Source organism: Dromaius novaehollandiae, chromosome 1 (assembly GCF_036370855.1).
Source record: "Dromaius novaehollandiae isolate bDroNov1 chromosome 1, bDroNov1.hap1, whole genome shotgun sequence".
NCBI classification, from domain to species: Eukaryota; Metazoa; Chordata; class Aves; order Casuariiformes; family Dromaiidae; genus Dromaius; species Dromaius novaehollandiae.
In genome coordinates, this window is record NC_088098.1 from 38760913 (window position 1) to 38827590 (window position 66678).

Here is a 66678-nt window from a genome sequence, read left to right on the forward strand (position 1 = left end):
CACATTAAAAAAAAATATGATGTAGAAATATAGAAAATTAGATTATGTATCTAAATAGATGGCAAACTTCTAAAACCCCTTCACAGCACAGCTAGGATTAGGGAGTAGGGTGATGGGGGAGGGAAGGAGCAGAGCCCAGGTTGCCTGTGTTTCATTACACTCGGGAATTATTTTTTCTTACTTGAAAGAAGTTCGTAGGGAAAAGGAAGTTCAGGGTATACCGACAGTCTTTCAAATCAGACACTCTCCTTCATGAATCATTTCCTCAGAAGTTAAGGAGATGAGGTTCGCAATCATATCGTTACACATGCTCGTATAAAAGGTACAAAAGGCCTTTTCTTTTTAAGTTAATAGCAGGAGAATGAAATAATCTCGCCTTTTTTACAACAGAATAGTTTCATTGTTCTGCCCACGTACTTTATTTGTTGAACTGACATCTGTACTAGTGAAATGGAAGAGGAAAGGGAAGCGGATGAGAGAAATAAATGAATTAAATATTCGGGATACGCTTGCGGAGAACACTATCTGACTATGTTTGGGTAAACTTGACGTGATCTAAGCAATAGCACAAATAATCAAAAACTGAAGGAAAGGTCCGCAATAATCTGGTTGCAAATGCTGACCTCTCTCATACGTCACCCTTCCTACAGTGTTATTTTACTTTGCTTGTCAGGCTGTTCCCTGAAAGCCCAGTTTTGCTCCATACACAGACAAAATTTCCATCGTGGGCCCAGAGTCTTGTTTTTCACTAGGACACATTTGTTCCTGACAGCAGCTCATTGCGCCGGGTAAACTCTTTGGATTTAAATTCGCTACTGCAGTTCATAATTTGTAGATGAGCGAAGCTGAGGGAGGGCTGGTTCCCACCCTCCCCATCTGCTGCTGGACGTGCGAAAAATGTGTCTTTCTCAGCAGGGCCGAGCAGGCCAATCCCTAGCTCCTACGTGGGCCCCGATGGGTTTGAAAACTGTGACTCCCCCCCAATCTCACCCCAGAAATGACATTTCGGGATACCCGTGTCGGAGCAGCAGCGCTGACTTTCTGCCCTCGTCAGCATCCTTCCCCTGCTGTCGCCGGTGGGATGGCTCGTCCAAAACGGGGCTGCCCGGGGGCGGGCGAATCTCTGCTGTGGTCGGTCTGTCATGAGTCCCGGCCATGCAAATCCGTGGTGAAGAGGAGGGTGAGGCTGAAGAGCAATGGAAGAAGAAAACCCTGCATTTTGCCAAGTTCTGCTAATTCAGGGAACAGACCTGCTCTCCTCACCCATGCAAAAGGTCTTGCTGAAGCCAAGGAGACTGAGGAATTCAGGGGAGTTTGGCTCTATGCAAGGAATTCCTGCAAGTTTTGCCAGTATTCCTCAGCAATGTCCCTGCTTGTTAAATATTCTCTGGGCGTAACGCGATGGATAGGTTAATCAGCACGTGCATTTCTGTGCGGACCAGCTGTCCGTTCGGTCCATTGTCAGAAATGCAAAATCCTCTGGGAATCCCTGTAAGAAAACACACTTTGTCTTCGAGGAACAAAATTGTTTTCTTTTATTATCCACTTTAACTGTAACTCATTTAGCTTATAAATCTTGACCACAGAGTCTGGCCATTGATGTATTTTTTTCTTATGCTAAGCCTTTTTTTCTCCTTCCTCCTCTGATACCTTATACTTTCTGTTTAAATGTGAGATACAGCTGTCTCTGCCAGCAGGAGTTTGCATTATAAAAATCACGAAGATTTACGCAACAGGTGCTCTGCCAACCCACTACACTAACAGCTCCGTGCAATGAAACAATATACAGGGCTGGGATAAAAAGATGAATCAAATTAAAAGAAGAAGAAAACATTTGCTGGCCGGAGATTAGACTTGGCACGGCTTCAGCTTAAGAGAAGAGTCTTTCTTTTTCTCTTGCAGAAAGCCTAAATAGTTTCCGAAGAAGTGGATGGGTGAAGTTAGTCAAGTAGACTATACATAAAGCAGTCCTAACCTTATGACAAGGCTTAGTAAACAGAGGCTAAATGCAGAGAGTCTTGTTTTAAAAAAATATATGCATGTCAGTTGTCCAGCCACCACTTTATTTAATAATCCAGGCACAGTTACAAAGCAAAAGAAACAAAGCCACAGACTAACAAGTTTCAACCTTTGGAACCTTCAGACCTGTAAAATCTTTCCAGTGCATGATATGGAGACCCCCGGATATAAATTTTTAAACCTTAAAAATGTGTGTGTGTGTATATATATATGTATATATATATATATAGAGAGAGAGTCTATATATAATGTAGAATGTTATTATATTTAGATGCATGATACATAATATTGTCGCAAAAATGCCCCTGTTCCCAGGCAGTTGCAGACAGAGGAACAATCTTTAAGTGTTTTGTACAGTTCAGCAAAGAAACTGTATAGGGTGTGTATATAAGAGACACATTGAGACTTGGTGCTAAAGCTTTCGACTGGATCAGATTAACTGTCCCTCAGGAGACAGGGTTATGAGCTCAGGAAATGCTTGAGCACTTATCTGCATGCTTTCTTCTGACAATGTGTTGGAAGGCAGGAAAGGGGGACAACAAGAAGAGCAGTCATTGAGCAGGGGAAATTCGCTGTATAGAAAACGTCACGAGAAGGCTGGGGCCAGGATCCTGGTCTCCCCACATACAGCCAGATTTGAAGGCTCAAAATCTGTTGCAAACAGGATTTCCATCCTGTGCACATCACCCTGTCTCCATGCTCCCTGCAGAGCCAATGCCAAGGGTTAACTTAAAGAAGAGGTGAATGAGAGCTAGCTGCCACAGAAGTATTCCCTTACTTAATCCAAGTGCACAAATAGGGCAATGCTCTCCTGAGTGTTGTGCAGTTTTAAAGACAAGTGAAACCTTTCACTCTGCCTTCTCCAGAGAGGTTTATGACAAAAGATTTCAAGTAAAGAAATAAAAGACAAAAAGAAAAGCTGAAAAAATCGTCATTGGCTTATACATAAGATGGCTGTTCATAAGTGAAAAATGACCCAGTGTTGACTATGGCTACACATACGCGCATACCTAATGCTATTAGCACGTTTAAAGTACAAAGCACTCAAGATTATATCAAAACAAGAGGACTCACTATCAAACTATGTAAACAAAAGTAAGCCAAATTGCTATGACAAGGGGAAAAAATGAAAAACATGAAAGAATTTTTGAGGTACAGGTTCACGTTATTGATTTATGGGCACCCAGCAGAAAATCAAAGCACTGTTAAGAAAACAGGCACATCAAGAGCTGAAAGAGCAATGTGCAAATTCAGAAGGATCTTATGTCCCTTCCTCAGTGATTACTGATCAGTCCAGTAAGGTGAATAGATATGGTACCTTCCAACACAGAGCTGGAAGAGTTACTCTGCGTTTGAACACCAGTACTGATAAACCCCAGAGGGAAGAAAGAAAGGTCTCATGCCAAATATGGTGACCATGAAGGCTTAAAACTCTGTTGAAACACATGTTTCACATCCAGGCCTTTCCTGTGAATTATGGTTAGCAGCTTTGAAGATAGTGAAGATATGTGAAAAAGTCTTGAAGTCCTAAATTGAATGGGGGGACTATATTGATTAATATTATGCCATAGAGCTCTAAATCCCTGAGGATGAAGAATACCTTCACGCATATGTGACATTACTGTTGTGATTTGGAGTTATTCCTTGTTAATCATGATGAAGTCATCAGTATTGAAACCATTCAACCCAGGGCATTGTATTAGTAAGATAACCATTGTCTATCCCTGGTAATTGGAGGTGGCTATGGATTAATTTCGGAGGAAACAATCTGGCCTTCAAACGTGTGAAATGCTGAGACTTCATGCTGCTGGTTATTTTAAAAATAAGGAAGTGTGAATCACTGCGAGTGGGGCGGTATGGAAACCGCTCTGCTGCTGGAGCTGCTTTGGCCAAGGACTGGTTATTCACAAAGGATGCAGCACGCTTCGGGTCCTCAAGGCCAGCCACGAGGTGCCTTGTCCTGGCTGCAGAGCGCAGATCGGGTACTGCCTCTCCCGTGGATAAAATGCTGCCAGCCTCCACAGCACTCGCTGCAAAAAAAACCCCCACGCGGCCAGCTTGAAAGCAGCCCTGGCAGGAGGGGTGAGGCATCCTGGATGAAGGAACTGCTCAGCCCTCGCGCCCCGCAAAGCCAGCACCATGCCCAGGTCCTCCTCGCGCCCGCCTCTTCTGCCTCCCGAAAGCGAGCGCACCGTACTTCATTTCCTCGTAGCTCATCTCCCTGCCAGTTAGGTTTCCAGCATTGCACTTGCAACTACTGCCGTGGGCCGGGGGCCTCATGGCGACGGTGTGAAAGGCCAAGCAGAAAGCCCAGGGCAGCCCTGGAAGGATTTTTTAGATGGATGCCCTGTCAGGGCAACAGCTGGGAATACCATGTGGACACAGCTCGCCCAGGAGCTGTAGCTAGTCAACACGCTTGCCTTCTACTTTTAGCACCACAAACCTCTGCCCTCGGCTTTGACCGGCGCGGAGAGAGACGACAGCATCGGCAGGGGGCCACACGGAGAGGCGCGTGGAGCGGGGACGCGAGCGTTTCCCTTGCAGACCTCCTATGGCCTGTAAGGTATAGGCAGCCGGACCACGTGGCAGCTCCGGAGCCGGCGGGGCTCGGCGCAGCCCTGCAGAGCAGTTCGGCTCTGGCTCCCTCCTGCCGTCTCCACCTGTCCGGCCGCCTCCAGCGACCCACATGCCAGGACAAAAGGGGCTACAGGAACCCCGGGATGGATCTGCCAGACAAAGAGTCCCATTCACAGGCTCGGCTACCGACAGGCCAAATAGCAGCAATAAAAAGCACAGAGGAAAACGGAGCAGCAAAAATAAATAGCTCTATGTCAGAGGAAGTTTTGAATACTTTAGAGCCTGCAGCTGGGCAACTCTTCTGGAAAACATTTTAATACAGGGAATTAAATGTTTTCCCTGAAAGCTTGAACTAAAACTGGATCTCTTGAGTGAGAGGATGCGTCCTTTAGGCGGTAATTTGCTGATGTTATGATCACGAATAATTACAACAGTGTTACATGCAACCTCTCTCAGTCTCAGTCTTTTCAGGTTTTATGCTCTGTAGGGTGGGAATGGGCTTACTCCATGTTTGTGGAGCTCATAACACAACAGTAACCTGTGCTCAGCTGGCTCCTAGACACTAATATTACACAAAAAAACTATGGTAGTGCTCCATCTGTGCTCCGTCTGCACTCTCATAGCAATTTCCCTCCGAGGAACTCTCCGTAGATGATGGAGTATTGCTATGGACCGTTCATGGAGGTAGGCGCCAGGGCAGTAAACGACTTAAAGATGTGTTGTCGGTCAGCGGAAGAGGCAGGGACAGCCCCCCGAGCGCTGGGATCCTATTTCTCACTAGGTTTTCAGGAGCTAACGACACTAATGGATCTTTCCCTCTTTGGCTCCGGCAGGGTACATTTGTGTGTCACCTCTGATGTGATCAGAAGACATGGCAGTTTCCCCTTTTTACTGGAGCTGTGTTGCTAGTGGGTTTAAGCTTCTCAGAGCACTGAAGTAAACACAGCTTTAAGTGGTTTTACTGAATAAAACTCCTGAGTGTGGAGAAAACATCACTGGGGTAATCAGTCCAACCTCAGCTACTTTCTCATATTGGGTTATTCCCCTCAGTAAAATCTTTCCCCTTCCATAACAAACAGGCATTTTCAAACAGAATATAAGCCTTCTTCCTAATAGAGGAAGGGCTGCTAGGCTCCTCTGCTTGTTTTTGCTGTGCAATCCTTGATTTACCATCCAGGCATTCATATATGCAATCTTTGCGATACCTCCAGGAGAGCAGGGTATCTGGCACGCATGCTGTACAGGATATACAGCACCTACAGTACTAAATAAATAGAGGTTTTTTGTGACTAGCAATGTTAAATGATGCTAACTTGGCCACAGTGTCCAAGGGTCGCTTACAACCTGAAGGTCTTTGGCTGGGAGATTGTTGCCACTCTGGGCTGCTCCTCCATGACTCACTCTGCAAACCAACCTCATTGCCGCAGCCAGGAGGAAATGATTCATAAATACTGACCTTTACCCTTGCCACCCCTGCAAAATGAGGTCTATGTATAAGCACTCCCAGAACTGGAGCCATGGGAATTACAACTAGATAAACCATCCACTGACAACAACATCACGCAACCGTTTCCCTGCTCATGCTAATGGTGGAGATGTTTGCTATGAGCCAGGCACGTTCAGAGTAGCACAGATTTGGGACAAAACAGAATAATTAAGCGAGGAGAAGGTGAGTCAGAACGGAGGAGACAGAAAGGCAAGGGTCAGAGCTGGATGAAATTCACTGGTCTCTTTTTTGCATAATGCGATGAAGTCAATGTCTCTCCTCAGGATAACAGAGACTTACATTTAGGGATGAGAAAAACAACATTCTTCATGCCATGCTCAGCCTGCACGACTTGCACTCGCAGATAAGCAGTCTTCAAAGACTAATGCTCTGTTATTATTTGTAACATCATCACAGCACAGGATGCCCAGTCCTGCACAACCATCCCACCATCGACATGCTGTACAGACGCAACCAGAAGATGGACTCTACCCCAAAGTGCTTCCAGCCTGCACGTCTGTCTCCAGCAGCTGATGCGGCAGACAGGAGGAAAAGCCACGGGGAAGGTCTCCCTTGTGAACCACCCTCACTACCAAACAACAGCTTTAATCACCACTTCCAGGCAGCGCTCTCATCAAAGATGAGAAAATCCCAATTTAAAGGTGCAAGAATTAATTTCAGTCTGAATACAAAGGAAACAAAAATACTAAAAAGAACGAAGATTTCCATTCCGCTCTCCTGCACTGGCAGGCTTGACCCCCACTGCAGCCGAGATGAATTTCCAGGACTTGCAGCATGCTTAATGAAGCTATAATCAGAAGCAATTAATTAAACTGGCAGGGATGCCACAGAGCTAGCAAACAAGACTTACCCCTTACTTTTAAGTTCATATCTCTCTGACAAGCTGCCACAGAGTAAGATGGTAAAGGCAAAGCATTCCTTTAGGAAGATTTGCTGCTAATGATTAGCTGTCCAGTTACATGTTGCTTTCTGCTTACTAGATCTGAGGGACCCTCCACCTTTGGTCGCAACGATTGCGGATGAGGGTGTTGCAGCCAATGTGCGTTCATGGTGAAAGTATCAGCACAGAGCGGCTTACGACCCTCTAGGGTTCAAACAGAGAAAGCTACCTTTTGGGCCCTTCTCAAGATCAGTGGGCTTTAAATTTCTGAGCAGGATTAATAAATGGGTTCAAGCTCCCCTCCCTGGAGAGGCCAGGGAGACATCCACACTGCTGAGGAGAGGGGCCTGCTAGGTCCCAGGACAGTTTTCAGCCTCCCTTCACCAGCTGTGCAAGGCAGTCCAAGATGACTTTCCCGTTGGGTGCAACGGCAGCAGCCCCCCAGCGAAGCAGCCGTCCGCCTGGAGCGAACGGCCGGCTCCTGCTCCCAGCACCCCAAGGTGGATGTGGAATAATGACGGACTTTACTGGCCTAACAGTAGAACTTCTATTGGCCTGCAGCTACCGCGCTCGCAGCTACGCGTGTGGGCACGCTGCAAGAGACAGGCACGTCCGATCTCACGGGCAGCCGTGGGCATACGTGGTGCAGACCCAACCAGCGATCCCAGGACCTGGCTCAAACAGAGGGTGAGCAAGAGAGGAGAAGACAGCTTAGTAATTACATATACTACACAAAGAAAAGACCGACAAGGCATGTGCTGTCAAGCAAACAGCTGCCGCGACAAGCCAGTCGCAGCTCTGGGTGAGGGGTGGCCAAGAGCAGCCACTTTATGCCGCTTAACGCCGTGCCGCCCAGGCTCAAGCAGCCATGGCATCAGCACGTTGTGGATTTATGTTCCTTGCCGCTGCCCCCGAGAAACGCGCTCCCATCCGCCGGCCCGCTGAGGGCACCTGGGTCCAGGGCTGCCGCCGCAGCCTGCCCCTTCCCTTCAGTACGTGTCCTCTCCTTGAGCGCATATCTAGCCCTGCCGCTTTTGTTTGCCTCCTATTTGTATTATCAGGAATGTAAGTGACTCATAAAGCTGTGTTAACAGCGATTTCTACACTGCCGTTCAGAAGAAGCTAGTGCTTGTTCCTGCTGCCGAGCACGAGTAAGGGGAGAGATGGCAGAACGCAATCATCAACGACCAACACATATTTTGTTACCGTTGGCTGGTTTCGAATGCACACAGACGAGCTCAAAAATGGACTTACACGTCGAAACTGCTGCTACAGCCTTGCTCAGACTGGAGTCCAGGCCAGATGTTCGTTCAAGGGGCCGGCCTGCGCAAGTGGGGACCGTTTGTCAAACAAGCTCTTTTTGCAACATCAAATCAAGTGTCAGACTTTCCAAAGAGATCTCTGCGCTTCCTCCTGAGGGCCTGGGTGACTAGATTGTGTGAAGAAAGCACTGCTGCTCTTTTTTGGTGTCTAATTCTCCTCCTCTCCTTGGCCAAGTAGCTTAGACAAAAAACCCACGCAACAGAAAAAAATCTTTCCTTTATGTATTTTTTTATGCTGACTAGTGAATAGGTAGAAAGCCTCACAAAATTCCAAAAGAAATCAGCAGTAAGGGCAAAGTCCTTCACTGAAGTCGATGAAATTTTGTCACGGACTTTGGTGGTGCTGCAATTTCACCCACAGAGCTTTATTCTTTATTTTTCCTGAACACCTCATGGGTTTGTGTTGTCTTGTCCTTCTAATTATCTGGAAAGGTTTAATCAGCTAATGATATTTTCTGATGAAGATATGAAAACATCCCTCTCAGGGTCATTTGGGGCTTCTTTGAGATTTTGTTCTTTAGAGGCAATCAGTCCTGCATTTCCAGGACTCAGTGCTGTTAGATGGTGGCGACTGCAACGAATGCGTGGAAAGGCCTCCACAAGGGCGAATGGCGCCCAGCCAAGCAAAGCCGGCCCCATCGTGCCAACGGCTCCACCAGGGTGTTTCCAAGTCATTTGGAAAGACTCCCTCAGATATCAGCGCGGTGTCTAATATAAGCCCGGGGAGTGGTAGGGAGAGGCCGTGGTGGCCTGTAGCCTCCAGACCTTTACGCGGAGCAGCAGCACTTGAGGTGACCCTGCTCCTTCAGCCATTTCACCAATGCATCGCTCCCACCGACAGACTGAGGCTTTCCATATGCTGCTGGGTAATTCTCGAGCTGAAGGGCGAATGTTAATGTACAGCATGTCCTTCCCTCTCGGGCAGCCTGCGCGGTTAGGAGATCATATTGCCAAGGAGGCCACACAGCTAATTAGAGAAATGGGTGTGAATTATGCAGCCTCCTCAACTGTTAGCTCTACACTGACGGACGTAATGACTGCGAGCGGCGATAGCCACACTCCACAGAAAAAGTCTTAGCAGGGCACCAGGGGATCACGGAGGAAGAACTTCGGCTATTTCTTAATTACCCCATCATAGGACTCAACTTCTTTCTTGGGCCCCTGGGCTCCCTGTACCTGATGGGAACCCCCAATTCCCTGCCACTCCCATGGCCTGCCCCAGGCATTCATATATTTCTATTTCTATGCACACAAACATACAGGCTTAAACCTCAGCGCAGACGGCAAGCTGAATTGACCCCAGAGCTTTGCAGTCCTCGCATATAAAAAATTCTGATGACAAACATTCCCAACGTCCCGAGCTGCAACAAGATTTAGGGGTACAACAGCCTGCGGAGGGCAGGCAGTTTTTGAATACTACTGGCTGCCCAGTAGATTCATTTTTTTCCCTCAGTCCTGGCACTTCACTTGCACGCAAGTCTCAGGACATGAACAATTTGAATGCTGCGAGTAGCTCGCATGCAAACCTGGGGGCCGGAGACTTCTTGGGGCTGCCGCCAGAGCAGAGAGCAAGGTTTCTTGCGGGAGGGAGGGGAAGGATACAAAAACTGAGCTTGAGGAGGTGCAGGGGGAACAGTGATGAGATTAATAATAGCCAAGACGTTTTAAGGGCTGCGAGTGGGCACAATTAGAAGAGCCGACTGCAGTTTTGAGCTGTTTAGCCCACTAACCTTGCAGCCGTCTATAGCAACGCTGTCAAATAGACCAGCAGCAATGAACTGCAGATGCAGCTTCCTGGTGTTACACAGTCAACACCTGGGTGCTGAAAACAGCTGTGCCCTGATGCCTTAATGCACATGCACAAGGTCTGACTCAGTAGGGCCCAAAAGTCTGGGCTAATCCTGTCAGCTTCAGGGAAAGTGGCTACACGTGTAGGATTAGGCACTTGCATAAGTATTGTGCTGAATGAAGTCCCGGCCCTGACGTGCATTTCTCCATGACCTGGGGATTCTTTAGGTTAGAAAAGCATTTTTCTTCTCAGAATGGTAAATATCAAACCTTACTCCCTTGAGCCTGCCTCTCCCAGGCTGCAGATTAGGGAGCTACTGTAGAGTTTTACAGCTGCTGTGTAAAGTCAGGGTTAAAGAAAGGCCATAAGGTGTAAGATTAGAAGAACCATTAGGAGTACCACATAAATAAAGATTGCTTCTAGACCCTTCCTTGCTTTCAGTGCACCTTAACTCACTGCTGCCTGCAGCAGAAAGCCAGAACTGACAGCTGCAAAGGCAAACCAGATTTCACCTTCATCAGTCACTTTGCAGGAAGCAATGTTTGCAGCTGCGAGAGGGGAAGCACAATCCCACCTCTTTAATATTTGCAAAAGCTCCTCAGTGACCACACCATAAAGATGCCATAATAAAGACACCCCTGAAAGACATCAGCATACAATAGTCATTGCAGGGCTTCTGGGGCTTTTGTCTCAGTGCCGCTTGGCACAAGGTTTTGATTTTCTGTCGAAAGGCTGCCTAGTTAGGCTCAGAAACGCCTTCCTGGAGAGAGGAGTCTTTTGGCATCTCCACTTAAGGCAGCGCTTCCCAACAGGGGAGAAGGTGACGTTTCCACCCTGCACCCCTGGGCCACTTTGGGGGAGGCTTGTGACAGCTGCATAGAGGCCAAGCCCAGCTGTGCTGACGTTTCCCTTTGCAAGGGCAAACCTAATAGATGATGGCTGTGCACAGACCTAACGGACAGGGTACCGTGGCTGATCAAAAGATACGTTTTCTTTACAACACAGCACCTTCATCCATCAGACACACGAAATGGTGCTGTGGAACAGCTGCTAGGACCACGTTTTACAGACCTCTCCCACCAAATGTCTGTGTTTAACTCGGAGACAAGGGAGGGAAAAGAGGGCTGGATTAAAACTCAGCATATCCAGAGCTCAGCAAGAATAAATTACTTCTCCCAAATTCAGCTTGATTTAAGGTTTTGACTTTAATAAAGCGAATGCAGTGAAAAATCCTCAGCTGAATGCTTTGAAAATTAACTGTTACATCCCCTGAAGATTCATCTAAATTAAAACATTAGAAAGTCACAGCCAGCAAAGTGATCTTTGTAGCCACGTCACCTTTGCAGATATATAATCTTTCCTTTTATGCAAACTCTGCATTGTGTTAGAATCACACTGTTGCTCTGAACAGTTAAATGCTATGTTAAGGATACCTGCATAAGCACTTACTGTTGCTTCAGTAGTGAGGGAGATTCTTGCAGATGATTCTTACAGGAAAATGTCCAGAATCCTTAAAATGACCTTTCAGAAGGTGGCTCTATGGCTGAAACAAGCAGAATTAAGGACAATGTGTGTGTGTGTGTGGGGGGGGGGGGGGGAAGTACTTTCCAACTGTGGTGTTACTTGCTGGTCAAAAGCAAGCTTTCACTATTATTCATGGATGGTCCACATGCCCAGGCAAAGGCTGCCACAAAATGCTGCCTTTGCTCAGATTTCCCAAACTCTGGAAATAAAGGTGGCAAGCACTAATACTACATTTTCCCATCCTGGCTGGCAAAGACTCTTCACCGAGAAGGGGATCACTCTTCCTGAGATGGGACCTAAACATTTCTCTTACATTATCCCCTTAGAGAGCCTTCCCCCCCAGCACCACTTCAGGACAGGTCAGCTGAGCTGTCTTGAGATTATGAACATAGCAAAACAGCAGGGTTGAAGATCTTTTGGAAAATCCTATTGAGCTATATGGAGAAGCTCATGTTGAGTGTCCTCTGGCTTATCACTTGTACAATTTGCAACAAGGAAAGGAGTCATTGGTAAAGCCGCTGCCAAAGCAACACCTTGGCACATCCCCAAAATACCAGTGAGAGCCTCAGAGATGATTTAAGACAAAGACTGTTGCTTTTCCATGTGCAAGACACCTTTGGAGCAGGAGTCACCCAGGGAGGTTTCTCCAGACGTACTGAAAAAGCAAAAGCAAAAAAGCAGACCAAGGCCTCTGCTGCCTTCCCTGAGTCATCTGCCCCCTGGTCCCCTGCCAGCAGCTCCGCCGTTGGGACTCCTGATGACTAAGGGCAATGGGTGGATGGCAGGGGTTTGATCACTGTACTGCTGCAGTTTCACAGCTGGAGACATCTGTGGCCCATGACTCTTTAAGCCCTTGGAAAAACACAAAGGAACAATTTCTAAATCGTCTGGGAGTGATTCTAGCACTTCCCTGGCACAGCAGCTAAGTACTCCCTAGCAGCGGTGCAGCTGCTGCTCTCCACTGTCTCCAGCCCAGTCTAAAAACAGGAGTAGGCCCAAGCATCAGGTGCCGCAGTGCCTCTCTCCACTCGCCCTTCTTGCCTGAAGGATCTCAGCCTCTTCCCAGGCACATCCATCCCCTGATCCATTCTCCCCTGCTTTGCACAAGTTACTGTCTGCTCTCTAAGACTGAGAATTGAAAATAAGTGACTTGCAATTACCATCACTTTGTAACACCTTATGACACTCTCAGCCATTAGGTATCTCTATCTTTACGACCAACCATTCAGCTCGTGCATGCAAAATCATAACGTTCACTTTGCAGCGTCAAGAAGAGACACTTCATATTTCTGATGCCACCTGCGCCATGAAAGCCCAGCCAACCATCCCTCTCCATCTTCCCCGCTCCGAAGGGACAGTCGGCCCTTTTTAGCGAGTGCCCACAGAAATACCAGGCTTTTCCCAGGCTCTCTTGGTGCCCTGGGCAGGAATGTTGACAATCTGCTGCCGGAGAGTGGAGCTGTCAGCGTTACTTCCCTCTTGCTGATCCGTCAGTCAGCACTTGCACGAAGGATAAGCACGCAGCCCGCTGCCTTGTGACAGGAGCTGTGACTTTGTGTGGCAGCCAAGCGCTAGGGACGAGTACCGGGGAAATGTGGCTTAGTGGAACAGGAAATATTAACGATCCATGATAAAATGAAAAAAGAGGCCAGTACACAAGCCTGTAATTCAGCTCAAGGCAATAGTCCACAACCAGTTAAGAGTAATAACAGCCCTAAAAAAAGCAAACAAAGAAATAACTTTTCCACTTAAAAGCTGACTTTTAAAAGAACGCAGTAATTTTTCTCATGTTCGTCTTTCTTTGTATACAAAAAAAGCAGCTCTTAGCAAGGTCATCTGCATATTGCAGTAGCTGCTGGCACAGACAAGATTATGGAATATTTTTCAACTCTGCAAACAGTTTAAGGGGCTGTCTGCAAAAGGCACACAAAGATAGCCTTGCAGAGCTCCATTACTCTTTGGCAGTAGATCAGGATAAGCCAGTTGTCTATGAGCTACTACAACCTTGTGCATTGATAATTTATTTCTGCTGGAAAAATTTTTGATTGGGATGAATGTTTCTGGCCAAAAAAAAGAAGTGTTTTAAAATTTTGATTTCTCTGAACAAAATGGTCAAGTGATAAAAGAATAAATCAGAAGAAAGTTATTCCCCTCTCTTGTTTCAGTTTCCATCTGTTTTAGTGGAGGCAGTTCCATGGCTGGAAAAGCTACATTAACATTGGATTCATATCTATACAGTCCTTTCAAATTATTATGGGGCTGATAACCTCTCCCTGTCCTTGTAATCCGAGGTAAATAGAGGAACTTAATAGCTCAGGAAATTGGCAATAACCCACAGCTCCCTTCACTTTTAGTACATTGTTTGCACAGTGACTAGTGCTCATAATAAGCAGAAGCTCATTTAATAATCTAAAGTCATCTGAAGACTGTGCTAAATCCTTTGTGAAATGCAGTTGTGTTTTGTCTTGCTCTCATTTGTAATAGGCGAGTAAACTGCACCTCAAGAGCTTTTAAAAACTGGGGCTTGCCTGGTGGGGGAGGCACTAAGTTAGGTCTCCCTTCAGGGACCTGCAATATCAGTGGGCGTCTTTGAAACTGCCTTCAAAAGCAGCCCCAAGAAAGGTCCTCACCAAGTACAGAAAATGAAATGGTCTCTCCTCCCACAGAGATGGAGACATCAGGTGCTTTCTGCTGCAAGGGCAGTGGAGCCCATTCTCCCAGTCTGGTGGAGGAGGAAGAGGAAGGGCAGGAGGAGGAGGAGGGTCTGCCACGCACCAGAGGACCTCGGTGGTTGGGAATCCCTTCCTGGCCCAGCACCCGGCTCCTGCACAACCTTCAGCAGGTGACACAAACTTTCTGCTCCCGTGTTTCCTCACCTCTGCAACGCAGACATGCTACACAAGTGCACCGAGAGCCTTGCAGAGTGGTGCTACCACAAGCACAGGCAATCATCGTGCACGGGCCCTGGCCCAAAGCACATTGAAGTATAAAGGGGAGGAATTCCCTCAGAGGACCTCGGCTGTGGCAACAAAGCCAAGAACAAGCTGTATTTGTTCTTTGACAGAGTTCTAGCTTTGCTGTTACTATATGCTGTATTTTTTTGCTTTATTAATTGCAGTAGGTGTAAAAAACCTGGAAGGCTGAGAAAGAACAAAAGTTAATGAAATAACCTCCTCCTAAACAGCATATGACCCAATAGTTGAGTGTCCTGTGAGTTATAATCAAAACCATATGTACAGTCATAAATGTCAGAAATATTTACAAAACACTGACAAGATCTTAAAAACAAAAGCAGCTATTTCCTCATCTTGCTGGAAACCTTACAAAATGTGTGGTAAATTGCCTCCTTTGAAATAGTCTCCTAACTGCAGAGCACAGTATGTTTCATTGTAATAGTCATTCTATATGTATTTACTGGTATGTAATCAGCAATTGTAGATTAAACTAACTATTGCAAGATAAAGATTATGAAGTATGGTTAATAAAAATGTTGTTTACGTGAAATCTAGTGTTGTCATAGCATCATTTTACAGAAAAGGTAAATCAATGTACCATCTAAACAAGCATTTCTCTGACAGCATTGGCCATCTTTGATAGAAACATATCAGAGCCACTTTGAAGGACTGTAGAATTGGTTAAAGTGGCTGTGATTAGTCTATACTGGGATAAATGTTTCTGCTTTGATTTTCTAAAAAGAAATCAAACAAATCAAAAAAGTCCCAAATACTTCAGCACAGAAGCATCACCTCCGGCTTTCCCTGCAAAGTCTCCTAGGGAAAACATGGAAGCATAGCAATCAGACCAGCCCTTAAGTCACAGGGCACGAACTTTGTGGGTGACAGCTCCCAAAGAAACTTCATTTCACAGTGCCTCACCCGTGAAGCGATGTCACCGTCCTGGTAAATTCAGGATGCAGAGTTAGGCCCAGAGCTGATGGACCTCGCTGCAGGCTTGGTTACCTAAGGCACCAGCTGCGGCTCCTGGGTGCCAGGAGACCTCAAGGGTGTTCAGGTCTTCAGAAGAGCCAAGTCCCTGCCCTTTGCTCTGCAGATCTCCACCAAAAAGCACACAGAAACGCTGCAAACAGCGGGGAACAGCTGCTATAGTGCTCTCACCACCGTCAGCTCACGAGTCAAAAATCTCTTGATGGAAAGATAGAAAAAAAAAAGAACTCACCTTACCAAGAATCCCACTCTTCTCCCTATAACTTTGTAATTAAACTGCTTGAAAGACGCTTAAGTTGTCAGCTGACTTAGAAACAGGCAGTTGAAGAAAGCCATTTAGGCACATTTCTAAAAAGGGCTGAGATGTTCCTACTTGGAAACAGGCAATCAAACAAGCACCCTCTTCGGTTTATTTCTGATTTGGGTTTGCTTACAAAGAAAATTGTTCAACTCCGGTCTTAATTCAACAAAACTGAGAAATAGTTCTGGTCTGGGTCTAGCTTAAGGGGGAAAGAGCAGTTCAGATAGGTTTTCTGTTCATATTTGATTTTCCTTTGAAAACACACGCATCTTACTACTCTCCTCTTTGTTTCATTGGAAAAAAGCAAAGCCAAAACCAGAATATTAATAATACACTAATCACTACATCTATTGGCACAAACTATGGGCAGAGGTCTTGCTTCAGTACTTTAAAAAAACAAAAAGAGTAACAGCAACCATTTTTATAAAAGGCCAAAAAATCTGTTTTAGTGCAAAATTCCTGCTAATTTTGTTTGACTTTAAAAATCATTAATTTGGATTTTGGTTCAGGCCCACAGATATTATCTTTGTACCTTACATTGATTTCTGAGTTTGAATGTTTTTCCAATTCCATTTCAGATGACAGTAAACTCTTGAGAAAAACATATTAAAACAACATTCCCCACGAGAAAAATAATGGTCCATTTCTAGGAACATTTCATATGTACAACGAACATGTGAGCACCCTTATTTTACATATGCTTAGTCAAAACAAAGCAGAGAAATATATTATCTACATATCTTTATAGAGTTATCACCACTGAGGCGGGGACAGAAAGTGACAGGTAAAATTCTTGTTCTATGTATATTTATGCCCCTTTTCTGTGTATGTGCTCAGAGATACTAATTTATCACTGTCATTAAGAGCCCACAAGGGACATTCTCTAAAAGCTGTAAGCGATGGCAGGAACTTGAATATGAACAATATATCCACAGATGCCTAGAAGTGCCTAACTTTTCAAAACTGCTGGGCACATGAGGGAAGTAGGCTCTCTAATACATAGTTTATAGATCAAGTATTAAGTTCAAATGCCTTATTAGACACTTACTATTGAAAATTAGTCTTATACTTCTGTTGCAGGAACAACCTTCTCACAGAAGAGGTTATTGATGTCCTTCCAGTGAAGGAAAACAGCATTAGTAACTACACGTGTGTGTATATATAGAATAGAGCTAAGGATTAGACTGTGCAATTAGAGTTAATATACTTCTAGAAGGTGCTTAAAAAACAGCCCCTACTGCAATACCAGACAACTTCCTGGGAAGCTGAGCCACGAAAACAACTATACTTCTGCAGAGGCTGCAAAGCAACAGATATCATCATGCATTTTTCTTTTTACACCTCATTTCTTTTCAAATGAGGCAGTAATAAAAATGGTCTCTGGTAGGAGGACACACCTCACATTCGAAGTGCCCCTTCAGACTAGTTACAGCACTTTAAGTGCGGTAAACTCAACCACAGCACTGTAGGTGCTTATAGAAGAGCAAGAAGTCACATTTAATTCTGTATTTTAGGTTCTTAATGTCACACAGAGCCAGGCACTCATTGGTCAAGATTATGAGCCTGAAGTCTGTGTCCAGGAGATCTGCTCTACGCGGATTATGTTGGATTCCCAGCGGAGCATCACTGGATTCATAGGACTCTGTGGGTGCCACACGTCCCACAGCGCAAGGGGCAAGACGGAGGACTCCAAGCATCATAACTAGATTATGCATAAAGATTAACTGGGCAACTAAATGGGTCTTTCCTCTGGAAGAGATCTGCACAGGTTAAAAGAAGTTTCTTTTAGGTCCTTAGATTGAACTTAAGACATTGGAAAAGCTTAGGTCAAGCCTTAACCGTTTTTAAGCTAGAAAAGAGCCGCAATGAACCATTCCTTCAGCATACTGAGATTTCTTTCAATAGATACCTCTTTATTTGAAATGGAATGCATTTTGAAAAATATGAAAAATAAATCACATCTCTCAGAAATCATTTATGAGTCATATTTACACACAATTTTTTTTCTGACAACACTGATATTTCTGCTCACAATAGGATATGCTAGAAAACATTTGGTACATCACTGCAGCTATATTTCAGAAGCTGGCATTTGCATATCATGAACCTTAAAAAAGAGGAAATACTTCAGGATGTCACAAAGATAACATCCACTTCATCTTCCTCCCCCCCCCCCCCGCCCCCAAATCTAAATTATCATGGTACAAAATGGTCAACACAGCTTGAACTTTCTCACCAAATCCTGCCCCTCAATCACTTTTTCCACTTTTAAGACATGTAATTCTGACCTCCATATTAAGTGACTGTCCACACTTTTGCTAATCATACCTAGCTTTTGCCTGTGTTTGTTTTACTGGCACTCTTGTTTATTCTGTTACATTAACCTCAGCCATATCCCCCCCCCCCTTTTCTTCCCCCCCTCCGTAAAGGGGAGGACAACATGTTTTCTGGTCTTGCAGAGCTCCAGTAAGATGGAGGAAGACCTGCTGGAGCTATTCCCATAGCCGTTGCTCGCAAAGCAGTGACAGCATTTAACCAAGTAGCTCCAGCAAAGGCTACACAGTAAGAGAGGAACAAGATAATGAAACAGAAATAACTCAGCATATAACAATCAAACAGCAATTTCTTGGTCTAAAGTTGCTACCAGTCAGAAAAACCAGTGAATTTAAAGCATGAGAAAGTTACCAGACTGACCATTTCAGACAGTTCAGCCTTATTTATACTGACACAGCACGAGGGCGCAGCCCGGCTGTCCCCGGGGCCTCAGCCCATTTGTTCCCGTTCAGCTCCAGGAGAGGGTCCCCAGGGGCAAGAGGGGATTTGGGCCTTATGCCCCCCCCACTCTGGGCCCAGCAGCTTGCAAACAGCCCAAGGTGGGTTTTGCAACGTGACCCTCTCTCCCACCTGAGAGTATGGCTGACCAAAACCAGCATTTTTAAAAAGGTAACACAGCGGGCAACGACGACGGGCAAAAGTTTGCGAACGAGACCACCCCGAGTGGTTTTGAGAGAGCATCCTTCAGACCATCTTAAAACAAGAAATGTAACATGAAAGTGGGACATTGACCTTGAACTGGTGAACTAGAAAACACATCAACATTCATTCCAAAATTCCTTTTTCAAATCTTAGTATCAGCTGTATCACTGTAAAACTGTCATCTTTTGTTTTCAAAGTACAAATACTTCTGGAAAAAATGATAACATTTCAGCTTTAGACCAGATCCATAGACTTTGGTGGCACTCAGTAGGTTTGGGATTAAGTCCACACAGGACAGGAATAATTGCCTCTCCCAGAGGCACAGGTATGTCTCAGATCACACAGAAATTATTTCCTATCAGTTACATTTATTCTTCAGTAGGCTAAAACATATTTTAGTAGGTAAGCTATCAGTCCGTATATCTGAAAAGGTGGATTAGTTGCTCAGTAAACTGTAATTAATGACTCTAAACAGAGGAGCCAAACTACAAATTACGATCTATTTTGTAAGTCTTTGACTATCTCATTAGAGAATCCCCTTGCAGCTCTAACATCCAAGCATTAGCAGAACAATAATGGCAGATGTACAGAGACGTGGAAATTGGCTATTACGACTGCCAAGACAGCGAATCTAGTCCTAGAAGATGCTGGGCACCTTCTATTTCAATTAGCCTCCAAGTAATGGCTTTGTTAGGACAGCTATAATCTACCACCCCGAGCTCGTTGTGCACAACCTTCTCCAGGGCCAGATCAGCAAGGAGCACTTGGGAGCAGCCGCAGAGGGCTGCGGAGGTCTGGGCTTTCATTCTGCAACATGACAGGTTTTGTCCTCCCTGGGCATGTAACCCAGACATCTGTGGGGCAAATAACAAGAGATGAGGATTACTCCTGTAAGAGAGACCTCCGTTTACTCCTCGCAGGACTGAGCTTCGGTTCAGGGTACAGAGGAAATCAGAATGGGACCGTGAAGCGCAGTAGCCGATTTGGAGATCTTCATTCAAGTGTCACTTTAGTGCTTTCCTTTAAACACTTAAAGGGTTTGAACCAAGCACACAGGCTTTTTTATAGTCAAACTACATCTTGGTTACACAAACAAAAAAAAAAGTCCTAGATGCACAGCTTTAGAAGATTTTGTTTACATTCATGTAACTTGCAAAGGAGCCAAAAGCAGTTTTCCCTCACCACATTAGTTAAAATAAATAGCTCCACAGCTGAAACTTTTTACCTTGAACCAGCGATAACGGGCCATGCTGTTCTGCCCTGCTCACCAGCTCTGCACTTAATATAAAACAGGGAACACGAGCTATAGCAGCACAGAGGGAAATAACTGATCGCATTAAGGGCCCTGTCCTAGAAAGCACAGCAGCGTGTGCCTAGCTCGCCCCTCCACCCGGCGTGAGCAGCTCCAAACCTCTCTCACTAAATTCACAGCAAAACCCCCCCCGACTTTTAAGAGGCACAGGAAGACACACCAGCTGTGCAATTAGCCCTTTGTTTTCCAACTTCATGTCTTCATCAACATTTTTAGAGGCAAGATCACACGCATCTCTCAACATCTGACAGTGCTAAACACCAAAATTAATCTAGTTTATCTCAGCTACAGAGCAACTTTCAGCTTATGAATACTGTGACCAAAATAATCCATTTGCACACTAAGATGTATATAACTTTAAACTAGGGGCTACTTCAATGCAAGACATTTAAAAACTGCCATGAAAATTTGGCCACGGTCAAGAACCCAGACCTTTCACAAACTGACTGTGCGGATGAAGCCCTGGACTCAGATGCTTGGAGATGTCCATAAACACTTCTCAGCTCCTGCCCTCTAGCCTAGAAGGAGCAAACACATAATACAGATAATTTAAATCCAGCTGTGAGTCATGTGTGACAAGAGAAATTGGTCAGGTTCCCCTCAACTCATGCATTAGACTTTTCTTTTTTAATCTTGGAATAACAATCATTATTTTTGAGTAAACAAACGTGTGTAAAGTTTTATCATCTTCCACCATGCGTGTATTTTAGAAGAAAGCCATTTTAGACCCGGACTCTAGTCGTTATTTTCACTAGAGAGAAGCGCTTTCGTACACAGTGAGGGCTTTGGTCGAATCCCAAACCACACCTTTTCCACGTAATACAGTATATTGGAGTAAAAGTGAAAAACCCTTGTCTAACTGCACGTGGCCAAATTACCCCAACTTCTTCGTTTCTTTAGGGAGCTAACGTATAGTGGTTTTTTTCCCCCTTTGCTTTTCGGGGACGGCCTACATTCAGAAATGTCTTGCAAACAAGCCTTTAAAAAATCGAAGGAAAAAACAAACAAAAAACCCCCCACAACGGCTAATAAATAAAATACATTAAAATAAAGTTACAGCACATCATGTCTCCTAGGAGAAGTCCCGCGGCACCGACGGCTCCTTCCCACGGTTCACGAACAACGCGGCCGCGGCGCTGCTCGGCGCGGGGCGGCGGCGGCAGCGCGGAGCGGGAGCGGGGCCGGGGCCGGGGCCGGTGCCTAGGCGGAGCTGGAGGCGCTGCGGCGGCGCGGGGCCGGCGGCGGCGCCAGGAGCTGCTGCTGCTTGTGGCGGGTGGAGCGGACGGCGAGCACGGCCTGGCGGTTCTTGTACTGCACCATCTGCAGCGTGATCGCCGCGTTCCAGCCCTGCTCCTGCGCGCACCGAAAGTCGATCTCCTTGCCCTCGGCCATCACCACCGTGAAGTACACGTACTTGCCCTTGCGCTCCACGCAGTCCACCGTCTTCATGTTGGAGAAGTGCAGCTCCTTCATCTTGGCCGCCGGCTCGGTCGTCGTCGGCGGCTGCTGCTGCTGCTGCTGCGGCTGCTGCTGCGGCGGCGGCGGCTGCTGCTTGGGCGGGATGAGGAGCAGCCCCTCCTCGGTGAGGATGCAGCGCTTCTTCTTCCAGAGCTGCAGCAGCCCGTCGCTCCGCTTCTCCAGCACGCCCTCCTTCACCGCCTTGCAGCCGCTCTCCAGCATCCTGCCGGCACCGGCCGACGGCCTCGGCCCGCCGGGGCTGGCGTCGGGCGGCAGCCGGCACCAGCCGAGCACCCGCCGCCCCGCGCCGGCGCCGAGGCGGAGGGCGGGCAGCGCCCCGGCCCGCAGCGAGCGCAGCGGCGGCGTGGCGGGGCTGCGCGGCTCCGCCGGCTCTGCCGCCGCTTTTCCCTCCCCTCCGCTTTTGAGCGCGCCTCTCCCGCCCCCGCCTGACACCGGCGGAAAAGGCGGCCCCGCCGCCCGCGGGGAAGCCCGGCGCCGCCGCGCCCGCGGCCCCCGCCCGCGCTCCCCCTCCGCAGGGGCGAGCGCAAGGCAGCGGCGCTGCGCGGGGCGGTCGGCGCAGGCGGCCGCGGCCCCGGCCCGCAGGAGCCAAGGGCCCTTCCTGCCGTGCGCTCCTGCCGCGGCCACGTCCAGCAACGCCGGTGCCAGCTTGGAGCGACACCCCGATGCTGAGGCAGTCGTCGCTCCCTCGCACAGAGGAAGCGAAGCCGGACAGCCAGCCTCGGCCACGGCCTCCCCTGCTCCACGGCACCGCTCTGCACTTCGCTGGGGAAAATATATATATATATACACACACACATTTATGTATGTAGATTATTTTTTACTCTTCCCAGCAGAACGAGTGAGGTCAAAAGGAAGCAAGCATGTAGCTCACTTCCCAAAGGAAACCCTGAGAGCTTATTACTTGGAAATTTTAGAACTAGACTAGAAAAATCCCTAGCAAAAATCCAAACAGAAACAGCCAGAGTCATTTCTAATTATTCCGCCTTGTTGCTACACATGAGCTTATGGTTTGGATTCCCCCGCCCCAGGTTAGATAGCGTTTGGTTTAGGTCCTTTGAATTCGAGAAAAGTAGCCCAAGGTTATTATTAAACTATTTGTTTTAAAATCTTCCAGTGTATTAGATCTAAATCAAAAGCCCACAGAATTAAATTTGGCTGACAACGCCAATGTAAACCAAGTGCTGGAAATTTCACATTATGTTTGAGTACTACTTTTTTAAACATGTATTTTAGGTGGCTATAAGAAACAAACACCCCCTCACAATAATCTTGGCAGCCAGGAAGCAGGCTATGCTATGGTATAGCTCAGCAGGAACAAACCAGGAAAAAACCTCCAACATTGATGACTGCTTTAATGGAGCCCATCTCTGATAACACTAAAACATGTTTCCTCTTACATATCTTAAAAATTATAATCTTTTCCTCTTAAAATTAAAAAAAAAGATAAACTGTTGAGAGGTAAACAATTAAGGTAATAAAGGCAATCCATTTTCTCATTAACTTTTACCTTTAACCTGACTGGAAGACACTCAAATCGGTAATAAAGGCAGCTTACTAGCCACAAACTGAACTAAGGGTATTACTATCTTGAAAGTCCATTTGTCTAAAGAATAGTCCCTTCTCCTTAGAACTTAATAGGTAAGATACTGGTCATTCTCACAATAATTTTATGCCTATCTTAACAGAGTATTAGTGTTAGAAAGATCTGAATACCATTCACGATCGTTTCAAACACAGTTCACTCCAATTAAAATCTAGGTCCTTGGTGCAAATACCTGCATCTTCAGCTACTGAAGCATATTCAAGCAGCCTCACACATGGCTTGAATGGAATAAGAGGATCTCCTAACTTCTCACATGATGCATTTTGAATTTATTTCTTGACTCCTGATTAAGTAAATGTGTCACATGAACACAGACTTCATTTTGGAATTGTCAAACCACAGCAATCATATAACTAGTTAAAACATTTATAAATCTATATTTATATATTAATCTATACCAAATTATTATAACTTATTTAAAATACAAATTTATGTAAGCTGCAGAACATTGAACTAAACCCACAGACCAACTGTCTAACAATTCACTTGCACAATTTTGGTTGCTGCTCCATTGCTGTAAATGAATAGCCATTTCCTTCAAAATAAATACACTAACTGGTAGTACATAAACTGGTGTTAGACTTAAGAGTCATCTTACAAATTATTCTGTAGCAAGCATTCAAAAACTGCTTTGTGTAACACTGCACTAACATTTAGGGACATCAACACATAATCTAATTTTTTTTTAATGTGTGCTTCTTTGCTTATTCTCAGTGCTGACAGTAATTTGCAATTAATCAATAGAAAAAAAATAAGAACAGTGTGGAAGGCTAAGGACTTTCATCAAATACATAGAGGAATCGGAGTAAGTTCATTCTGCTTAGACCTTGCCAGGTATAAAGTTCTTAGCTGTCTTATAGTAAGTGTTGAATATCAGCTTTTTAACCCAACTCTAAACACCGATGGACATACTCTGCTAAAGTAGATTCAACTGTTTATTCCTAGTGAAATTCACCTAAGCACATGATCAGAAATAAACACGCAAAACAACCATTTAAATGTGTTCTGTAAGCAAGCATTGACAACCATTTAAAATTGCTACATTTGAACAAACACACCAGATCAGCCATAACCTATGAGACCAGGGCAACATGAAATACAGACAGAGGTGCACAGTAAAAGAACATCCCACTCTATTATCCCCCTCCAAAGGGTGACAAACTTCATTTTCCTATACAGAAGTTAGAAATAAACTTCCTAAAGTGTTATTGTTCCTTAAATTAGTATTTTGAAAAAAACCACATTTAATACATTAAGCATGCCATATGTCCCAGTGGGATTTTACTTAGATTTTTTTCAAGTATGTTTTAAACCACTGCATTAATATTAAAAGTTCTGTATCTGCTACCTTTACTTAAGTTTCACTAAATACTATGCAGGTCTTGCATCTGTTCTCTGCTAAAATTCTTTTGCAATAGCTGATACACAGATGCCACCTACTGTCAAACATGAACAGTACAGTTTGAAAGAACACTGAATCTGATCCTTGACAATACATCTAATAAGACACATTTTTTCTTTATTGAATTTTTCCTTTTGTGTTCAGAGCTGATACTGGTAACAGGAATGTTTGGTTGTTGGGTATACTGGTTTGCTATATCCTAAGCTCCCTAACATAAAGGCTCAAGTAGTTGAAATTTTGTATGTGTAACCTTGATTAAAGAGTAATTGCAGTGAGAGTAATTAAAGTGTACTTTTTAAACCTTGGGGCAAATTAAACAGTTTCGGGAAGCCACCATTAAAGAAAAAAGAGAACATAATTTAACTCATGTTCTCCTGCTGTTTTTGGTAATAAACCTGCACACAGCTTGAGACAGATCATCAGCTATTAGTCTCAAAGGGATGATAGTTCTACTGAGTGATAACCCTCAAATATCAGTCATCTCTTCCACTGCTGAGAAATAAGTGGCTAAAACAGAAAATGATTAAGAAGGAAACCTAAAAAGTAGTATGAGTTGGTCATTGCTTGAGAGAAGGCAGAGCTATGCCAAGAGAGACAAGAAAAACAGTCAAGGGTTGCGAAACATGACAAGTGTTGCATATGCAATTAAAGCAATTAAACAAGTGGTTACTTCTTAAGAAAGTGTTTGCTTGACCTTTATCACCTCCCAGTAATTTCACTGGAACTTGCTGCTGATCAAAGACTGAAGCACTGAACATATAATTTGGGGGAGAGACTCTTCCTCTAAATGAATTCTCTCACTGATATCTGTAGACACCCCACAGTAAATCATTCATGAACAGCACGAAAGACTTCCCATAACTATCAACCATATTGCCCCAAGCGCCAGGACTCCCTGTGACTCACACCAGTACCAAATGAAGAAACTGTGTGCCATGCACACAATATTGGCATTGTAACTGCTCCAGGCTTCCTCCTCCCACCCCAAGTCCCTTATACTTTGTAGATTGCTGTCTTTCAAAAACATTAATAAGTACTTGGGAGCCCACTGTAGAGCAAAGTCAGCCTGTAAGAGGGTTTGAAGGATCTGAAGTTTCTCAGATTTGATCAGCTAGTACTCAGTAAAGCAGGTGTGAGTTTCAAACACACCTACTCCTCATCACCACCTCCAGGATGAATATTAAAGCTGGGAGGATACCTGCAACACTTACTTGAGTGCATAAAAGCACAGCTCACAGTAGTTATATTCAGGAGCTAAGTCCCCTCTGCAGCTACAGAGGCAACTACTCATGCCAACTCAGCAAATTTCAGACACTTAAAGCCAATGCAATTAACTTCTGCCACACATGATCCTCATGCACCTACTTTTAGTATACACCAAGCAGATCCAAATTTTGAATAGCTTATATTTTGCTTGGTGTGTTGTCTAGTCTGCTTTACTTGTGACTGGCACCTCTTGGCTTTTGCGGGAAAACCAGAACATGTGGAAGACTACCTCTGCGCTCAGAGGTCCACAAGAGAATTTGAAAGCGATGAGAAACACCTTGTCCAACATGCCACGTGGACAAACTATCAACTCATTTGACAGAGCATGCAAAAATGAGACTTACCACTTCCAGTAGATGGATTTACCTTCACTTTATGTAGCATTGGAATTAACAAGTTATTACCTTGACATCTGCTTGAAAGCTTGCAGGGAACCAGCGCATCTCAAACAGAACTGGGCAGCCATTAGGAAGTGAAACTGAAGGTGGGATAAGCAAGGAGCTCTTGGACAGGGCTACTCTCTGATTAGGAAAGGTTAGGTTAACACAGAATGAAAGGGGAAATGCTGGGGAACCGAGTCCACCTGCACAAGCTTCCTGCACAGCTCCAGCACAGCAGGCCAACCAGAGCCATTACAAATAGGAATGCCCTCATAATCACTCTGTCCCTTTCCTGAGTGGTTCAGCATTTTAGTTCCTTAAGCCAGTGGGAATGCCACAGCATATCGCCTCCTCCCCAACACAACACAAGGCAAAGAACACTGCTGCACAGACCTTTGGGAACTGTAGATCTCTGGTAGATGCATACAAAATACATAACCGCAATTTTCTGTCAATTTCTGAATCCAATCTACAACAGTGAGCCTTAAAACAGGGGGAGGTGTAAGTAGCAGCTCAAAGGTAAAGATGAGCATGTTCAATTCCTGAACAGTTTCTACATTCTGCTGTAGTTTCTCATTTAACAAAAACATGTAAAAGTTATAACTACCTAGCTTTGGAAACACCAGTTCTAAGAAACCAGCTAAGAATCTATGGTTATGAAGCTAGTTAGTTACAGAAGACATCAGTAACAAGTGTTAATATGTGAAGTGCTTAACTAACCCATCCAGGATAACACTAATTATACCTGACATCCCCCTTCTCCAGAAACTAAGACTTAAGAATACTAAGCTTATCTGGTCTATTTTACTTCAGGATATTGTTTTAAAATAATGTTTTACATTACTAAAGCTATACCAGACAAGGAAACCATTTAGTGCTAATGTAATCTATTGTAATCTATCTGCATTTGCCTAAAGTTTAGAAGTACCAAGCAGCACCCCTCTCCATCAAGCATAAGATGTCCACCCTTCCCCCTCATTCCCAGTCACAGGTAATTCGCCTATCTCCTCCATCAGCAACCACCATTTTTTTCCCCTAAGGCCATTCCCTTCAATTCTGCAACCAAAGCTGGACAGAAAAACAGATTTGCTCATTCTTTAATTTCAATGTGGTACTGCAGTAACTGACAAAAAGACCTATTTTCTTTTCAGTGACATTCTCCTAGCCTGAAGTTATTAACAAGGTGACTTCTCCCCAAATACTAAATGAACAATTTATCTATAGTTGGTATAAATTCAAGAAAAGTGAAAAGAATGAGTCACAATACTCCAATGAATGTTGAAAGTTTAATGTTCCTGCTACATACTGCCTTTCAGAATTGCTAAACAAGGGTGTTTCAGATCACAGAACTATGCTAACTACCGAAACAGTTTTTATTTAACCAGTGCCATAAGAATTGGCACTTCAATTTGTATGTTTATACTCTTCCTTTTGCTGCAGTCTAGAGTGCACAAGAACAGCTGATTTAGTACTGGCAACTTGATCTAGATAGATGCATACCAAAATCTGTACGCAGATATGGGTTCATGGCTCTGGATCCTGCAGGCCGCAGGTGAGCTTTGAGATCTATCAACTCCCCTCTTCAAATACTGTATTACATTGAATGGCAGGAAGTTATTAGATGAGAAAGCAATTTAAGCACAAGCCAGATTTCCTATGACAGGAACAATGACTTCAGAAATTCCTTGGACAGCTTTTGACACTGCTTTCTCTTTTGTTATTAAGAACAGGCTAGATCTAAGTAAGGACTTCAGATAATTCTCATGTCCAAAGGTATGACCCCAAAAACCCCATGTTAGCAACTACTCCAGCCCATAACATATTATGAGCTTGATCTCTGTATGCCCTGAAGTTTAAACAATCAGTGCTTGGTTCAAACCAAACGTTCAGAGAAAAGATCAAGTGATACACAAACACCTGACAGGGACAGCATCTCAAAGGCTAAGCACATTCTGTCAGGATTAATGTCATCACAAGACCGCAAGCACATCCACTTTAACACACAGCTATGAAGCAACAGTGAAGTTGATCTTTTTTTGACTTATTTTTCTATGCTGTAATTTATAGGTTACCTAAAAAACAGAGTACAGCTTCAACAGTACTGTTTTATATACAGCTATGGATAACAAGAGCTCCTTCTCCTAAATCCATAACTATCTAGAGAGAAGACAATGAAGTTTGACAAGGACTCTGAAATTAAGCAGTGTGGCATTCAAGCCTCTGAGGAATACAAAAAAAAGTCAGTTTAGTCAGAGCACAGTAGACCTTCCTCTCAGAAGGACCAAGGATTCAGGAAGGGGGTACAGGATAAGCTTCATTCTGTATTATCTGCCCTCCAAGCAAAAGATACTGGAGAAAGACTTCCCCTGGCCCCATCCTCACATTGCCCTTGCCTCCCCCTTGCCCTGCTCTTTTTAATACTTTAAACCTTTATTGCTATACTTCATAGTACATCAGTGGCAAGGAAAAGAGTAGCTACTGCAGAAACAGATCTATGGCTGGATGCTTCTTTGCTGCTCCATGAGGGTCTTCCCACCCCTCAAAAAGTTAACTGGGTACTTGTTTAAAATCAGCACTTCTACAGCTATGCAAAGGACAAGGCTGTGCATAGCACAGTAGTAGCTGACTAACCATGGAAGACTTGAACAGAAGACATCAGTTCGGTCTCCTCAAGCTGAATGCATCTCACAAAAGAGCACCCTCACTTGTAGGCTAGAGGCGAGGTTAGTATCAGAAAGACCTTCTAGCCCTTATGTTTAAGCTGACAAGGAACACCTAAAACAAAAAACATGAATCACACCATGAGAACATAGCCTAGCAAACAGAACATCTGGGGAGGAGAAAGGAATTCCTTGGGTTTTGGTTCCTCCCCTTTAGATCCTTGATACAGTGAGAAAACAAACCAGAAGGCAGCTAAGTGCCCTAGCCCTCTCTTAGGCTACAGAGCAGGTCTTGTTCTGGACGTCCCAGCTCTGACCACATACACTGGAAATCCAAGGCGCCTCTCCCAGCTCCAGATTCCATACAAATAACCAGATGCCTTTGAGTCAGGCATGGCAATACCAAAGTCCTTTATCAGATCTAGGCCCACTTCTAAAAAATTTGTCTTTTCAAAGTGGCAGTGTTGACTAATCACTAAAACATGTAGCTCTGGCTCACAACTATCACATTGCAAAAGGATAGCACAGATCAAACTTTCCAGACAATTAAATTGTGTTTAAAAATGCTACATAATTTACTTTTCAGTAACTCTTGATGATTTTTGTCTCTAGTAAAAAGTGAACTGCAGCATGAAAGAGATGCCTTAATAGTTTACACATGCAGATACACACATCATAATAAAACAAGACTAGCTTCTGAAAATACTAGGTTTTATTCACACCCCAGTGGTAAACAATAACCTTAATATGTTGACTAGGTTTCCTTTGTAGATCACTATGTCACATAAAATACAAAACCCATAGCATAAACAAGCTGACAGTTATGAATGTTTAATGTGGTTTCGCTGGAAATTAAACAAATTATACTAGTCTTCTCAAGTAGTCAAATTCAAAATGCATCATCATCTCCTAGTTAGTACAAGTCACTGCCATTTCTATAACAAAGTAATGAAGGCACAACTAGTGCAAGCAGACTTAAACCCGTTCAGACTACTGGGCTGAAAATACTTTGGTTGGTTCTTCAGGAGAGGATTTTCTCTAAACAAATATTGGTCTCAGTTAACAGTTCTGATAATCTTCACAGCTGCAGTCTAATAGCTACATGACAAAGACTTCACAAGAACCAAACTATGTAGCAATGAATTAACATTCATGCTTTAGGGGATTTACTGCATTCTACATATTGACTGAAAATTATACTGTTAAAATGTTAGGTAGATTGAACCTACATTTTAAACTGGTTCTTATGTGTTTGATTTTGTTTTTAACAAATTGGTTACTTAATTCTACCAAGATACAAAACATAAGGCTGTAAGTAACTAATAGTTGTGTTTAGGCTATTACAGTGCAGGTAATCCTCAAGGCCACATACACACTGCTTCACTGCTGCTTGCATTCTGCTGGGTTTTGATCCTTCTGTTAAGAAAAAAGAAATATCAGTGTATAGATACCAGTGCTTTAAAACAGCTATTAAAATTGCTAAACATATTTTCTCAAATTCCAGTATTCAAGTTTTTTGAATCTCCTCTCTTAAACTAATCATGCTGTCTCCGAACAAGCATCCAGGCCTTCTGCACAACTTAAACCAAAAGAAGCTTCCCTGGGTTGGTAACAAAGTCACAGCCTTACTCCAGAACCCACTCTATAGCTGTACAATAAAACACCAAATCCTGGTACTTTGTTATCACTCGGGACACATCTTTGAGAAATTCCAGCTGCTAGAGAATTCCCAAGTAGAACATTTCTTCTCTGCTATATTGAGATAGACAACCAGCAATATCTCACAGTAATGTGGAAATTTAAGAAAAATGCTTTCCAGGGTTAAAGTTCAGTTGCAAGTTTTCATTCCCAAACTTGATATCCAGCTAGTTTTACTCCACTGCCTTGTCAGGATAGCTATTCTAGGACCTCAGTGCTTTAATAAACTTACTCCTACCTTTCAGGGTGCAAGCAGCTTACAACCTTTTATTCTGTGTCAACACCCTATAGTACTATTAAAGTCTCTCCCTAGTCCTTCCACAGTTCTGATACTGAGAGCACTACCTTGCTGTTTTACAGTTCTGTTAAGCCTGAGGAGAAGGGCGGAACACAACAACAAAAAAGACTTATCTCCTTTTGTAAGATTAACTCCTGAAATGACAGAAATAAGAAGCCTACCTAGCAGCTGTTTCATTTTGATTCTAAAAGACTTTCTTGAACAATAGGAACCAATTTGGACACTACACCAAATGAAGTGTCACCAATAGGTTGTACACTTCAATTAACACTTCCACATCCTACATCTTTCCTGGTACAATTGTAGGATTATGTAACTCTTTCACTAGTACTTTGATTGTATAGCCCATACCATTTCTCCTGACAAATATACTGCATCCTCATTTGATCTAAAAAGCACATTTCCTAGCAGAATTTTAGTTCACACTTAGTCCAAGACATCCTATCTTCATTTTCATGGCTACAGCTTTCCACTCAGCAGCATCCGATGCTTCCGAGTGGTCAGGCATGCCTTTCCCTAGGGAAAAAGCTATTAATTTAGTGGCTTGATCACTTTTCCAACAAACTGAGCCTGGTTAGTCATTTGCCCAACCCCTGAAATACAAAGCTAGGCTGCCAGTTGCTCTTGGCTGCTCATGTATTAGTCGGCTGTAGCTACATTCCTGAACCTTGACTTCTGCTACCTCAGGAAATAACAGCCTTGCCATTATCTCCTGTGAAAAAAGCATTGATTCAGCACAGATTTCCCCAGTGTAGTAGAGGAGTCAGTATTTCGCTTGTGACAAGCTCCTAAACTAAATATGGATTACTCGAACAGTTCTCTATGTTCTTCAAGCACCACAGAACACTCATATCAAACTAAAAGCAGCAGCTTGCTGCAAGACAAATTTATAGAAAACCAAGGTTGACTAATTCCAGTGCTTAAAGCCACAAATTACAGTAAGAAACATTTTTCTTACTGTAAGAGCTTCAACAAGCTCTTCAAACACGCCTGCTTAGACTGTCAGAAGCAGGACTGAAACAACCTTAGCCAAAGCATCCTCACCCCATAGAGGCAACATTTTAAATATTTAAACTAAAAATCAAAATCTAGCATAAATGAATATTTTGAGTGTATATACACAGGCACACTTAAATTCTTTGTATTTGCTTACTTTCGGGTCATAATCTGGATCATTTTCTTCATCTGCTTCTTCTTCCCCCTCCTGAAAGAAAACACTTATTTACACTTTAGCTTATCCACACTCTGCTTCCAGAACCATTTTCAAGCACATTTTTAATATTAATTTTTACTCTTAAATACATTAATTTTCACTTCAAGTTATGCATATTGTACGAGTTTGCCCTCCTACAAAACACATGTTTTGTCATCAACTGCAACTTAATTTATAAGATACCTTGTGTTTTTTTATTTTGTTTTTTGAAATATTCACTGGTCTTACAGTTAGTAAGTACAACTTAACCTAAGTGCCCAGAGGATTCAAAAATCAAAGGAATTGTTGGTCTGGACAACATACTACAGAAGGGAAACTACTTAAGCCCATTTTTCAGCTCACCTCATCATCTGCCTCCTCTCCTTCTTCATCATACTAGGAAAGAAAAAAATGATTTCAATAGTGTTACAAATGCACTCATTTTAGACATCAATTTATTTGGGATGACTGAAGTTGACACCAGGGACCATCCATGTTGTACTGTACTTTGAAAGTATATAAATCTGACATATTTAAAAATGCTTATACATTACCATGAAAAACATTCAATCTCTTATGTGTAACATTTTAGCAGAGAAAGCTGCCCACCTTTGAGTTCCTTACATGCAACACAAAGAGTTTATAGGTGGTGACAACACTTCTGTCCAGCAGGGTGCCTCAAAGTGTAAGGCAGTCTTTCAATCACTTGCTATCCTTCCTGCTTTCCCAACCAAAGTTGGACTATACATCCTAAAAAAATCAGCTCAAGGCTGGACTTATCTTAGCCAAATCAACATAACTGTTACCTGTTCTTGTTCATGTCTTCTACACAAACTTCTACTCAGACATACTCTAAAAACATTTAGCTAAAGTGTTCATGTTTTATCACAGCTTTTGCCACAAAGCTCTGAAGTCACTACTTCCATCAGGTATCAACTGTGTGCTTCTTATTTAACCCTCTAGGAAGCTCAGCTAAAGCTAATATTAATATGTTCCATTCTAAGAATACTAACATTATAAGAATCAGAAGTTACACAGAATACTTTAAGCGGCATATTCAAAAGTTTTTTTGCACTTTGAAAGAATTTTACTTACATCATCATCGTCATCTTCAATAGCTTCTCCTGTGAAGTACAATACTGATCGGGGGACTATACGCTCACGTAAGAAGTGACCTATTTCAAAGTCTGCAGCAAGGATTGCCTCAGCATCATCATCCTGCATAAAACAACATTACTTCCTAAACCATAAGCAGATAATTATTTTTGACACAAACAAGTCACTCGGACTTTGACGTGGTCAGATACATACAAATCCAGTGCACTGACTTTTCATTCAGGGCTTGCTTTATAGAATTAAGACTGTGGGATCAAGTTTTACACTTCCAAACACTTTACTCATTAAGCAGTGTTCAGGGTTTGTTTCTTTGGTAAGCTGAATTATACAAAGCTCTGGAGTCTAAGTTTTATTCTTCCACTACCCCCCAACTTACTTTTAAGTGGAAAAATACTTCAATATAAATACCTCCCCTAACTCCCACAGATCTTCAGTTCACATATAGGATTTATTATATTGTTAAGAACCAAACACTTCACAGATGAACCTTTTTAATGAAAAATTCTACTAACTACTTTTGACTCCTACAGTGTATCTCCTCCATGACTCCCTTAATCGACTGTAAAGCACTTTCACATCTGCTCTCTGTTCTAATCCCACATTTTCACTTCTTTTCTTTATATAGTAAGTGTTCTGCTGGCTCCCATCTGAGAAGTGATCTTCAAGTCTAAAGACTTGAAATTTTTAACATTATGAACATACAACTTCTGGTGTCTTTCATGAATATCAGAGTTCATGCCAACTGGAGTTCTAACAGTGTGGTTCTGGAGGCTCTAGTCAGTCTCCTCACACAATAGGAATAACTTATTTGGCACTGTTAAATGCTCTCTGCAGTTTTTCTCCTTGCCAAAAATAAATAAATCGCAGCTTATTGCCATGGGTTTTTCTACCAGTGAGACTGAGCACACTGAAGACAAGAGTGAGCTCTTGGAGACTTCTATGCCTGTTCTACCACTTTCTCCAAGAGTTTTAATAGCAGGGAAAATATTTAACAGCACAAAATACAACTCACATACATGTAGCAATTAAAGACCATCTAACTAACATTCAAAGGGACAGATTAACACCACCACCATCACTTAAAGGGAAGCCTAACAACAAATGTCACTATATTTGTTAAAAAGTTAACAAATCACAAGCTAACTTTCAGGAAGGATAAGCTGTTAAGTTTATTAGACTAACTCCACTATACAACAAGTATTCCTTCCAACAAGGAAATAAAAGTCAAATACATACTATTTACCACATAAATACTGACAGTTAAATACAGAAACAGTTAAAGCTGAAGCTGTCTAACAATTCCTAAATAATGTCAATATAAACACTTTGAATAATAAGGCATGCATTCTGCTACAGGTGGTACCCCCCTTTAAAAGAGTCAGCTTACCAAGTCTCCACTTTCAGGAACTGTAAAAAAGAAAAAACAAGTCAGTAAAAATACATACCACACAAAGTCAGTTTACATAAACTAATGTATACTCAGCTTACCTTCAGGGGGACTAAAGAAGTTGAAGAAAGAGTCATTGGAAACAGTTTTTGTCACTGTTCTAACTGTGCCACGACCCTTGTGTTTCTGCTTCTTCTTAATTGTTTTTAAAGTAACATTCTTTCCTTTTTTCCAGTCTATTTGGCAACTGGAGAAGGAGAAAAAAACCAGACAGATACAGGTTAATACAATTCCAGCTGCTACAACTTACTGAGACTATCACAACTGTAAGGGATACAATGAATATAAAATATTACAGTCTTTTTTACCATCTAATTACTGCTATATTGTCATTAGTTTATACTTTGAAAATGCAAGTAGTGGGTTAATATCAGGAATGAAATTTTTTCATGCAGAAATTTCTCCTTTCCCACTCTCCCTCTGAAATACCAATTTTCATTTGCTATCAAGTTCTACTTGGTTTCATATCCAAGAATGGTGTCACACCATTTTTAGTGCTACCTATGCATTAGATTTCAGTTTAAAGTGCTACCTATGCATTAGATTTCAGTTTAAAACTGTAGTAAGTTCAAAGATAACTACACCCTCATTTTATTACGGTTTTGCTTTATAAAATATTGTCACATTTGGTCATGCTAGTAATACGCTATGGTTGACAACACCCATGATTGTATAGCAATAAGCCCTTCAAATAATGTATCAAACAGGTGCGTAGATTTTTTTGTCACTATACTGTGGAGGAAAATCATGCCTCAGGCTTGTCTGACATTCAAAGAATTCAAGGGCATATAAACAAAGAGGTCACATTAGTAAGATTGCCTGTATTTGCAGAAGTATCTCAATCATGTTCCTAAAGACTCAGAGGAACTAGGTATATTGTTTTGGGTAAGAAAAGGCTGTCTTAGTTAAGATACAAATGAAGGTCAGTACCAGTAAGTGCATAGTAAGACACGGGACAGAACAACTCTGACTACACAGTGATAGGCTCTAAATTAGTTATTACCACTCAAAACAGATATTGGCATCATTCTGGTTGGTTTCACATAACCATCTGCTCAACAGCAGCCAGAAAGTTTAAAAAGACCACATTAACATAAAGGAACATAACAGATCATGACATGTAAAGCCCTGGTGTACCCACATGCTGATTATGTTGAACTGTTTTCTCTCCTCTCTCCACAAGAGGAAGGACATGAATAGAAAACAATTATATAAGCTGTGGAATAACAGCTGATTCAGAATGGAAGACATCACTGAAAAGGGAATGTGACAGATCTTTAAAATCATGAGAAACCTGGAGTAGGTAGACAGCTATTCACTATTTCTAAGATTAACTGAAAGGCAGTGAGTTAACATTGAACTGTTATGAAACAAACTGGACAACTGTGATACAAAAGTAAAACTGGAATTGACTGCCCAAAGTGTTGCATATGTCAGAAATACAAAAGGATTCAAAAAGTGATTAAAAATTCAGGAAAGCCATCATGGCCTACAGAAAGATAGGCTATCTAGCTTCCAGTTCAGTTTCATAGAGATTGCAGAAGTGTTTCTTGCTCAATCTAAAAGTAATTCTGCACATAATACTACATGGAGACAAGGGGGAACGTCTCAAATGTTTCAAATTAATATGAAGTTACAAGATTAAAGCTTTTAAGAAAGTTGTTACTGAAAGTGTCAACCAACCTGCTTACAAGTTACTAAATAACAGTATCTTCTCCAGCACCTTCACAAGATGATAGAAAAGCCTGTACTCTGATAATGCTAGTGTTCAGGAAGTACTGAAAGAAAACATTATTTTTTTAAGCCAACACTTACCCTGTACAACCCATGATTTCTGGTCCATCAAAGGAGAAGGGATCAGAATCATCTGGCTCTGACCTCATTCTATACGTCTTTGTCAACACTTCATTCGTGAAGTAGTCATTTGGTTCAAAGTGAAATTCTAATGTGAAACTCTTAAAGACAATTGCAAAAAGAATCTTTAGCAATTTAGCAACACACATTTAACTTGACCCACATATTTAGAAGACCCAAACACAAAACACAGATGCAAAAGAACATATTCATGTCTACCAGTACTGAAAAGGTGCACATACATGACTTATTCTAGGATTTGCTGCCCAATAAATCTTAAAATGCTTTCATCTACTATGTTGGTTTTAGGCTCATTACTTCAATACACTGTTCGCAATAATGACACAAGATCTCCTGATGAACAGTTTTCCTGGTGCTACAGTACAGAAATAACTTATAAATCTAAAATACTAAAACTTAGCTATTTAGTTTCTGGCAAGGAACATATCCCAATTATAATAATTGTACCAAAGTGCCTGAAAGTATCAAAACCTAAAGGTGAAACAGCAGACATGAACACCTAATTCCTCACTCAGAATTTGAAGATTAAATTAAACAAGTATTAGTTCTGCCCTATTTTTCAGAAGACAAGAAGTTGCATATTTTTCAAGACTGCCAGAAGACATCTGCTTATCCCAGACCTCACTACAGATATCCAAATAAAAGTCTTAGGAACATATAGCACCAAGTTTGTTTAATAGATTAAACTAACCATAGGCTGTCCAGCTTCTGAGAACTTCACTTTTATGTCTTTTAAGTGTTTCAGGATAGGCTCATCATGTTCCTGTAAATAAAAGAGTTTATTCAATTTTCATGAAACTTATTTAATTGTACACAAGTTTAAGTTCTTGCAGAGATAAAAAGCCATATGTAGGATGAGCTTTACATTTGACAAAACCTTGTTACAGCACTGAAACACTTTCATGAACATGACCAGCAGATGGCAACAATAGGAACGGTATAGAATTTCCATTGTAGTAAAGCCTAAAGCTTATGCAGACATGAAATAATTTTTGGCTATATCTGATATACTCATACACAGATTCTTACATATATGGAAAGTATATTAATAAGGTAAAATGACAAGTTCAATAACATAGTAGGAAAGTATTCCAGTGTGCTCTCAGTTGAATACAGTATCAGAAATGACATCTGAGTACTCATTTCATTTTCACTCTCCAACAGACATGTCAAGTAATGTACTGTTCCTACTCTTTCCTTGGATTAGGTGCTAAAGCAACCTCACACAAGCCTAGGTCACCACCTACCTGAACCATATCACTGAGCAAGTCAACATTCTTAAATACTGTCAGCCAAAACTCAGGAATTCCTTTAGGGTCTTCTTTTTCTTCATCTTTTTTTTCCTCTTCAAGTTTGGCTTTCTCTTTCATTTCCTCCTTGATGGAATAAAAATATTAGTTTTTCTAGATTTTAAAAAAGAGTGCCCTACAAAGTATGGCTAATGCAGTTTTTTTTTATTGATACGAATCTGGACTAAGTTTCATGCGCATGCTTTAAGGCATCAGTGAAAAATTATGAAGCCTCTATTTTTATATTTTACTTTACTTACTGTATTGAATCTTGGTCCATGCTAAGGACTAAGATATTGATGTGAACTGATTATGATACTCACTGAAATCTCTTCTTCAACATCTGCTTTCCATTCACATTCTTCCTCTGTAGGTTCATAAATTGCATTGATGATTTCACTTCGCTGGAAGATTAAATCAAATTCTTTTACATTTCCTAGTCACTGCAATCACCAGTGCCCTATTCAATAATTCCTAATCCTAAATTCACACAATTATCATATTAAGAACTTATCAAAATTTTTATTGCAGCCTTGGAGACTCAGCAGTTGCCATTTTCCACACTCTGCAGTAAGCACCAAAATTCCAAAAAGCTTACTGCATCTTCAGACATGTTTAATTGACAGGATGAAGTCTAGTATATTGAAGCCATTTTAGTAACCATGGAACAGACTGAATATTTACACGGATGGTGAACTGATATCAGTTCAGCTGAATGGGCACATATGAAACCAAAGTAATTCAGAACATGCATAAGCTTTCAATTCATATTCCCTTGTGTTTTAGAATTTCATCTAAGTTAAAGCTTTTAAGTACAAATCAGATTAGCATTAAAATACCTTGTCAAATAAGGGCTGATAGAGAGCAGCGTACTTTCTTTCCAGCTCATGAACTTCCTCATAGAACTTTGCTTCTATCTGTGCACATTGAACCTGAAGATTCTTGAGAGCATTCACACGTCTTTTAACAACTTTAGGCAAGCTGAAAAATTCAGTGATAGAACTGTTACAAACACTGCTCTAAGTACATGCCAACCCTTCCTTCCTTAACCATCACCCTTAATAACAAATTTGCACCACAACAGATTTTACACTGTTTTAAGCTTTAGAAAGCTGAACAATTCTGAACCATGATCCACTATACCACACTGATTCAAACGGTCAGCACAGGCTCTTAAACTGAGGTTTTAAGCTGAGTTAGAGCCATAGTATTCCATAAACCTGGGTCAAGCTTTGCACAAACACACGCAATAAAACTTCACATTAAAAGCAAGTTCTACATTATCACTGAACAGCATAGCAAATTCATATGGTTGAGAATAATTAAGACTGCTCATTAATTGGCTTGGTTTTATGGAAGCAAGTTCAGGACAATTGAGTTATTACTCCATTAAGGAAGGCGTCAATCTTGAAAAAGTTTTGAAGTCAGGAAAGAAGCTAGTACTATCATCTTTAACATATTACTTATCATTCCCAAAGTGAGCAAGAGCTGCTTTGCTAAATGAGCTACTGTGTCATACATATTTACCAGGAAAGTATTAAAGCAATCTTCATTGTAAATACTTGTCAGCTGTAACTAAGTTTTACTTGTAGCAAGCTACACTAATGTAAACTTACTGTCAGGACAGAAAGCGCCTACATTAAAGCTTTTAGTGAGATTTATGGGGTAGATTGTGGACAGTCTCCACTTCCCATTAGATGAGTCAATCCCCAGCACACGGCTACAGAAAATTATGTCAGTGTCCCATATTTGTTTTATTTAAGCAGTTGGGCTATGTTATTAGAACACAGCCCTAAACAATTGCTTTTTATTATTAGGGCCAGCTTCAGGTTAGTGGAAGTAACCAACAAGAATGCGTTAACTTAGTTAAACACTGAAAGTTACTATTCATTACTAATGCTATCATACCTCTATTAAGTAGGATATGCACATGTTCCAACATCTTTGTTTACTTTAAAATGCAGACTCATTCTCCCTAACAGGTTTATGCTCAACATGAATATACTGTCTCTGGTTACCAAGACACTACACAGATCAACAATAGATCAACATCTACCTTGTACTTTTGCCCAAATCAGAAAGGTATGTGCTGCAGGTACTACCAAAAAAAGCTCAAGTTTAGTCATGACTGTTCATAAAAGATTTAACATTCTCATTACTCTCACATTCTCCCAGCCCCTAGTCACCTTAATCCTTTGCCACAATTCTGGCTTCAAGAACAAGCCCAGAACAAATCGCAACTTAAGTATCATGTTCAGTCAGTTAAGGAAAAAGTGTTACAAATAAAAATAAAACATAGGTAAGTAATAAAAAAAAAATCACCCAATTGATGCCACATACATATATTTAGACTAAGAGTACTGGTTCTAGCAATTGCAGATAAAAACAAACATGAAATTTTTAAGATGGTAGTGCCATACATGCAGTGTGTTCAGTTCTAGTTTGCCAAGGTAATAGAGGTTAACCCCTTTATTACAGAACATATGACGTGCAACAGATTCTAGAGACAGCTACATTTCATAAGAGTCTATGCCAACTAGTTCAAATTTCAGGATCTATACATCCACTACCTTTATAAACTCCGTACTTTAAAAGGAAAAGTAGTTTCATGAAAGAGACAGCTACTACTAAGTACATCTAAAAGGGGAAAGCAGACCTAAAGCCTAAACAGGAATGTGCAAGTGCAAAATGGCAAGTATAACACGGCTCCGAACACAAGCCAATAATGACTTAAGATCACACAAGAATAAACCTCCACCAAGCAGCTGAGGGAATTTCAGTCAGGCTTAGGTGAAGAGGTATGTCATTTGATAGCTGCCAAACAACCAGCAGATTTTAAGCAGGAGCAGATGTTTTGCCAGAACCTGTTTAGTTTCCGACCAGCTTATGCATCTAGTTCCTTAACAGCCCACATAACAGGCTTTTAAGACTTCAGACTGCTGCTGACTTCTGTGCCATCTCCGTGTCTAGACTCTAGATAAATAAGCTTAAAATAATACTTGGAAAGACATTGAAGAGATACCTGTAAAACATGGTTAAACCTGCATGCACGTGTTGACAAACCACAGACTCAACAAGCTGCATACATTTTTCCAACTTCTTCCACTGCAAGTTAGGTATTTGGTACAGTGACAAAGTTGCTATGTTTTTGTAATAGATGATGTGCTACTATACTTGAACAGATGAAGAAATGGTATAATATCTTAGAGGGAGCAACTGAATAAAAGAATGCCATGTAAATCAATAATACTTGTTTTATTCACTTCTTAGATCAAGGACTTGAAAGATTAGTAAAAGTTAATTAATATCTGTTGAAAAACATAAGAAAAATATTGGATGTGGAAAGCCAACAGCGTACAGTATGTTGAACAACAGAAAGAACCCTGTATACAGATCTCAAATGCAGTGGGTGATGCTGATAAGCATACATTTAGAAGTTCGTTGCCAATTCCACCTTCCTCTGCCAACAGAAGACAAAACTCCACTCTTCAGCAGATTTATCCATATCAGTGGTAGCACATACCACACTTCAAAGTTATTTCATACTAGACAGAGCTTGAGACATTGCTCCTTCACCTCACTCAAAGAATTAATTATAATTGATATAGATGTTTATCTACATCAGAGAGAGAGGGGAAACAAGGAATCCCTTTGACTCCATGCCCTTTCTTGTACTGATATTTATTAGGGGAGCCTATTAGCCAAACAAGCTTTTCTTCCATGCTACTACCTATAGTAAGAGGGAAAAGTTGTAGTAGTAGTAGTAATAGCAGCAGTAGCAGATAAGCCTATTACTCAGTAGCTGCCCCAGTTCAAGTCAATAGGGGCATAAGAGTATTAAAGGAAGATAGTCATACACTCTACAGCTCCTGTGGTTTTGATGAAAAGCTTACACACAACAAATTACGTAAGAGGCAGAAATGCTACTCTTAATGCAGATGGAGTAAAATATCAAGACTTGAAACAATTTTGTTTGCTACAAAAGCAGTCCACATGAAGCACCAATAAAACACTCCTAATTTTACCAACTTTTCTGGTTACACGATAACCACAAGATGATGGGATTAGAAACATTAGGTCCCTAAGTACTTGCCCATACTTAAACTGGTGTTTTATGATTAAGGCAAAGCTATGAAAGACACTTCAAATAGCAGGAAAACATCTTAAAGAAGGATGCCATTTTGTAATAATAGGGAATAGCACTGGCCACTGTAAGTATTTTAGTGTTCATTTCTTCAAAAGACCCAAGTAAAAGCAAAAAATGTAAGTTTTGGTCTCTTCAATTCCAAAATTCACTACAGACTGACTACATCAGTTTTTCTGCCATCTGGGAAGCACAGTAGTTTATGATTATTAGTACTAGAGACAATATTTTTTAGGAAAGCAAAAGCACTATTTATGCCACTCTGTTTATACCAAATCAGAACACATTGTACCTCTCTATATATCCTGTAGATGTTCCTACCAGACCATCAAGTCTTTCCTGAAGGGCTGCAAGAATCTGAGGATTTTGCATCATCTGCACAGTCAACTGCCGAGCTAAAAAAAATAAAAATAAAAACCTGTAAATGCAAAATGCTTTGGACTATCCAAGGAAGTTATTTTAGTAATAGGAAAAGGCCACAGGTTTGCTATGCATATGTAAAGAGAAACACAGGCCAAAGAGAAGTATATCAAACCCCTCTGCATTCTGTAAGCACGGATCAAGTCTACCCTATCCTGATCATCCGGAGGAGCAGAGCAGCATCTGAATTAAAACAACAAGCATTCAGAAAGTCAAGCTTTTGTTAAAAGAGTAGGCTTATTGTGATGCCCCTAAAAGCATCAACTTTGCCTTGAGTTTTTTTTTAATTCAAACTCATTACAGAAATCCAAGGTAGCAGAACTACTTTATGAAGAAAGTCAGGAACGAAGTTGGGGTTTTCCTTCCATTTTAGTCAAGCACAAAGAAACAAAACTGTTTCAGAACTGGATTTAGTAACTGCTTTACAAATCTGTTTACGTCATTTTTACTGGAAGAAAAATCTAGGAAAACAGGAATAAAAAAATCTTAACAACCTTTTTAAAAAAAGAAACGAACAGCAAGTCAGATCAATCAAATCAGTCTGACACATTATTGATTACAGAGTATCAGTACTATCTATACACCTACATCTTCTTCAGAAAACAACCTGCCAGAACAAGAAACTTGTTTCAAACTACAAGGTAGGCTAGAAATTTGTGTATATTTTTAAAACGTATTCCTAACTGCTCTCATTACCCATATTAACATCAACCCTTTTACTTCTTCTCAAAGTCTGTGCCTCAATAACCTGCAGAAATGAATTTTACAAGTTCTCACTTTAGAATAAACAGTTATGATCAGTTTTTATCAGGCTGCTTTGCTCCTTGCCCTTACACTCAGCTTTTACAGGTATGCAAACAAGCATTTCGCATTCCTTATAAAATACTATCTTTATATTGCATTCTGACACTTTCAAACTAAATTAGAATGAAACTTTTCAATTCTTCCCAACACGTAAAACTTTTGATCAATAAGGTTTCTTTAAAGCGCAAATGCTTTACTTCTTCAGCATCTGCAGAAGGACCTCTGAAAATGGAATTACCTAGATGAAAAAAGGACCATATCAGTAGAACTTAGAGGAACAATTCTGCATAGAAATAAATATTAAAAAGCTAGACAAGCTAGACAAGCAAGAATTACAAACTCAAAAGAATGGCTTGACAACATCATTTCAGAAGACTCTGTTAAGTCCTTTTCTACTGAAACATGTTTCTGTGAACAATAATCAACCAATTTTCCTTTACAGATTCACATAGTATAATTTGTCCTCAAGTTCTCAGCTACAATAGCTGGGATTAATTACCAAAAACGCATATCTATATTATTTCATCCCTAGGTTTCTTTAGAATGCTTAAGTAGTTACCATTTAAGTACTGTAAACTGTTCTTCATCTGACCAGTGTGTTCCATTAAATTTGGCTATCCAGCATTAGTAACACCTCTTTCTCCAACAGATAGACTGAAGCCTCCTCTAACACCACCTTGAGCAAAGTTATCCAGCTTTTTTTTAGTGTTATTGTTCTGTTCAAGCAGTCACTTAAGGTGGCGCTATGACTAATCCCAACTTCTTTACTGTTGAAATTATTAGCTCACACAATTATTTTTCTTTTGGCTACTTGCTCTTCAGATTCTACCTGTGCTCCCAACCTTCAACTACAACATATGAGCAGGACTTTTTAGCACAGAGATATAAAACAAGTGCTCCAATACACATTCAGGCTTTTAGGCAAAAGAATGGAAGAAGGATACATTGACTCCTAGTTGTAACACTAAGCATGATTTTTGCTCTGTTCAGGGTCAGACTACTCAGCAGCAAGTTACACAGCCGCTGATCAATAAAGTGATACATATGTGTGTATATACATTTTTAATTTTGTGTGCAAGTGTGTGTATACGTATACACACACAAATATCTATATCACACACTAAATATTTTCCTATCCAAGGCATCACATTTTGAAAGCTTTTGACTGCTGTTGCTTTTGAAAGAGTCTATTGACACATTCACAATAAATCTTTCTTTTCAACTGTACATCCTTTCAGGCAGCCAGCACTGCCTGAATAGGCATTGACCTTGACTAAAATGAGTGGCTGCAAACAAATAATAATAATTTAAAAAGTCACCTCACTGAGAAAAAACCCTTGTTTCAGAATTTAAACATATCAGTATGGGTACCAGTAATGCTTAGTAGCGCATCAGTATTTATGGTTTATCACTTCCATGTAGTTTAAGCAGTGAAATTCTTGTAACATTAATTTGAAAGCAAGTATTCAGCAGCTTAAAAAGCCTTATTTTCAAGGTTACCTTTGCTGTTGGCATCTTCACCAGTTTCTTCTTCCTCTACTTCTTCAACATCTTCCATATCCTGTTGGTCAAGTTCAGCCTGTTCTTTGCTATTAGGAATAATTAATAAGAAGATTGAGAAGTTAATTTTATAAAATTAAAGAGACATTTTAAAATAGCTTAAAGAACTCACATTAGAGATCAAGTCAGAGATCAAGCAAACTGATGCATCAGTTCTGATCTATGACAAACTAGAAGTCTTAACAGTCAAACAAAGCAAAAAGTTTGTCTCTACAGATTGTTTCACTTTCAACAGGCTCAGAATAGTTTGAAGAGCTAATAGCTTTTCCAGAATTTTGAAGATTCCTTTTTTACAAAAGACTTTTGCCCCTTTCTGCTCTGTGAATCCTCCCTGATAAAATGGGCAGGCTTAGAGAACTGAGGATAGGTTCACCTAAGCAATGCTTTGAATGCCATGAAACATGAGCATTCTGAGTAGGGAAAAATTACATACACTGAAACTACAGTAACAGGTAGCACTACCTTCCCCCTTCCCCCCCTAAAATTCCAACTAACATACTACCTAATGGTTAACTAGTACCTTGTCCCAATTTTAGATTTACTTACATTGAGGATCCCAAACCCATTTGGCATGAGCAATACGAGCTCTTCTCCCATCTGCAAAATGCTATAAACCTCACATTTTGCCACAGTGCCAAGACCACCACCTTGTAGCAGATCCTTTCTCTCAAGCATCTAGAGAACAGTCATTTGAAGTAACAAACAGGATACACAGCATGATAGTTACAGCCTCCCTAACCTACAGATTTTACTTACTTGTCAATGTCTGCCATTCTCTTAGATTTCAAGCCCTAGAGAGAGAAAAAAAGCCTGTAAGAACAGCCGCATTAGACTTCATTTACATGATCTACACTTAAGCGCCATCAATATCAAAAAAAGGAAGTGAACTGCATAACCTTGGAGAAATATGATAGAATATATATTGTAAGATGAACAGAAGTGTATTTCCCATATAATATTTTGGAATTCTCACTCCAAAGTGCACAGAAATATAGAAGAATGATTCTGGCTTAGTATTAATAGAGCTACTTACGTAAGCTGAAATACCAGCAAAATAGCGGGTTGCATTTTATATCATAAGACCATAGTAATATTACTGAATGAAAACCAGTCATTTCTAATTAAAAATAATATATAAAACAAAAATAAAATCTGAAAACAAACTGCAGTAAGAAGGGTCCTAGAACCCTTTCGGCAACTGTTTACTCACTTCTAGTAGGTAACTGCAAATATAGGATACTTGCAGCTAACTCGGTTCCTTTTAATACTAAATTCTTCTATGGATCCATGGATCCACTAGCCCTACAAAAAACAACCCAAGTAGTTCCCTAAACTACACAGGGAATTACCACATTTCACAACAAATTTGATGCCACTGTGCCAAGCTATTTAACATTGCTAATTTCCATATCCTCAATGACCAGAATTTAAATGTCCCTGTAAGCATCATACCACTAGCATTCAAGACACTATAAGCATAAAACTTAATGTTGAGACTACTTCAAATCTTACATACCATGAGGCACATACTATGTATAACAACATTTTCAATCAGCAAAGTTATAGCTAGAGGATTCTAGTCTCCAAAGTAAAAGATATTTCTGGTAATCTGAATTCAGAGATGGTATTACTCACTAGACAATACTGTATCACTACCGTCATTTTAGTTTCTCCTGAACCACTAGGCCTAATTATCAATCCGTCCACTGGTCCAAGAAGCATGGCAACCACTTCTTTAGAGACCTCATTTTAGCTGCTGTCCACTAAGCTGAACACACTCAACTATGTTGCCAGAAGTTCAGCTTCTCATAATGCGTGCTACTGAGAATTTTAGTCACTACAAAAGCTTTTTTCCCCTGAAAAAAAGTGAAAAATGTTTGTTTTGTTAAAAAAAAAAAAAATGTTAACACAAGAACATAAACCCAGTAAGATCAGGACAGTATCAGTAAATAAAGAGAGATGTTAGAATCTAAAGTCTTCAGAATTGAATGCCTACATTCTAGATAGATACAATCAAAATATATTTGCCTAGTGTCATAAATACTTCCCAATAATTACATGGGAAGGAAGTATTCCCTGTCTTCATTTAGGGCCACAGGTTTCAAATGCTAATGAAGTATTTGACTTACTCTTAGCTTGCACTCTATGCAAGACCTTTTCAAGGATACTGGTCATCTCACTGTTTAAAAGAACACATGAGGAGCATTGTTCACCTACCTTGCATGTATTTCTGTGCAAGTGACAGATAATCACATTCACTAAGTATTTTTGTTCCTAGAGGACAACAATGTCTTCTCTCTCTCTTCTCCCTCCTCAAATACAGCTTCCCCCACACCCATGAAACTAGAAGCAGCTCTTTGTTCAAAGGCGTGACCAGTGACAAAATGACAGTGGACTCAACAAAACAGCAGGTGAAACCTCTTAGAAACAGGTTTGTTGAAACAAACTGACTTCTACAGTTCAATGAATCATTTTTCCTAAATAAGGACATGAGATTACCTGTGACCAAATCATGCCAAAAGCTACTTAACAGTACCAGTAACGATCCCATAAAGGCCATTAGCAGATGCTAAGGGAAAAGTAAGGACATGGCAAGAATTTCCCCAGAAACTCTCCTAGCTTTCAACAACTTTCACAAAAAATATACTGGCTCAGGAAATATAGGTATCTAACACCCCTCTGCCCCAACAAATTTCTCTTTCATGAACTAGTCCCACATCTTTCCCTGACACCATGCAAAACATCCAGAGACAGAGTTCCAAAGTTTAACCACACCTTGTTTTAAGTAATACTTCCTTTTGTTTTGAACCCAGTACATGGTAACTTCATTTGACGACTTCTTCATCCACCACATGGGATGAGAACAAACAATGAATCCTCTCTTTAGAGTGCAAACCCTGCTCTCCTCCCTCTCCAGTCGACAGTCTCAGCTTGCTCAGCCACTTTTTACACAGGATCCACGCCATCCCTTTGATCATCCTTAGGGCCATTCTCTGTACATTTCAGTTTTACTTATTCTTTGACATGATGGAGACAGGTAAGATCAGGGCAACACAAAAATGCAGGCAAGCCACGAATTTATGCAATAGTATAAGGACTTTGTTCTGTTTTCTATTCCTTTCCAAATAATTCTTACTTTTTTTTTTAAATGACTGCTACTCAACAGCAAGCTGATGTTACCACTCAAGCATCAAACCGCTAAGATCCTGTTTGAGTTACGACATTCAGCTTAGAGGCCATAGCTAAGTTTTTTTTTTTCCTATACTGGGCAGAGAAGCAAATAAAATTTCACTAGCCTGCATTACTCTTGAAGTCTACAGTTGGCCCTTGTCTTTACCAACCAGAATAACTGAGTATCACCAACAGCCTTCATACTCTCACTGTTCATCCCCTTTTTCAAGATCATTTATAACCATGTTGAAGGCATGCATTTGAGTACAGAACTCTAGGGAAGCTCACTCTCTAGGTCCCCCCACTGCAAGGGCCAGTTACGCTTATTAAACAATCTATGCAAGGCCTGTATCTTTTTCTGTAACTGCCTAGTTTACTGAAAGCCTTTGGATGAGGTTCCACAAACGTTTTTGGAAATTCAAATAGACCATATCAAACAATTGTCAGCTTCAAATCCTCCCTTCAACATGTTTGCATCAGCCTCATCCTATTTTTCCCCACTATTCTCTTTGCATCCATCTTTTTTCATGCATCATCCTTTAATTTTCTCTCCACTTTTTACACAACTTTATCAAAAAAACTACTTGGAAGAATTGCTCCCCAAGCTTGGAAGATATTACTGTTTACCATCACACTGTCATCTATCAGCTCTAGACAACAGTTCTTGTGTGATAAGGCTACAAGGCATTATGCCAGCAAAACTCTGCACTGGCAGACATTTAGACCGATCTGTGCAACCCACCAGCATGCATATATAGCTGTATCACATTTACTTTATTGCCATCAAGTTAAACAACCCCAACCTTCTCTATAAATGCAGTTCTACCCATAAAAAACACTGTACAGGCAGACAGGTACTGACAAAATACCTTCCCTGAGAGGTAATAACCCGCACTGCCTTTGCACAATGTCTAATACAGGGTCCTGGTCTTGTGTATGAGCTTTAAATACAATACAGATCACAATCAGTAATATTAAAATACATACTGCTAAATAAGCATTGTGATTATCTCCCTAAGTCTTGGTAGACAGTACTCCTAGTTACTATCACTCAGCTGCCCACAGAAAGTGGAGTTACACAGCCCTCCTTCCTTCCTTGTTTCATAGCTGCATCTAGGATTGCGAACAGCAGCTGCACTTTGACACCTGAGCAGCAGGAGGCATTCACTCCTATCACTGCTTGAAGCAATCCTCAGGAGATACTAGTTCATCGGTTGCCAGTGTAGGATTACAACAAACCTGGCTACAGTTGGTGTTTTACTTCAAGTCTCAGCTTTGGACTGAGACACTGGTTAGAATCTAGGCTTCGGGTCTGCAGCAAAAGGGTTATGAGTGCCAATAAAGGGCATCCCTCCACTGGTCAAAAGCCAGGAGGTAAATAACCCACCAACTCTTAAAATATTTATTTCCCTGTTATTTGAACAGCTAGGGCCAGTAGCACTGAATTATGGGCAAATGCAGCACTGCCCAGAGACTTCAATTACAATGAAAAATATTTTGCTGCTTATTTTTGAAATACACAGAGAAAAAGAAATGCAAATCTTATCTTTACAGGGCTTTAAAGACAGCACATCGGAAGTTCATGCTACAAAAAGGAAGCAAGAGAACACCAAAGGAAACTACAGTAAGCCTTCTAAAAGCTAACATTTAAGCTTTCTTTCACACAGGTAGCTTAAGCTTGATCAGAAGCCTGCCCAACACCATCACAAGAAAATGCGTATGTTTTCAAAACAAAAAGTTTAGATTACTTGTTAATCATAAGCTTAGCCACATTTTTGAGTGCATCTTGCAGAATTACAAAAGTTTACAGAATTACTTTAAAAACTTAAATCTTACCAAAACAGTATCAAAATCCACTATTTGCCATGATGTTTAAATGACACTTCACCTCTTTAATCTCTGCTTTAACTTTTTTAAATTTTGTCCTATACATGCAGAAAATGACATCACCATGTGTTTATCCTCGAATTATCCATGAGCAAGTTTTCAATTTTCAGGAAATACTACTGGGTTACTATTTCCTCACTAACTAATTTCATATAAGTAAAGTCTTTAGTTTTAAATATTCAGTCCTTCTCACAGTCAAATGATTTGGACTTTTCTCTTTCACAGCCTGCCTTTATCCATGCACAAACCAGTCTGAGTTTACACAACAGCTATGGTGAGAAGCCTTTTTCTTGAAGGTCAGCTTTAACCATCCTAAACAAGCATGCCAGTATTAGATTACCCTGACATCCACCAAGCCTCAGGAGGACAGGTCACAGCGAGGTGAATTAGTAGTCAGCTGATGAAGCAAGACATTCCTGAGACACAGTTCCTCCAACAAAACAACAGCTTTTTACACAAACACAGAGCACAAGCCCTAGCTTTGGCAGCCAGCCAATTGTTCTCAGCTGTTCAGCATCTCTGTGGATACCATACCACGCACGGTACCCATTCTGTCTTTCAGGAAACATCATTTCCCCTCTCTAGAGGAATTGCTCACTCTATTAGCTTGCAATGGCATGTGGAAGAAATTTTTCAAGTAGTTCAAGGGATACAAATGGGCTTCTGGGGGATACTGGAACCCAACCTACAGCCAGGCATCACATACACAAGTCTTAAAAACAACCCTATGCTTCTGCCCAAATGAATTCCCTCAGTACTCTATAACAAAGTACAGCAAATGAGCCAGCCTGTTGACAGAGCTGCACCTCAGCCTCCTTCTGCCTCCTTTCTCAAGGCAGGCCTTGAGTAACAGAGCAATGCATGTAACAGAAAATAGCTGAAGCAAATGGGCCACATGTGGGATTAAGTAAGTGCAAGAAAAGACAGTAACCTAAGTGGACAAGGTCATATGTCAGTGAAGAGGAATCCAGCCGGAGAATAGCTAGGTACAAAAAAACAAAACAAAAATCACTTTAGGCTGTTTACAGCGCACACACAAACCGCAAGTGCCAGAGAAGTCACTTCATACTAGCCAAGTTCAGCACTTATGGACCGAGAAACTCAAGGTAAATATATTCACTAAAAACTACTCAAAATTGATCCTCTTGCCTAACATTTCAGGAAGCCAACTTGTAACTTCAAAAAAATTTTATGCTGCCAATAAAATGAAAGTTACAAACCTTTTTAGTGGCTTAATCAAGCTAACTGAAACAATTACTCTAAACATCTACAGTCAAAGGGTCCCTCCCTAAGAGCTCAGCTTACAGTTGTTTCATCCACACGAATGTCAGAACTGGGTGAACAGTTCAGAAGTACACAGTACATGGTACAGAATTATACACTTCAAATCCTTCAGGTATTAAGACCTAATAAGACAAATCAATCATTTCACAACTGCTAATGGAAGCTATAGTACCAACTGCTAGATAGGAAAACTGTTACACAGGAAAGGATCCCACAGTTCAGTAATGGGGAGAGCATTTTAGTCACTCTTAAAACAGAAACAATTCAGTAATGTATTAGACAAAAGGCCATTTCAAAACGGAATCAAGCAAAAGAACTGCCTTTTTACCTTTGCATTCAAATTCACGTAACACCAACTATCAGTAGCACGGGAAGTGGGACATGGAGATACAGAAGAGTTATTGTGCATATCATTAACATGATATTTAAACAACATACTACAATCAAAGATTAAATCATTCATATTCTAAAAATATATGTATTTTTAGGAAAGCTGAAGGTGAAAAGTTAATTTCAGATACATGATTAGGGTAGTCCTATACCAGCACATCAACTATTTGGTGAGAGATATTATCAGCTATTTGAGTTCTCCAAAGAATTTCCTTTTATTACTGCCTCAGAATTCTTCTGTTAAAGATTTCCTACTGGTAATGCAGGAGAGGCAAAAATTGACAAAGTTAAATTAAATTTTCAAACCTAGAGGAGATAATTAAGATTGTCTGCCCAAACACAAGAGCAATACAATACAAGAGCAGAAGATAAATGCACAAGAAAGTACTGGTCTAACATAAAGGCTTAAATCATATTACCCAGGCCTGATAGAGAGATTAAGGAGCTAGTAACATAAGGAAGGAATCTAGCTCTCTCAATATAGAAACTAGGAAAAGGTGCCACCGGTGCCTTATAGAATGCTCAGACAAAACCACTGTTTTGTTAGAATTTATTGCATAAGCACTAGCTCAATCACTGTGTCCAAAAGACAGTCACAGATCAACAAAGAGCAGAAATGCTAACTGGCAGTGGATACATGGGAATTTTTAGCAGAAGCTTGAGTAAGATTTTTCTGAATCAGGCAGAGAACATAAATGGGTAGCTGTTTCAAAAAACATACTCAGAACCTTGAAATCTGTTTTTGCTTGAAAGTATGGTAGAGTTTCTAGTAGTGGCATAGTCCATTAAAACTCTGCAGCCGGTGAAAGACACAGCTGGAGCAGAGGCAGGGTAGGACTGCCCATGGCTGCTGCCTCCTCTGTGCCAATTGCCACCGGCCAGCCAGTGACTGCAGCTGGCAGACAGCTCGACTTGTGACTATGTGCGGCTGCTCAGGCTAACTAGGACAGGGAGTCCTCATGTCACCACGGGGAGAAGGTAGAAATAAGTCTTCTTGGTAAGGGGGAAACAAAGTTTCATTGCTGACCTTACAATTCTCCACAGTCAGCTAAAGCTGATACAACTGGCAGATGCTGCTGGAAAAGCTGATCCTGGCTCTCCCTTGGCTCTGCATTGTATCTCCTTTGTATCAGCTAAGTGCTTGAATGGCTATAAGGCTAAAAAAATGTGCTAGGTTTCTCTTTTGTACAGTTACATGAGTAAGAGCAGGGTTAAAACAAGGCGGGCACTGCAGGCAAGCACCTTTTAGAGATGGATAGGATTAAACAAGTTTGAAGTTATTGGCAAACTGTGTGCTATAACATCAAAGATGGCCTTGTGATAACAGCAAAATTTGGAATTTTAGAATTTGATATTTTTCCCCCCCTCTGAAAGCATAGCACTAGCTACTGCTAGAGATAAAACACTAAATCATGATACTGCAGAACCAAGTAATACAATTAACCAAAATCATCATCTCTCTCTTCCCTTTAAGTTGCATTCTCACTTGTTCCTAGTAACTCCTGAGGAAAAGGTACCAACTGCAGCCATTTGTCAATGTAACTATTTCACTGATGCTTGCAAGCACAATAGAAATGTTGTGGCAAGAGAGCAGAAGCTTACTTCAACTCTAAGGTTCTCTGCAAGTTGCATGAAGTCTCCAATTATGTGATGGGAAAACTCAAATTCTTCAAAATAAAGCAGACTAATCACACAGCTAATTTAATTAGTTCTTAGCAACTGCAGAGTTTGTTTTCATTCACATGGAAACACTTTCTAGAGCTTTCTCTTTACCTAATTTTTAAATCAGGAAATGAAGATTCTATCAAATACTCAACTCTATTATTGTAGCATTTGGTATTTATTTTAGGCAGCGCCTGTTTATTTTTGAAGGAAAAAAGTCTCCACGAGGAGAAGGAAATGGACTACAAAATTACAATTTAAAATCAGGACTAAATTATTTCTGCATGTTTTTCTCTGCTACTGATCTGGGCTCCCTGATCATGTTCTAAAAATAGAGTAATTAACACACAATGTGGCCTTTGTTCTGGGTGCCAGCATTCTGTAGCAGAAAACCTACCCATTTCTATTTAGGACAATCTTTCATTATTATAAAATTAATCCAGAAGTTTAAATCCAAATCAAAAAAAAAACTTAGTTTTTTTTAAACAAACTAAACAGCATAGCTTGTCGTAGTCTCTCCTTTCCATCACTTGTAATATGAAAACATGCTCACTATTAATAGCTGAAATTAGAGTTTTCATATATGAAGAGATCTTCAAAACTTCCAGATTGTTTTTCGATTCAGTTCATTCTGGCAGAAGCATTCATTTTGTTGATGAGTGTCAGAGCAGTAATATACAAATAGTGTTTTAGCAAAGCACTTGAGGTAGCAGGTTGCATTTTAACAGTTTAAGATCAACTTGTGTATGTTACAACATCAGTTAAAGGAAAGAGATTTGCCAGTTATAACCAAACACAACAATGCTGGCAGTTACACTGCTGTCTGCAAGAAAGAAACAGTGCGGCATTAATGCTTTTTAAAATCTTTTCTAAGTTAACCAGTTTAACAGCCTTATCCAAAAACTACGTTGAAAATACTGAAAAATGTTTCCAAGCTTCAAAAGGGTGTTTTTGCTGAAACATCTGATTAATACAGAATAATAAATCCATTCACTCCCTCAGAAGCTCCTGAAATTTATAGAATATATTTAATAGCCTTTTTGTTAGCTTCAGTTCAGTACCATTTCCATGAAAATGAAGCCATTACTGAATTGCACACCTTAAAGTCTCCCAGTTTTCAAATAACAAGCCAGCATTAACTAAAGAAAGAAGACAACATTAATCCAACTGATACATTTGGTGGCTATGTGAGATGTTACAACAGATAAGACCCAACAGATGTATAAACATGGTTATGGTTTCAGTAAGTCACTTTCAAATGACTAAGTGCAGCATTTAAGAAGTTCTTGCAAGTGTATAATGTACCTCTAGAAAGCTGAGAAACTTAAGCCTTAGCTACAAAATAACCTTTGCAAATTTTTTCTGTAAATTCTGTTCAATCATGCTATCAGCACCAGCAGAAGTACTTGATAAGTCTACAATACTGAAGAAGGTGATAAAAGAATCAAGAGGACATGTCAAGAAGATGCCACCAGTTCAACAATGGTAAGCATGTTTCTGATGATGCAACCTCATGTATGCCCAGCAAACAGAATAAGGCACTTACACCAACTCATACTTAACCATCCAAAATAAAGATTCATTACTTCCCAAACTGGAGTATCACAGAATTAAGAACTGCTTAAAAAGGTGATCCAAGCTCAGTGGAAAACAGTACTAAAACCTAAAGTAACATATATTAGAAGAAGCAATTCAATCAATTTTAGAGTTCAAAAGGTTAAAAAGTTGCTGTACAAAGGCACAGGCATAATTGCATGCAAGCCACTGAAGGCCTATTCAACATGCATGAGTTGTCAAGATCTGAAAGAGATGCATAATGACCAAAAGAAACAGTGCAAAACATGCTCATTATAAACTTCAGTGACATATCCTTAAAAACATTACATTCACTGCTAACACTGCAGCAGAGAAGAAAGATTCAGGGCCCAGCAACATGAATACCTGTGAAATAGAAACAGTTTAAACCTGCGATTAATAGCATTTGAGAGGTCAGCAATGAAAAGCAACACAAAAATACTTAAAGGGAAGTGGAACAAAAACAGATTAAAAATTGTTTGAGAGGTAAACTTTTTCTCTCCCCTAGAACTTAGTCTTTCTATGCTTAAGCCAGCCTCTTAAGCCAGAATTAAAAGGAAGCTTTCTTTAAAGGAAAAGTCATCCCAACAGAACTGTGGAAGAGCTGTCTCTGCTTTGAAACATTTAAGTATTTTTGTGTTGCTTCTTATTACTCACCTCTCAAATGCTATTAAACAACATCTAGACTAAGTAGTGGACTGAACCAATCTTACTGCCAGTTGTCAGAAAAGACAACAAGCATTTACGATTCTAATCTAGGCCTTGGAAGCCCGAGGTTTTGTTCCACTCCAGATTTCACACATCTCTTTAGTCAAGCCCCTTAACCAGAATTTCTAATGATTAGAAAGGTATAATAGTTGGGGGGGGTTAAAAGGATAAACATCCAAGATCATCATTGGCTGAACACTTCACAGCTATAGAAACATTTAGAAGTTGATATTTGTGTCTCTAAAACATTACTTTCATGTTTTGATCATAAAAAGAAAATGGATAAACTGGTAATATTTTGTTCTCCAGTCTACAAAGAGCATGTGAAACAGCTGATGTGCAGCTGCCTCTTCATGACCACAAGTTAAGCTTTAAACTAAGATATCAACATTGTAAATTATTTCTCTCAAGGTCGCACAGCCTTAGCACACATTAAGACCCACAATGCACCATGTATTTCCTGCTACTAAAATCTAAACAGCTTCCGTCTTTCCCTCTGCACAAAGTCTCCGGTCTAATCTTTGACAGCAATTAAGATGCAGATGATGTACTGTCAGTATGTAAATGAATTAAAAAGCTTAACCTTAAGAGAGACTTTAAAGTATATAGTGTGTTTTGAGATTTATTTTAAAACTATAAAGTAAATAGTCATCTTTTTCAGCTGTATGCAGCTGAAGTTTTCATCTGCAACATTTGCAGTCTTCCTGAAAACTTCAGGTCAAAGTTATCACTAAATATATGGGCCATATCTGTAATTAGATTTTCCCTTTATACTATTTTTCTCATGTGTAGAAAACCCTTAAAAGCCACATGCATTGCTTTTAAATAGCTTAGTTCTTCAGAAGGTCATCAAAAGAATCCCCAAGCAAGTTCTGCGACACCTTCCAGGCATGTCTCGTTTTCTAGACAAATATATTTAAGACACAAGACCTCCTCTCCAGATTAACAAAGTTACATGATGAGGAACTGCACTAACCTCATGCTGGAGCAGAGCTAGGATCAGCTAAATTGAATTAGCTTTAATTATAACCACTTTTGAACCCAAAGTAATTTACAAGTGAGAACTTACCCATAAATGTTAGACCCATCATCACAACTATTCCCCAGATGAAACACTGCTTGTATAATACAGCTCTGCCCTATTATTTACTAACCTGTTTCCTAAACAAAAGTTAATGGAACTCAGTCACCCAAATCAGAAGCTAACTGAGAACACCCCACAGCTCTAGTAACCTACAACCAGCATTAAGCAGTAGCATTTTGTCTGCAAAGCAGTATCTTCCGTACAAGTGTCTACAGCACCAGACAAATACCAACGCAAAATCATTCATGAAAAAGTTATTTGAAACACTGTAGAATATATATGCAAACACAGAAAAAAAAAGAAAAAAGTCAACAGCCATTTAAGTAACACCTGCACGTCCATTTTCTGCAATCTTTCCGATTCTTGAAGTTTCCCAATAAGACCTTTGACAGCATAGTTTCAGATACAGCATGTTTGCAGCTATGTCACAAGAACGTTAAAATGCATTAGGCTATAACCATACTAACACAAACACATAGCTATTGTAGATACATCCATTATACCGAATGGTATACTGGAACAAACTGGTTTTCACCAAAGGATTCAATCAAGAATTCAAAATAGAAGACGCTTGTCTTCCTTACTTCCCTTGGGATTTTCCACTCCTGAACTCAAATCCCCAAGATGTTTTATTGCCCTGACAGGATATGATCTCTGTCATAATGAAGTTACAATTACTTCAACTTTTGAGAGCTAAGTTAATGAACAGTCTTACACCACTGTGACTGACAATACAGTAAACTAAAGTTTACCGAAGAACTGAAGTTCTATAGTTCTATTGAAGAACACAGTGCCAGACTGGAAGAGTCAGGTCTCAGTATTGCAAAAATTTCATTTAAAAAATCCTTCCTAACATACATACACACAATGCCTTGCTTTCAGTTTCACTTGTACATACATTTATTCTCAGTTATGCAAGAGGCTAAGGAGAAAAAAAAAAAAAAAAAAAAAAAAAAAAGACTACCTATTTCCAGGGTGCTCATTAAGCAGCTCACCATACCGATTCCCTTGCCTGGTCCCAGCCAGGAACAGCTCTGGAGTAAAGTATGGGCTAGATGAAGCATAAGGATGGCAGCAGCACTACCGTGCTGTGTACACACACCACTACAGTAAACCCAGCACCTCTGGTGGGTGCTTCCCAAAACACTGGACTGACTGCACAGATGCAGCACATCACTTCTGTGCACGTGCAGAACTAAGTGTTGAGGCTATTGCAAACATCGAAAGAGACCAGTGGCTCTGAAAAGCACCACATTCACTGCCTGTGCATAAGGCCCTCCTCCTACATATGCACAGATAAGCCACTGCCCCCAGAAAGCAGAACACATGACATGCAAGACCTGTCACAACATAGAGGAAACATGGGGAGAAGGAAGGAGTGCTAACATACACCTCTCACACAGGAATGAGTGGGCTACGCAACCAAAAGTTCAGGTACCAATGGCCTTTTCTAAGCACTTATATCAGTGTTCCAGGTACCTGGAGCACTGAGGGGCATAAGCTTTTGTCTGGTACAGAGACATCTAAAAGTCATTCAAATTCCTATGTGTGTAGAATTCAATTGTCTTAATTTTGTCCTAAAAGGTGAAATAACTTTTAGATTTACAAGAGAAGGGAAGCCATTCAGCTCATTTCAGTCCAAGTTCTATGCCATTCTCAGGCTTTAATAAGTTAATCATTGAAAAAGGGGCACAGCGTCAAGTTCAGTTGAGAGCTACTAACCAGGTACTAACCAGCTACTTAGTGTGCAAAGTTGTATTTTCTGACAATCTTAAGCCTCTTAGCTCTTCTCTCAGGTTTTATTTTGTGATTGAGAGGAAAATAATGAGGCATCTCCATTATTATCAGATGCTCAAATTCCATTTGTGGTGAGAGGTGGGGTTATTTGTCATACTTTGCAAGTCAGGCACCTATTTCTACTATTACTCTTAATTCCTCTCAAAGAATTACAACACAAAATACAAGCACCTTTCCATGGGGTTTCAAACCACCAAATGGGACACATCACACCCATCCATCAATTATAGTGTGCTTGGAGAGAAACTGGGGAAGATGCTGTCATATTACCACTCTATCACAAGCACTTTTAGAGAGTTTATTTGGGGGTGGGGGGGGAGGGGTTGTAAGGAATAGGGAAGGTTTTGCACTAAACAGTGAAAGCCTCACAAATATTGACAGTGCAAGTCCCTTAAATATGTAATGGATGGATGTTTTGTATTTTTTCATGTACACGGCAGTGATAAACACACTCCAGTACTTCCAGCTGTAGTTACTAGCTCCCCCAGGCACTTTCTTAGTCTTTCTGGATGACAGACTACCATTCATCTCATGTAACTGCTGCTGCCAGTCCTTTACCCTGAGTACATCTACAACCAGGAAGAAAGCAGAGGCCTCATTCCGAGTGACCCCAGCCAGCAAGCATCCAGCGAAGCGACATGTTGAACTCCAGAAGAAAAAAAAAACGGGAGGAAAGGGAGGGGAAAAAAAGAAAAAAGGCCTTCCCACAGGCAGGAAGCACGAGTTGTCCACCGCTGCCGCCATCTCCGCGGCCCCCCGCCAGCCGCAAACGGCGCCACACACGCGCCCCCCCCCCTCCGCGACCGCCGCGGCAGCCCGCACCAGGCCGTCCCCCCCCGCCCGCCATGTGCGCAGCCGCCCCCCCCGCGCCCGGACACCCGCGGGCGGCTCCCGGCCGCGCTGTCCCCCGCCCGGCCCGGCCGCGCCCCACCGCCTTCCCCACGTGTTGCCGGGACGGACTCGCCTCTCCCTCAGCGCCGGGCCCCGGCAGCGCGGCCTAGCGCAGCCCTACCCCCCCCCCGCGGGGCGCGGAGGCACCGCGGACGTGCGTGGCGCGGCGGAGGGGGGGGGGGAGGCCCCGAGCGCAGCGCCGCCGCCATCCCGCGGGCCGCGAGGCAGCGCCGCCGCCTGCCCCGGCCCGCCCGCCCGCGCCCCGGCGGCCCCGCTCCACCAGGCCGGCACGCGGGACCCCTCTCCGCGCCCCCCCGCCCCGCTCCCCCCCACCGGCGGCGGAGGGGCCGGCGCCCCGCCCGGTACCTGCGCGGGGCTGCGGCTCGCAGTGACTCAGGAGCGAGGAGGAGGCGCCGCGCGGCTGGCGGTAAAAAGACCCGAGCTCCCGCCGCTCGCGCTCATATAGAATTAACGTCACCACGCAGCCCCCCCCCCCGCCCCCTCCTCCGCGCGCCGCGGTCTCCTGGCAACGCGCGCGCTCGCGCCGCACGGCGGGCGGGAGGTCTGGGCGGCGCGCGCCGGCCGTTGGCGGCGGTTGGGGCCTGCCCGGTGGGCGCCCCTCTCCCCCGCCTCACCTCTTCCCCGGGGCCCGCGGGAGGGGCCGCGCCGGGCCGGGGAGGCCCGGGTGTGACAGGGGCTGGCTCGCCCGCACGGCGGCGGTGCGGCCGGCTGCCTCCTCCGCCTGCCCTCCCCGGGGACGTTTCCTCTCGCAAACCGCCGCCCGGTTCCCCTTCCCTCCCCAGAGCGACAGGCGCCCCCAGCCCCTGTGCGCGGACGGCGCCCTGCCGGCACGTCGCTGGGGTGCGCGGGCAGCCCGGCCTCGGCCAGGCTGTGGCACTGTGGCATGCTGCAGGCCGCAGCATGGCGCAGGAGCCGCCTCCTCCCAGGCGGGAGCGTGGCCGGCATGAAACGTTACTGGGGCCAAAGCGTAACTCTGCTCCTAACCCTTCCAGTGCCAGGAAACACAGCGCTCGTCCTGCTCTCCTCAGAGCGTGCATTGTTCTTCCTGCTGCTTTATCTCCAAGCTGGGAGGGTTTCTGAAGGCACCGGAGCGAAAATAAGTGTATCAAATAAGTACAGACTAACCAAACAGTTAAACCCTATTCACAAAGGCTACAGGCAGCACGAAACCACAGTACCAGTTTAGCTCAAAAGAGCAGGCCGAAAACAGTGGTCGTTCAAAAGCTGTTTCATCAGGGGTTCAGTCATTCCTGCTCTGGGCAGGATGGACAGCCAGGGACAGCGACGGCTTCAGGCCTCTGATTTTAATTTGCCATGCTGGTTTGTCAGAGCCCTAAGGAAGCCTAGCAGTCTTTAGAGACTCCTGAGTAATGGTATCTCCCAGCACACTTGGAGAAGACATTTATAATCTACGCTAGACTTACAGAAACTTAATTGTCTTTGAGACTTGATCTCCTCTTGGTTGGAATGGAGCCAACTCAAACACTGTTGGAGACAGGCAGGGATGGACAACACACAGCACGATGGCATAAGAGCTGTTTTCTAAGGATATATCCTAAGGATTTATATCACTTATGACCTATTTAATGCCTCTACATTTTGCTTATTTCTTATATCTATTTGTCTCAGGCAGTTTGCTGTATAAATTTAGTTAATAATGGAAATGACAGCAGAAAGTGAAAGAAGAAGAAAAAGTGATGGATCTACCTAATATCTGCAATGCAATCTCCGTTAAAGGCAAGCAATAAAGGGTCCTATTCTTCACCGTACTGAACCACACCAGTTTTATTCCAGTATATTCCAGTAAAATCTTAGGCCCCAAAAGCAGATATCTCTGTGGTAAAGAAATACCATCTACAGAACACATGTTTAAGCACAGAAATTAGGGATGTCCTGTTCCCCCAAAATGGAAGTTGGGGAGGTGGGATTTTTTATGACATGAAATTTAAAATAACTGGAAGCTGCAAATGTGAAAGGAGACAAAAGAAGAATCCAGACAAAAAAATTGCAAGCATTGTCTGAGTGATAAGAATTTGGGAGAAACAGGGATGGAAATCACATATGATTCTAAAATAAAAGTACTTGTAGCCCCCTCAAACTCTCAGATTTTAGAACTGTACTAGTTGCTAATTTTATTTATCTAAAGTGTCTGATGCTTGGGAGTATGAAGAGACCAGACTTGTACAGAAGACATTTAATAAAAATGAGCAATTGATTGGTATTTATTGCAACATCAATTATATTTTATTGCAGACATTCTCTTTATTCAATCAGAAGTAAACAAGTGACCTGGGAAAGGTTAGACTCACAAGAATGCTAGCATTGCTTATCTTTATGCAGCCTGCCGCCTAGTGAAATGCTGAGACCCTGTGACCCCTATACAGGAGTGATGTCTGTAAGAAAAGGGAAGGACAGAAGTGCTGAGTAGAGAGTTAAGCTAGACAACAGCAAAGGCCAAGGAGTGGGGATAGGTCTAAGCCCTCAAAAGTACTGGCCACGTATCTCTAGGTTAGAGATAAATGCCTTTTCACTCAAAATTCACAGCCATCTTCTTAGGGAAGTTGCATTCATCAAGTAGGTCAACCCCTTCCTAGGGGACAAAGTAGTAGCAGAGTCCTGATACTTGGGCTCTTTACGAATTTTTGAACACCAAATATGGAAACATTTTTCAAGAAGCAGCAGTTCGTGTGAACAGTTACGTAGGAAGAGACAAGAGGGAGGACAAATACACACCAATCCTCCTTCCACATGGCTCCTGCCGTTGCACATGCATGGAAGAAGGAAAAGACAAGAATATTTCTTGCAATACCTGACTTATGTGCCCATGCAAGCTTTCCAGTTTGGGTTGTTCAGCTGTAAAAACCAACATTTCAACTCATCCTGGCAGTTATGCAGTCCTGACAATGAGACTAAAGAGAGGTCAAAGTTAGACCTGAGTTGAAATTAATCCTGTGCTTGAACTTTAATGACCCATATATTCTTCTTTGCTTTGACCTTTTTATTTTCCTGCATGCTTCCCATGTTTTAGGGCATGCACTGCAACTTTTATTTTGAATCTGGCTGGATAGTTGGAGTATTGCCTTGATATTGCACTGAAAGTCAAACTAACTTCATTTTCTAAATGATGGGAATCAAATCACCTGAATCAACCATTTGTTATGTTCACAGGTTTTCCTCATAAGTGTATGTTACTTTGCAAAATATTACATCTTTAAAGGAAACTTTTTTGAAAGCTTTAAAACGTGTACAAAAATGTCCAGGTGTGGCTATCACATGCACATGGATAGTGTTTCCTACTGTATTTGGAAGACTGAATTTCCTACTGTTTTGGAAGAGCTTCAGCAAGACCCACCAGGAAAGCACCCTGTGGCATAGTAGCTAGGACAAGTCTCTTGGACAGAGACTCAAGGTCAAAGCACTGCTCCAAATCAGGCAGAGGAAAAAGGATTTGAACTGGGTCCCCCACATACTAGTTGTTTACTCTAGCTACTAAATATCAAGGAGTCTGAACTTTCTTCCCTCCCTTGAATATAGGGGTATTATCAGTTATGCACACTTTCAAGCTAAGTCTTCCTCCTCACCACCTTGCAAATTTGCTAAGGCTCAGAGCAGGGGCTAGCTGCAGTCAGAGACCATGAGGACACTCAAGGACTGAGCACAGGCCTAAGCTTGTACGTAGAGGGGGCCTGAAGAAAGTCAAGCTCTGACACTGTTATAGAAGGCTGAGCCAGTATTTCTGTAACAGCCTGTTGCAAAAAATGGGTTTGGGATGGCACTTACATCCAAGCTCAGTCTTCCTGAGCACAGCGTATATGCTGTGTACCTGAGTTATATTCAGACTACAACCAAGCTGAAGCTACAGTGCTTTAGCTTAGGAAAATGTGTAAGTCATGGAGCTCAGTATGCTTTGTGGCAGTGAATTCTTTGATTGGTTAAGGTATTTTCATTCCCTTTTATACCAACATAAAAATTCATAAAGGTCCTTGCAATGGACCTGGATTTGATTACATGAAAACCTAGGTCCTCCTTGCAAAGCAGCAGGCTTTAGCACACTTAGCACCTACTGAAGGGTCAGTTTTACAGGACTCAGGTCCTGGTCAGCACTGCAAAGCTGTGATGTATAAGTAAGGCGATGATCACACGTTCTCCTCTGATTATAGCTGATTTCAGGTCGGCTCACCCCCAGCAGTTTGCCACAGTCCTGATTGCCCAAGGTTACCCTCTCCTGAAATCTGTTGGCAGTGCTCCTCATGTGAGGGATGATATGAGTGCTCCTTTTCTGCTTCTGTCTGTAGTAGCTGGCTTAGCTACAATCACCATGGAAGTTATCATCAGTCACTGAAAATGAGAACACCCTCACTGAGCTATTTACAAAATAAATAGCCCAAGGTTCCTCAAGTGCCACAAAGAGACACTTTCTCCTCAGTTCCATTTCAGACTATGAAGAAATGCTGTGCAGAAGTACTAGGTTTACCTGTGCACAGTGAAAACAATGAATCCAGAATATTCCCTCTTAAAGACTGCATTGCTTTCTTGTGGCAAAAAGCAATTGTTTCGACTTTTACAGAATGATTATTCTAAGTTACACGGCTAGCCAACGAATGATACAGTACAAAGCAGTTGTTATTTCTTCCACATATTGTTTACTTTTTGAGGGACTACTTTTTTTTAAAAAAGGAAAGTACATCATCCCAGAAAGCAAGTCATAGTTTATAAACAGTTCCACTGTTTAGTGGATAGACAGCATAGAAAGTTCTGCTGAACTGTCACGTGGCAAATCATGCAAATCCCCGTGTAGAACTGAATGAACGGCTCTCACAGATCTCTGTTTTGCACTTGCTTCTGCTTTTGTGAAATGAGAGCAAATTTTCCCTCAGGGAACACATTTTCAGACAGGGGTAACAGCAAAATAAGAAATACACTGTATATAACCTTTGAAATACTGTAATAAAAGACAAAGAAAAATGACATGGTTTGGGAAAAATGAAATGCTGAAAAGTGATTATACACTTTTTTGACATAATAAACCTTCAACATCTTTCATTTCTAGATATTTTTAACTCTCCAGGGATAAATCGTGACTCTTGTCTTACATTGTAGTGATTGCTCATAGATACAGAAGGTATAAGCCAAAAGTAACAGAAGAAAAAACTAGAGGGTAGCTGAAGAAAATAGGGATACAATGTGAAGTGGTAAACTCAGGAAAAAGTAAACAGTACAGATACATTGAGATCAGTAAGAAATGAAAAGTACAACTACTACAGAGGTAGTACAGGGGTGAAAATGTCAAGTACAATGCACTTGGCGTTTTTTAGGGTCATTGCCAGGGGCTGGAACTTACTGCAATTTCTTTTTCTAAAGTATTGCGTCTGCTGTGAAGTAATTCTATCAGAGAAAAGCTAACCATGCTAATTTAAATATCACTCTAGAATGAACTTTTTTAAGAAGACGTACGTTGCATTTGATAAATTATTGAATTATTAGATTAGAAGAAATCTTTTAATAATGTATCTAAAATAGTTAAGTCATAAGGAAAAAAGACATTAAGTAGAAATAGTTGTATGTCTTGTAGTGCCTGTCATTATCCTTAATGTATCGAATTTAACAATGACAGCAAAAGTATATACCGAGGAGTCATTTTTCCTAGTATAATTGGTTACTTCACATTATACAATAAAATGCCATGAAATCTGATAGATATAGTCAAGGGTACGGCTGTGGTCTCATAAAGATGTGGGTAATCTATTGTCGGAAGCAGTGAAGAATACCCAGCTTTCTCATTGTTACCTTATATGTGAATGGAACAATCTCACTCCATTATACTGCTTTCATAGAATTTATGGTTTGGAGTTTGGTTTGATTTGGGTTTTTTTTTTGCTCTGTAGCAGGGTGTACTAGTCACTGCCAGAACTCTCTTACTGCCAGAAATGCCCACAATTCCACCTCTGCCAGGGACAAGATACACATTCAGCCACAGAACTGATCAGGAAATGGTTTTCCTGTGCCGCAAGCAGTTGTGAGACATATGAAAAAATTGCATCCCAAGTAGGGAGAAGTCAATATCCCACTCTTGTGAACTGAAAACCCTCCCTTCCCTTTTCTCAAAAAGGAATCACAGACTGAGTAAATCCAAACATTCCATTTAGATCACTTTCAATCACTTTGGTTTGATTGTTACCATTTCAATATGTCTTTACTAGCATTAATTCTAGTTTTGCAATGAAAATCATGATAGATCTCAAATCTTTTATTAGTAAAAAATGTCAAAATGAAACACAGACAATTTTAGAACTTTTTGTCCCATACTCTTTTTGAGTTGAAACATTTGCTAAGACTAACCCTTTTGAATAAGCAATTTCATTTTCAATGAATTGACAACTACCAATTTAATCTCTGGCCTCGCCCTTTAAAAACATGCAGCTCTAGTCAGCGTTATGACCTGGCCTGGGAGAGCTAGTTTCTTCTGCTCCTCTGCACTCTCTTGCAACCTGATTTCTCAGAAGATGGTGAATCTTAGGTAAGCACAGACATGAATACAGACTATTTGCTTTTCTCAATATATTTTTCTAAAGCTTTGTTTTTTTCAGCAACATGGACAACACTTGCCTGAAGACAGACATACTGACATCACAAAACATTACAGAGTATAGGTGGAACAAATTTCAGTTACCCAATTTCAGTTGGTGAAAATGTAAGGCTTTATATAACTTAGTGTCTCAAAATTATAGCTTGAAAAATAGCACCTTGGGTGGCTGGCATTCAAAGACTGATCAGCTGCATACTTGAAGTTGACTGAGAGATGTCAGAATAGGGATATGGACAAGCTCTATTATGTTTAAATAAATTTATAAGAAAAGATCCAAATTTAAATCTTTTTTTGTAGCAAGCAGTCATTTTCTCTTATTTGCTCTTTACTCCTGTACTTTGACTTGGGGAGAGAGCTGGGAGGGAGAAAGAGGAAAGGAAAGGAAAGGATGTTCAGCTAAAGATCTTTGAGTTTAGGTAAATGATTGCAGTGTCTTACATTATTGTTGCTTTTCCCGGTAATTCACATTTACAGTTTTGCAGGACAATCTATCAGGCACTGATATCTTCTCCATCACAAAGGGGCTCTAGAAGAGTTTATATTGGTAGGATTATCAGAAGCTGAAATCCTGTTTACTGCGATAGAGAAAGCAAGCTTTTGATCATAAGACCATGCTGGATATTAATGTTGCTGCAATCCTTCCTGTCAATCTGACAGGGAAGCCTGCTACCCTGCTTATGAAACCTTTCAGTGATAACATCTTTAGCTATATCCTGAGTAGCTACAGAAAACCAGTGGAGTGTGTGTTTGCGAGACATGACGAGAGCACTAGGTGTTTTCATGGATTATGGAAAATGTTTGCCTTGGGTGGCAGATATCTACTGTGTTTTAAAGACAT

At 41.5% G+C, this 66678-nt stretch overlaps 2 protein-coding genes across 4 annotated transcripts; both read right to left on the minus strand.

Moving 5' to 3' along the window:
* Positions 1-17755: 17755 nt before the first annotated feature.
* PHLDA1 (pleckstrin homology like domain family A member 1) lies at positions 17756-22092 on the minus strand. Its single transcript, XM_064509259.1, has one exon. The coding sequence runs from the start codon at positions 21829-21831 to the stop codon at positions 21352-21354; it is 480 nt and encodes a 159-aa protein (XP_064365329.1). The 5' UTR covers positions 21832-22092; the 3' UTR covers positions 17756-21351.
* A 7543-nt stretch (positions 22093-29635) lies between these two features.
* On the minus strand, positions 29636-60171 carry NAP1L1 (nucleosome assembly protein 1 like 1). 3 transcript variants are annotated; one of them, XM_026100303.2, is made up of 15 exons: positions 59869-60171; positions 45541-45575; positions 44725-44813; positions 42293-42395; positions 38696-38837; positions 38180-38260; positions 37815-37940; positions 37259-37330; positions 36508-36647; positions 34734-34879; positions 34633-34652; positions 33225-33347; positions 32493-32525; positions 32091-32141; positions 29636-30357 (listed from the first exon to the last, which is right to left on the minus strand). In XM_026100303.2, exons 1-15 carry the CDS (start codon positions 60154-60156, stop codon positions 30322-30324), a joined length of 1485 nt encoding a protein of 494 aa, XP_025956088.2. In that variant the 5' UTR covers positions 60157-60171; the 3' UTR covers positions 29636-30321. The 3 variants fall into 3 exon arrangements, with proteins under 3 accessions (XP_025956088.2, XP_025956086.2, XP_064365324.1); XM_026100301.2 differs by having other exon boundaries at positions 37815-37943; XM_064509254.1 differs by lacking the exon at positions 59869-60171 and adding an exon at positions 59600-59753 and having other exon boundaries at positions 37815-37943.
* Positions 60172-66678: the final 6507 nt, after the last annotated feature.

Excerpts from the sequence above, each read along its gene's own strand:
- PHLDA1 (XM_064509259.1), bottom strand. The coding sequence starts at position 21,831 with ATGCTGGAGAGCGGCTGCAAGGCGGTGAAGGAGGGCGTGCTGGAGAAG.
- NAP1L1 (XM_026100301.2), bottom strand. The coding sequence starts at position 60,156 with ATGCTGCGGCCTGCAGCATGCCACAGTGCCACAGCCTGGCCGAGGCCG. Across the intron at positions 45,576-59,868 it reads CCGCGGGCCCCGGGGAAGAG|GGCTTGAAATCTAAGAGAAT; the intron begins GTGAGGCGGGGG and ends TTCTCTCTCTAG. Across the intron at positions 36,648-37,258 it reads CAGAAGCTGGACAGCCTATG|AGTTTCACATTAGAATTTCA; the intron begins GTTAGTTTAATC and ends ATTGTCTTTAAG.